Source organism: Fukomys damarensis, unplaced genomic scaffold, assembly GCF_012274545.1.
Source record: "Fukomys damarensis isolate Sample0158 unplaced genomic scaffold, DMR_v1.0_HiC HiC_scaffold_10, whole genome shotgun sequence".
NCBI lineage: Eukaryota > Metazoa > Chordata > Mammalia > Rodentia > Bathyergidae > Fukomys > Fukomys damarensis.
In genome coordinates, this window is record NW_022900922.1 from 38,156,241 (window position 1) to 38,224,882 (window position 68,642).

The following is a 68,642-nucleotide window of genomic DNA, read 5'->3' on the forward strand; positions in this document are numbered from 1 at the left end:
TGTTCTTCACCAGGTCCTAGGGAGAGATGGTAGAGACAGAAGCAAGACAGTTGAATTCCTTTCTCTCACTAGCTATGCACATTTTGAGGGTGCCAGGGACAGAACTCATGCACGTTAGACCAGTGCTCTGCCCCTGAGCTGTGCCCCCAGCCCCTGTGCTTTTTACTTCAGCATGGACTGGTAAACTCATTTTATTCTACAGTTAGAGTCCAGGTCCGGGTCATTTACTATTCTGCTCTGCTTGCCCCAGCGTATGGCCTTGGCGCTGATCCCTTAGAGAACTGGGTGCCTTGGGGGAGGTCCCCACCCTTCCTGAATGGGTCCTGCTTGAAGATCCAGCAGGCTCCACCCTGGCCAGCTGAGGTGGAAAGTGCAAAGGGAGATGAAGGCCACCTTTGAGGAAGCGAAAGAACGTTGCAGCCACACTGCAGGGCGTGTGGTGGAGGAGGCCACTGCCATGAGGCTTCACAGGAGTGAAGGCACTCACACTCATTTGGCGGAACTGAAGCCACTGAAGGTTTGCAGTAGAGCAAGTTGGAGGACTCAGGAGGTGACACCCACTAACCCAGTGTCTGCGCACAGGAGGGTCGAGTGAGGAGCGGCCTGCTGATCCTGGTGCTGCTGCAGCCCCTGTGGCTGTGCCTGCCGCTCCTGTTGCACTGCCATAGCCAACTGCACTGTTACTGTTGCTGCAGTTTACTGCTCCTCCTACTATTGCTGCCTGCTGGGGTTATGGCTTCTGCTGCTGCCCCTGCTGTTACTGGTAACACTCCTGCTGCTTCGCTATTCTACTACTACTTCTACTCTTACTGCGACTGCTACTGCTATTACCATTACTATCATTGCTGTTACTACCAATATTGTCATTACTGCTACTGTTACTACCACTGCTATTACTGTTACTACTTTACTGCTTTTATTCCTGCTATTGCTGTGGTTACTGCTCTTACTACTACTGCTTCTCCTGCTGCTATTGCTACTACTACTGCTGCTGTTACCGCTGTTACCACTACCATTGTGGCTCCTACTATGGCAGCATTTCAGGTTGAGACAAACATGAAAGGGTGTGCTGATCATTCTCTCAGAGACTGGAGACCTCGCCAGGTCTCTACTGTGTCTGCTGCTGCTGCCACATAACCATTATTCCTGCTGCCTCATCCACACCTTTGTAGTGAAGCCCTGCATGGGAAGCTGTTCTCAAAGTTTCCTTTCAGGGAGCTCTTTGCATATCTGCAGAGTCCAGACTGGATCTTAGCTGTCCATTCCCTTGTGCTGATTCACAGGGGGGTCGTTCAGTCCCTGTACAGTATTGGGACCCCGGACAGTTTGCCTGCACAACCTCTGGACCATAGGAGTTTAGGTTTGGAGACAGTGGACTTAGATCCATGGCCACCAGGGCCCACAGCTCCTGTGAGTGTGGTTACCTGTTTCTATTCTGCTCTTAGTTCAGCAGGACACAATTCAGTGGAAACCGCCATGTGCTGGCCTCTGTTTTAGTATGCAGCAGGGCAGAGTGGTGCCCAGCTTGCCTGTGGGTCAGCAGAGCCGTAGCACAGTCTCTGAGAGAATAATCTGCACACCCATTCCTGCAGGTCTCTGCCTGAAATGCTAACCAGGGAGCGGAAGTAACCTTCAGCCCACAGAGTGACAGCAGCCTGGCATGGTGTGTGTGATGCGCCAGGTGTCCCTCTGAGGAGGCCTCTGTGCACAGGCGGCATCTTCTGCAGACTGTGGGCTCTGATTTTAAGTGCACAGCCCCAGAGGGAGCTCTGGCAATGGAACTGAATGAAAGGCGACACTCAAAGTGCACAAGGGATGGGACACGGCGGAGCTGGCTCTTTCCCTGGGTGCACACTCCTTGTCTGCTCTCTCTCTCAGGAGGAAACAGCTGCCTGCATCAGCTCCGAGGAGAAGCCGGCCCACCTGCATTTGAGGTACTCAAGCCTGCTGTCTGAAATACAAGTTGTCTTTGTTCGTGGACACTGGACCTCCCCAAGTGTCTGGTGCTGGCATCAACGGTGTCTGTACTGGGCTGCACAGTGGAGTTCGGAGGCCAGGTGCCCCTTGCATCCCACACTCCCAGCCAATAGCAGCCAGGCCAGCAGCAGGCTTTAGTAAAGGAGCCTTCCCAACCCCCCGGGCACAGATGATGAGATGTTACCCCAGCCTCAAAGACCCCAAACATGTCCCGGAGACACGGTGATGGGGAACCGGCTCTGTGTTTCTGCCTGGATGATGATTTTTCTGTAGGGAGAGCTTCACCATGAGGAATTCGGATCTGGGGGTGAAGCCCAGGAGGCAGCTCAGGGCCGCAACTCCATGCAGGGAGGCCTCTGTGTCCACTGGATCCCGAGGACACCAGGCAGAGGCCCAGCGGAAGTGTGTCCTGTGCCCTCCATCATGCCCAGACCTGGCCCTGCCCTCCCGGGGGCCACTGCTACTGCAACCTGGACCCACAACCACTACTATTCCTAGCCTTCTCTGTGCACCTGTGAATTCTGCCTGATACTCCTATAGAATCTGTATTTGACTTGTTTAGAAATTATACGCATCATTATATGTTTACCTTTAAAGAAAAAAGGAAAGATGACAAGACTTTAAATGATCGATTCTTACAGTGGGAATCTGGCTGCTTGTGGCTTTGTGCATTGTATATTTTGGATTTCTTTCCTTTAAAAGAGCCAGTAAATCTCGAGACCCTGGTGGTTGACTGCCCCTCCACCCTGTGCCATTCAAACTCCAGAGCTGGGAATCTAGACTCGCTGTGGGCTCTGGGGGCTCCCAGTTGTCACCAAGGGTGAGGGTGTGGGAGCCACAGGGGATGTGGGCGTTGCCCCCAGAGCCACCTGGGCAGCCCCAGAGTCCTGGCTCCTCCACTTCTCATGATGTAGCCCTGAGTGAGTCTGAGGCTAAAGGACCTGCAGTACCAAGCCTTCTGCAGGCTGGCACGGTGGAAAAGGGAGGGGAGGGGAATGGGGAGGAACTAGGGGGCTGCTGCTGTCTTTTCCCAGCAGCTATCCTTCTTGCTCCGATGGAGTGAAAATGAAAGAGTCTCCTTCCATTCAGGGGTCACCGCAATTTCCTCCTAAGGACAGTCGGGTAAGGGTTAAAGCCAGTTGTCAGAAGGCCTCATGCAGGGCTGACCCCTGCCTTCCCTCACCCTCTTGCTGTTTTTCATGATGAGATCCCTCACTCTTTACCCTGAGGAGCACAGCACAGGCTGCATGCTGCCCCCTGGGTTGTGCTGTGGACCTCCCAAGACTGTGCCACAATGCCCATGCTGGGCACTGCAGGTAAATCCAACTTGTATTTGTCAATCAAAAACAAAGGAAAATGGGTGGAAGTGCTGTGGTGTCTGGTAGAGAGCAGATGTTCTGCTCAGCTGTGCGAAGCAGAGTTGGCCAAGGCTGCAGGAGATGGGATTTCACCACTTGGGATTGACATCACTGTGCCTAAGTGGGGTAAACGCGACTGGAGTGCCAGGGGCCCATTTAAAGAATAAAGGTAACTGAAATCCTCTTATTTACAAAATAAAATGCTTCCCAAAAGACCTACAAATGAGCCCAGCAGCACAGAAGAAAGACTGGCAAAGCAGAGGGGTGCCTCGGCTGAAGCCAGACTCCCCTGGGAACTCGGCTGAGGGCAGGGGCAGCCTGGCCCTGGGGCAGAAGTCTGACTGCCAGGCCTTCCTACCAAGGGAGGGCATCCCCAGCAGAGGAGCAGCCGCCATGGACCCCGCCCAGGAATCCTCAGCGTGGCCTCTATCCATCAGCACCAGACAGAGGAGAGAGAGACAAAAGCTGATAGAGAATAAGGGGGAGCCACATCTGCTTTTCTTCCTAGGTGTGGCCCACCTCCTCTTTTGTTTCAGGCGGGTTTTTAAACATACAGATGATGTGACCCAGGTGGCCCTTCCGGGGAAAGTCACGTGGTCTCGCAAGGAGAAACACACAGTGTGCGGAGCGCAGGATGGGACGCCAGGCCCAGGGCTCCCCTTCCTGGGCCTCGCTTCCTCCCTTCCTCTGGCAGGCGGTGCTTCCAGAACAGGGACTCTGTCGCAGCTGTGAAGCCTAGAAGACTGCGTGGTATGGACCAGCCTCCTGGCTAACACTGTTGAAAGAAAGAATGAACTGAAAAACTGTTCCCAACTCGGCATCTAAAAGGACATTTATCTAACAGGTCTTGGTGGTGAATCGGTGTGACCACAGCAGTGACGTCAGAGGACCAGGAGTGCCGACCGGGATGTCAGCACACACTGTTGTGAGTGGAGAGCCCTGTGTGACGGTGCCATTCGCGTAATCTGTGTCCCTGCGTCCTGCACCCTGCGTGGACAGGCAGCAGGAGCGCGTTGTCAAGATGTGGAGGATGCTTATCTCCAGGCCAAGGGACATAAACACACAAGGTGTGATCAAGTTACCTGGTGAATGTTTAAAATTTTAAAATTATTACGGTAAAAATCTCATTGCTGTTAATCCCCCTCACAATCCCCCTCCTCACTTCCCACACATGCTTGGTTCTTGTCACTTTCGAAAGCAGTTCTGGAGTCCTCTTTCCTGGGTGTCTCAGTGAATGTGACTACCGAGAGCCACTGACAAAGGTATAAAGACGCCATCCTGTGTCCGCATCCGCCGCACACGCAGGCCAAGTTGCGGGTCTTCCTCAAAGTCAAAATAAGCATGCAAGGTAAACATTTTGAATTGATTTAGGACACGGAGGCAGCTTTGACAGCACAGCTACAGACATGAAAGAGCATCCAGGGCTGCCTGGAAAATGCAAGAACAATGCAGTAAGTGAGCAGGAGGGAGGGGAGTGTCTGAGGCAGATGGGCAGCACTGTTTTTTACAGTAAAATATTAAAAAATTAAACTTTCATTGTATTTTTGATCACACGTCATACGTACTATTTCAGCAATGAGCACATGTGTAAGTGCTGCAGAGAGTGGGGTGGAAGATTAAATTGATCATACTTCAGGGATACCAAGGCATTTAAGGGGCTGCAGTGTTCATGTGAGGAGTTGTGTCATTTTTAAGGCAGGATTTCTTTTATACTGTTTCTCTCTTTGGAATTTTGGACACAGAGGAAATTTGGACTCACTCTGAACTCTATCTTACTAGCACAAGGTTCTGGGTTAACCATCCAAAGTATAAGCTTTCTCAGCTGGAACACAGATGTAATTCCCGTCTCGCAGAGGCAGACTGACTTAGTTACCTTTCTCTCTTGTTGCTGAGACAAAATACCTGACACCCACAGATAGAAGAGAAGCGGTTTATTTGGCTCACAGTTTGGAGAGATTCAGTCCTTAATGGGCTGGCTCCAAGGCAGGGTGGCAAACAGGCCTGGCAGAGGAGAAACAGGACAGTAAAGGCAACAGGAGAAAACTGCCAGTATCTCCCGGCCCCTTTTATCTTATTCAGACTATGTAGGGCAGGCAGCACTCACACCTTAATCCTAGTGCCCTTGAGCCTAGCATTGCATCAGGAATCAACTCCAGCATCACACACTCAAGATGAAGGCTATGACCACGTGAGGCTTTGGGGGACATCCAGACCCAAACTGTAACACAGACCATGTACAAAGTGCTTACATGATTCTGGGGAATGGTGTCCATATGTATGATGCATGTCAGTATGTGTGTGCTCACATGCATAGTGTGTATACATGTGTCTTAGTTCAGATTCCTTTTATCTTTCTCCCTTCCTCTCTCTCTTTTCTTCCTTTCTTACTTTCTTTTTCACTCCCTCCCTCTTTCCCTCACTTCTTTCCTGCTTTTCTCTTTATTTTTTCCTTTGTGCCTTTCTCGTGGTCCTTGGGATTGAATTTAGGAACTCAGCACTGAACTATGTCCTAGTCCTATCTATCTGTCTGTCTATCTATCTATCTATCTATCTATCTATCTATCTATCTATCTATATTTATTTATTTATTTTGAGACAGGTCTCAAAAGTTGGCCACCCTGGGCCCTCGCTTACCATCCTCCTGCCTCAGCCTCCCAGAGTGCTGGGATTACAGGCAAGTGCCACTGTGCTGGCTCTTCCACCATACATTTCTGGCATGCCCAGAAGGACAGAGGACACTAAAGTGGCAAAGCCAGAAGGGCCCATGTGCCCCCATCCCAGAAGCAACTCCCCTTTGGCAGCCCTGTCTGCTTCTTCCATCCTTGCCTGGCGCAGAAGAGGGGTCAGAATTCTGCTGTTTATTTGCCAAATTCCCAAAGGTCCCTTCTGCTAAGCACAGTTCCCACCCACATCTCATGGGGCTGCTCTGACCTCCAAGCAGACACTTTGCTGCTAATTCATCACCCCGGACAGCTCCAGAGGAGTGAGAGATAGAATTGTACCTCTTCGCCCTGGCCCACTCCAGAGGGGATCAGTTGAGCAGCCAGCAGGGCCCCGGTCTCACATGAAAGAAACTCATTTAATTGATTTATTCTTACTTCCAGAGGGGTTTTATGCTGTGTCAGTCAGGGTGATAAGGACTTACTCAGTTTTGTTTTTTTAGATCTGTTTTCTTTCAAACTCTGCCCCTTGTAAACTTTATTCCTTCACATTGAGATGAACACAGTGGATTCAAAATTCTGGAGCTGTTCTGACAAAACACAACCAGAGTGCAGGACACTGGTGCCTGCACGAGATCATGGTTCAGTGGGCTGCCTGGCAAGCTGGGTGCCCCAATACTACTCCAACACAAGGCACCCAGCAGCCTCCTTGCCTTCCTGTGTCTGAGCCACTCCCAGCCGACATCCCTTGCTGTTGTTTTTTGCTGTGCATTCAAGACCAGGTTGTGTTAAGCTCTCAACTAGGAGGCACATATTGAACTTTCTTTCCACATCTTTCTCTTCAGTGTACAGTGCAGACTACCAAATAATACTCTAAGTGATTCCAGAATTTACCCAAATGGTAAAATCAAGCAAACAAACCAAAACTAAAACCATCAGTTTCACAAGAGTTTGCATTTGAAACACACATAAAAGAAGAAATTCCAAGGCAATCAATTCAAAGTTCCAACGCAAGAATCCTATGTGCTATGTTCAGAAGAAAGGGTTATGTCAGGTACCACTTGGCTTTATTTGTGCATCTCCCCGCAGAGAGAAGTGGAAATTCAGTGACGTCTAAAACAGGGTCCTCAGCCTCAGCAGTACTGACACTCCTGGGGCAGAGGCGGTCCTGAGTACTGCAGAATGCTCTGCAGCATCCTGGGCTCTTTCTACCAGATGCCAGCAACCGCCCATCCCAGGTGTGACAGCTAAACTGTCCCCAGTCCCTGCCACAGGTCCCCTGAGGGGCATAGGTTGCCCAGGAGAACCTCTGGTTGAACCCACTGTGATCAGCTCTTAACGCCAGTCAAAAACAACCCAGACTGCTCAATAGCAAAGGAGAGGAAGGCTGAAGCAGCCCAAGTGATCACTGAACCTCCAGAGCGAAGGAAGCCATGGTTCTATTTGTGCACAGTGTCTTCAAAAGCCAATCGACAGAGACAGAGGCCAGTGTGCCAGGGTCGGCAGTGGGAATGGGGTCTATCCATAAGTGGGCAGGAACCACCTGACAGGGGGAATGAAAATGTCTGGGGCTGGATCATGGTGACAAATGCACAACTTGGGAGATTCACTGAAAAGCCCTTGAATGGCACATTCTCAGTGAGTGAATTTTATGGTCACATAAGAAGAGGGGAGGGGAATATAACTCAGTGCAGAGTATGTTTAGCACAGATCAGGTTCTGGGTGTGATCCTTAGCTCGGCAAAGAGAAAATAAAACTAAAAACCAGGAGAGAAAATGCATTGCAAAAAGAGAAAACCAAAGCAGGAGATAAAACTAATCTTGATGATTTCCAGAGAGAGAGAGAGAGAGAGAGAGAGAGAGAGAGAGAGAGAGAGAGTCTTCTGAGCAGAGAGCTCACATTTCCCTCAGGCACCGTTCCTGCGTGACCGTTGGAGCCAGCCGCAGTGTCTGTTAGCACCTGACGCAGCCCAGTGGCTGGCTCAGCTCTGGACGTGCTCTGTGGAAAACAGCAGGCATGCATGGCCACTCATGTTCGACGCGGAGGGAGGAGCTGGCTGCAGGCAAGTGTGGCTTCATCTACATTCGCCTCAGGATATAAATTAATTCCCATCAGTGATGTGACATGCTCAGTGCAACATGATACAAAGAGGCAGAAAGGTTAGAAACCACTCAGAATTCCCCCCTGCCCACTCAAACCTCTACCAGAGCAAAAAAAGTTTTCTCTCTCTCTTTTGGTTTGCATTAAATGACAGCTGCTGCTGCTATTCAAAGAAATGCCGGGGACTCACTAAGTGGGCAGCTGAAGTCTTTGGGGACGGTGCTCAGCTGCTGGTCACTTACTGTAAGCATGTGTGCTCTCTGAGTAGAGAACCTGGGGTTTTCAGCAGGGTTGAGGCTTGCCCGGGGTGCTAGTGCTGTGTGTGTGTGTGTGTTTGTGTGTGTGTGTGTGTGTGTGTGTGTGTGTGTGTGTGTGTGTGTGTGTGTGTGTGTGTGTGTGTGTCCACACACCCCTGGGGGGACCTTTCTGGGTCACGTCATAAGTGGTGACCTGCCTAAATACACAAAACAAAGTGAGGGTACACTTAACATTTCCAGAATCTGCAGCCTGAGGAAGACAAGCAATGTGAAATGTGACAAACTGGGGCTGCTCATCCTTAGATCTCAGTCTGGTAATGCTCTGGGTAAGGAGAGGTAATAATACTGAGTTAATTCTCCCTTGAGCTGCAAACTCTGGGGACACGAAGAGAAGAATTTTTAAAACAACTTTAACAATTCTGGTTCTTCTTCAGGCCACACAAAGGCACTCTCTTCTTCCCATGACTGCATCTGGGCTGTGCTGGGCATGGAGGTTCCAAGCAGAATTCTGAGAAGCTGTGAGCCCATTTTCAGGCTCAGGAAGCTGAGGACTGGAGCAGCCACGCTGGGTTTGTGTGAGGAGGAAGGCAGCAGGGCACAGAGAGCCTGCCCGGTGCCTGGGACCCTGGAGGAAAAGCCAGTGAAATGGTCAGTGATTCTGAGCCAGGAATCTGGAGGCTGAGGCAGGAGGAGCATGGATCTGCTCTGCTGCGTCCCTCCCGCCTCCCAGAAAATGTCACCAGCATGTGATCGGTAGGCACTTTTACCTATAGTCAAAGGTTTCTCCCTCCCTTGTCTGTGAAACACACACCTGCAGTTCACAGTGGTTCTTCTCCAACATGGGTTAGGCAACAAGCACACGTAGAAATGAGGACCTCACATAAAAGCAGGTATGAGGAAAGGGGCTGTCTCTAGGAAGGTCTAATTTTTTTCCACCTCTGTACAGTTGTTAAGCACCATTATGAGATCAAAAAGACTTTCGGGAACAAAGAAAATCCTTGCACACCAGAGACAGAGGAGGAGAGCTCATTGCCACCGTGTCAAGGTGCCGTCCACTTCACGCTTCTCCACTTTCTAACCCGAGTGTAAACTCAGAGAAACCGGGCACAGTGGGTGGGAAGTACTGACTCCAGTGACCTGGCTGTCCAGCCGAGAAGGCGGCACCAGCCCATTGAGCCCTGCACTGTCCTGCATGGCCCTCCGCTTGCCCACTGCAGCCGCCCTACTCTCTGATATGAAAATGCCCATTCCTTCCCACAAATGCAAGAGTTGTCTTCTCTTTTCCCTCCCTCCTTCATTCCTCTTTCTCTCTCTTTCTTTCTGCTTCTTACCCTGACTCTGGCCTTGCAGGAAGACCTCTTACACTGATGGCTCTGCAGGAGAAAGAGTGGCTGCCACTGACATACAATTGCATGTAATTCGGTGCCCCACCTGTGCACCCAGGGTGGGGATGGCACCTGGTTCTGCCCGACTGCTGTCCAGGAGCACTGTGTCTCTTGGACACCTGTTCCCGGCAAATATTCTGACCCAGATGGCATTCCATCCTCCTCATTGCTCTGTTCTTGGGCACTAACTCCTGCCATTCTCCAGGTAGCTCCTGTTGTGCCACTTGCTGCTTTTGGGCTCCTTTGTCTCTTGGTTCTGTCATTGGCACTTCCAGAAATGCTCCTCCCAAGGAGAAGCACGTCCTTTTTCTGGTCTTTCCACTTGCTGTGCCATTGACTGGCTGTGCAGACATCCCCAGAGCGATTGCACACACAGCAGCAGTCCAAGTCCAGTACCCCACAGACGACGCCAAAGCCTTCCAGCCTGAAGGCAAATCCGCACAGAGAGCATTTCTTGCTCAAGTGTATTTCGTGGTGGCAACACTGTCTTCTGGATCAGTTAACTGTGAGTTCCTTCATAATTTGTTTCTGTTTATAAACTTCTGCGTTAATCCATGGGGCCCAACTTCGTCATTTGATGATGATGACCTGGTCTTTGCAGAGTTTCTCATCCTATCCTGGTGGGGCCTCCACACTGTGAGCATGAACAGCTGGTGACCACCAGGCCAGTGTGCGGACAGTGGAGTACCTGGCTAGGGTCTGGTCCAGCGATCTGCTTCTGTGACTGAGCCCTGGCTGTGGTTGCTCGTGACTTTCTGCGTGTAACTGTGGGTGCTGGTTATCTCGTGGGTACAACTGTGGCTACCAGTTACCTGGTAGGTATAACTGGATACAGCCATGGTGGGTTGAGAAAAAGAACTAATATATGTGAAAGCCTGCTATAAATGGAAAATACTTTAAAACTATCATAGAACTGAAGGGGGACTTCTTCTGTTTTGAAGGAAAGACCATTTTTGTATTCTCAGGAAGAAGTTATTAGCCAGCCACCTAGAGACCCAAACAGAGATGCACCTGGGTGTAGTGTGAGCAGAGTTCAGTGTGGGGATTTGAGTGTCCATGTGTGCACTTGGGGATGGTGGCGCCAGTCATGTGACGTGAGCTCGGGTGTTTTGCTTCTTATGCAAGGTCTCGCTCTGTGGCCTTGAACTCACTGTGGCTGCCCCAAATTGAAGTTGTGTCTTTCTAAAGAAAAACTGGCTGCAGTGATGTCACGCAGTGCAGGGAACTGTGCACAGAGACAGTTTCACAGCCAGCCAGCAGCACCCAACTCTTCTGGGAAAGGTGTAAATGGAGAAAAAAAAATTGGTGACAAAACAGCCCAGGAAATAGGCTAAGCTATCAGAAAGTAAGTTATGAATTTGAGTGAAGGTGACAAGAACACAGTTAGCAATACAGTAAAATAGGTGATAGTTAAAAAACCCAAGCCAGAAGATATGGGGAAACCAGGGGCGGCTCCTGCTGCAGACCTGGAAGATATGCACAGACAAAGCTGAGGGAGCCAGGGAGCCAGCTCTGACCCTCCCCTCCTGCTGGGGACCGGGGCCCAATGGCTAGTCCAGCACACTCCTGCTGTGTAGTGGGCCTGCTGATCATTTCGACTGATATGAATTCAGAAGGAGGGAATGAAGATATCAGTGTGATATTTTTCAGATCAAAAAAGCAAAATAAAGCAAAGTAAGATGCACATCGAAAGACTTGATAAAAAGACAATTTAAAAATCAAAGATTTAATTCTCCAAACTTTAAAAAATAATTGTTTATATTTATGGGGTACAGCATGATATTTTGATACACCCATGCAGTGTGTCACGGAGTAAATAAATAACTAGCATTTCCATCTCCTCAAGTATTTATCAATTCTTTCTTCTGGGATCCTTCAAATTCATCTCTTCTAGTTCCTCATGAACCATGCAATAGATGTTGTAAGCTGTGGCCCCTTGAGGTGCAAGAGCACCGTGGAATCCCCTCCTCCTACGCAGCTGTGTTTTACATCCACTGTCAAGCTGCCCTCTTTCCCTGCTTCTCTCTCCTGTCCATCCTCTGGTGACCACTAATCTGTCAGCTTCTGCGAGAATACTTGTCTTTAAATGTTGGCTTCAACATAAAAGAACACGCAGTATTTATTTCACTCTGCCTGACTTGTTTCACTTAATACAGTGGACCCTCAATTTACAATTGGCCTGACATACGAACAACTTGGGTTACAAATGGAATTTTAGTCTTCCAGATGGTCTCTATACAGATTTAGCCCTTAAAGAGTTCTGGAAGGAACATGGCAGCATCCTCTCCTGGGAGGGTTAACTGAGGAATCCTGGGCCAGTGTCTCTCTAAGGGCACTGAGGTCTGCCTATACACAGGAGAGAGACTTTGAAGGCTGAGGAGCCTGAGCCTTCAACTGACCAACTTGAGTTACAACCCAGCCCTTGTGAATCAATTGAGTTCATAAATCAAGGGTCTACTGTACTGTAGTTCCAGCCAAAAATTTTTTTTCAAAGAAAGAGAAAATGCTGTGAGCAGGTAGGGCAGCCCATGAAGCACTCTGCACCCTGCCAGCCCTGCCATGTGCTTAGAGCTGTGCCTTACAGCTGCTTATTGAGCTGAGGCAAAGGCTTGTGGGCTTCTGACAGTCAGCTGATGGGCCATGGCTCCTGTAGATCCCATGCTCAGCTCGTACCTGGGAGACAGATGCGCTCCAGGGCTGGGCCATAGAAGGATGACAGTGTCCCCAGAGGCCTGTGTGTTGAAGGCTTGCAGTGCTATGAGGGGTGGGAGGACCTTTGGTGTGGGCCTGCGGGGAGGAGGGTGGGTGCCCTGAAGAGGACTTCGGGATCAGACTCTCTTTCTCTCTCTCCTACTTCCGTGGTTGCTCAACGTGAGGTGAGCAGCTTTCTGTACCACAAGCCCCCCAGTTGTGAAGCTCTGTCTCTACACAGGACCGAAGGTGATGGGCTGAGCGACCATGGACTGAAACTTCTGAAACCATGAACCAAAGTAAACATTCAGTCCTCTTTGTCAATGACCTCAGGTGTTTTGACACAGTAACAGAATGCTGAATAATACAGACTCCAAGAATACACACTTTTGCAGGTACCAGTGAGAACTTGTGAGACCAGAAGCAGACTTAAACCCAAGATTCAGAGCTAGTGATCTGCAACTGTCTTCGCTCCTCTCAGGGTGCAGCCCTGCCAGCCTGAAGCCAGTGCACAAGGAACCCTGACAGCAGTCATGGGGAGGAGGAGACAAAAAAACAAACGTGACAGTAAAAAGAAGGAGGAAATCATGCCATACTTGTTAGTGACAAAACTGTAAAGGGGGAAACTTGAAATATGGAGAAAATATTGGTGTGTCCCATTAATGAATAATTACAATTTCCAGTTTTGAGCCTAAACTACTACAAGTTTGAAGTCTGTCAGTGATTTTGTCAAGGCTGAACTTCTTAGGTAAATGGTTTTTCTTCTTTCTATTCTTGTATGTCTGTGTGTGTGTGTGTGCGTGTGTGTGTGTGTGTGTGTGTGTGTGTGTGTGTGCTGGGGATTAGATCCATGGCCTCACATGCCTCCATCTCCAGGGTCCTTTTTATTTTGTGACAAGTTCACACTGAGCTGCCCAGGCTGGCCCTGAATTCACAATCCTTCTGCTTTGGGCTCCTGAGCAGCTGCCACCACAGCTGCATTACTGGGTTTTTTTGGTCTGCCCTCTCTCACTGATCAAAGAATACTTTTGTTTTATTTTCATTTCACAGTTTCTTTTACATTGAGCAGAAATAGGCAAATAGGAATGATGAGATTAGGAAAGATTTATAAATGTTCCATTTCATAACAAATCCCACTGTAGCATGTGTATGCTTTGGGACCTCTTCTAGTGACAAGTGTTTTTGAAGAGGAGTAAATATTCCCAGTGTCCACACAGCCTGCTGCAACTGAGACATCTGCCTGCACCCATCCTACTAAGTGCACAAATGAACAGAATCAGTGTCAGACTCTAAACTGCCCTACCAATCTCAGATGCAAAATTGTTCAGAATGTAATGAAAGATTAAAATTCTAACACCAGAGCTGAATGTTTACCCTCATGATTTTTGGTCCTGATTTTCACAGTTCTGCACATTAACTCTGGTACCTGTGCTTGATGAAGGGATGTACGACAACGTGTTAATTTGAAGCTTACGCATATGTATCTCGTGGTGGCAATTATTTAGTCTTAGACCAACAACACTTTTTTTTTGTTTTTGTTTTGGGGGAGATGAGAGCACTTTTATCACCAACAATAGGTTGATGCCCAAGTGGCCCCCAGCTGGGTGAGGACTGCAGGGGTCCTGCTGTGCCACACGCCATGGTGACCTCTCCATCACCTCCCTGTGCTCTCTGGCTGCTGTGAGCAAGGCCCCTGAGCTCCAGCACCTTCAGGCCGGCTTCACCTCCAGCCCAGGCCACCCCTTTGGGGCTCCCACCACCCCTGGGCTCATGCAGATGTGTCCATGCCTCAGTCCTTTGGCGGTACTGTGTTTGTGGGAGCAGCCATGGGGCTCTGATTGTCAGGTTAGCTGCAGACTCTTCTGTAGAAAGGCCCCAGAGGTGTCCAGGCAAAGCTGCTCCTCCCTTCCTGTTTCTGCCACTGTGCCCAGTCCTAGAAGCTCACAGGCAGCTCCTGAACCCACCCTTCTGCTTCCATCTCTGGCCCACTGGTTGCAGTCACTTTCTCTGATAGGGTGCAGTGGGATGGGCTGCATCTCAGGACAGTGAAATCCCTGGGTCTGAGCCTCACCTGCAGGTCTGCACCTCACGCCCTGGAGCTGCTCAACATCCGCTGCTCAGGTCTGCTCTCAGAGTAACACAGAATGCTGCTTTCTTCTCTGAGCAGATCCAGAGGTCTTTCCCTCATGGTGGTCTGCACAGTGCTGCTGCACTGCTGCCATGGGCCATGGGCTCGGTGGCCCTCCAGGCAGTGTAGATCATGCTCTCATGGTGGGAACTCCACACTTCAAGAATGCTTTCTAAAGACAGGAGCAGTGAGTCAGGCAAGGCTCTGAACAGCAGGCTCTGATGCACACAGGGAGCCCCACTCAGGCCTGCTTTTCACATCAGCTGTGGGTGCTGCTTAGCCTGGGCACTTCCTCCATCCCAGCTGAGCATCAGGGATGCCTGCAAGTAAGGCACAGTCAGCTCCCTGCTGCCCACCTGCAGACTAGGACTCCTCCAGGGTTCAGGACAAGAGGACACAGGACTGATGAGGCTCCTCCGTGCACTCCTCCAGCTCCCACACTGAGTACAGACCCTGCGCAGCCTCCACAATGGTCCTCACTGGGCCTCAGGGCTTGGGAGGAGTCGGGGCAAGGCTCAGGTCTTTGCAGCATAGTATCTGCTGTCGCTTCCCTGCCTCTGCCCTCCAGGTGTGTCACTTCCTTCACGTCCCAGTCCCCGGCACCAGGCTTCGGTTGACAGCTCCACTGGGTGGTCAGGATGGCTTGCTGGACAGCACCTCACATTCCCAACTTCTCAAATTTCTTGAGGGCATCCAGACCATCCCCTCTCCCATAATCACTGAGCTCCAGGGACAGAGCCTTAGGCTGCTGAGCCAGGACCAAGTCCCCTGCCTGCACACAGGCCATCCCATTCCTGCAGGGGGCGCCCTGCACAGCACAGGACAGTGGCCATTTATTCCAAGCATCGGCCATGAGCATTTCAAAGGGACTGCAGGAGTGTTAGTCACATCAGCTGAGGAGCCACACTGCTTGCTTTCAAGGGCTGACTTGGAGATTACAGTTCACTCTCGAATCTGTGGACAAAACATCAGTGCTTGTTGCCGTGGCTTCATGACTGTAGCCCTTAGATGACTGCCCTGCTGCCTACCTGGGAGGTCTCTGGGGCTCAGAAGGGGCCTTCCTAACACATGAAGCTATGGCCGTGTCAGTGCCACCAGACAGGGCATTGCCTGCCCTTTCTAGGAAATTTCTTTTAGGGCGGGCTGGAGTAGACGTTCCCCACACGTGGGTTGCCTCCTCCAGGAGTTCCCCAAGGTATTCCAGAGAACTGGGACCAAACTCAGCCAGACATGTGAATCCAGCCCCACCTGGCCACTCTCCAGAGATCCCGCCTGCTAAGGAGCCAATTCCATTTCCAATCTACACCACAGGACCCATACCTCCTGCCCCAGCAAGTGGGGGATGACAGGAAGGGGCCTTGCACAGCAGACACCAGCACTGTGTTAGGGATGGGGACTGTGGTGGGATGAGAGGATTTCAGCCCATCCCACAGCACTGCCCCAGACACTCCTGAACCTGCAATCAACCACTGCAAAAAGCTGGGCAGCATTCCTTTCTCTGCCTCTGTCCTGCCTGTCTTGGCCCCCACATCAGTGTGGCTCAGGCCCAAACCAAGAATGACAGCTCTCAAGGCTCCCATTCTGAGGAAGATGGGCTGTGAAGGGCACACCCTTTGCAAAGCAGAAGGTGACATTTCTCTGATGCACATGGAGGTGCCTTCTGATTCTTTTTTCCAAACACTCCCCTTTGGTGCCTTGGGGAAACCCAGGGCTGGTGAACAAACAGCAAACCTGCTCACCAGCTAAATGCAGTTCCTGTCTGCTGGCTTGGCTGCTCCGGGGGCAGGTGGGTGGCAAGGTCCTGGGGAGAGGCTGCCCTCTTGTATCTGGCATGTTCCTTCCCACAGGCTGCAGGTCTCTAATAAGCACCCCAAATGGCCAGGCAGCAAGAGACAGGGTGCCTGGGCCGAGCTGGGAAGGTGGAGAAATGGGAGAGTCAGCACTGTCCTCAAACTGTCCCCAAGGACACTATTCCTTGGAGAAACTGTCACTCTGCTGGTCCTACCATCCAGCTTTCAAAGGGAGCCTGCTCCGCAGGATATGCTCAAGTGTGGTCCACCTCAGAGAGCTCCACTGACTGGTGTCTCAGATATTAGGACACTGTACTGCCCGCACTTTTAGGCACCTACCAAAATAGCTCTTTTAACAACTGGACTCTAATACCTGAACTAGAGGCTTCAGGAAGGTTAGCTGTGAACCAGACTCTCACGATTACATCTGCATAGATGTCTGGAGCCAAAATAAACCCAGCCTGCAGATGTTCTTCAAACTCTGGCAATTCTTTCCCCTGATGGAAAGAGGCTTGGCTCAGCCCTGCAGCCATGACAGATGCTGATTTCAGCTGGCTGGGCCTGAGCTGCAAAACAGGGCAGTAGCTGGGGCCCCAGCAGAATTGATGCTGAAGCAGGCTGCCCCATTATTTGTTATTCATGATCATGGGTCTCATGCCTCTAGTGAGGGTGGGGAGACAAGTCATCGAGGTATCCAGCCATCTATCTCTGCAGGCCACCCACTCACGAGCCTGTCCACACTCTCGGTGTCTGCTGTCTGAGGACAAGGGACAAGGACAGCCCACTGCTCGGAAGGCAGAGAGGCTTCCAAGTGACAAGTGAAGGGCAGGTCCTTCATCCTTCCCTCCCTCCTGCTTTCATCCTCTCTTCCTTTCCTTTTCTGTCCTTTTTCTTCTTTGTCTCCCCCACCCCACTTTTTCTCTCTCTTTTTTTTTTTTTCTATTTCTCCCTTTCCCTGGGCAATAAAAAAGAAAAGGGAAGAGGAACCACCCTGTGCAGTTGTGGTGATTTCTCGCTAAGTACATATATAAATACAGGCGTGTTCAGAGCATATTCTTGATAAACTTATTAATAACTCAGGCAGGATGGGAGGAGCCATTGGTGTGGGATGGTAGGGGTGTGGCTCCTGGCGTCTTCCCTATTTCTGTGACTAGGGGCTGGTGTGCAGAGCAGCACTGAGTGCCCAGGTCTGTGTGGCACAGGCTCAGAGGTTTCCTTGGGTGCCACCTGGCACCTGCTGCCAGGACTGAGTGAGCAGGTATCTGTGCCTGGCACAGTCCTAGCCAGGGCACTCAGAGCACAGGATCCTGCGGTATAACAGTTCCCTGATACAAAGTACACTGATTCTCTTGCTCTCCTTCACACACATGTGCACACACACACACTCACATGCACACACGCACACGAATTTATGGCTGCCTCTGTGGGAGTGACAGGAGACGTCCCTCTAAGTGGAAATGTGGTTCCCTGCTGAGACAGAAACCAGAAAGATTGACACTCAATAATTTTCACAAAGCCATCAGCAGGAACCTGTTCTCATTGGAGAGTGGAAGTCCATTTAAGGAAGGTGCTCTGAAAAATGTGGCTCTAGCACAGATCCTTTGGAGCAGGAGCTCACAGGGCTGTCTGCCCAGGACCCAGGGAGGGGGCTTTGTGGCGCAGGAAGCCCTGGTGGCCGAGGAGGGCAGGGTGGGCTCCTGCTGGGGACACAGCAGAGCATTCGGGGTCCCGGACTCCCTACCCCATCCTGGTTCTGGCTCACTACATGACCCTGAGGGCTAAACTCATCTCTCAAAAGCTGCTGACAAAGCTGCCAGGGTTAAACAGGCTTTTGGAGCCAGACCTGTTCCTTCCCAACAAGCAAGGTTGGCTGCTCGAGTTCCCTGTCCACGTTCCTGAGCCTGGTCCCAGGAGTGTGCTCTGGGTGCCGCACAGCAAGTGACTCCGTCTGGCCCCACCAGTCTTTTCTTAGGGTTTCCTCACATGTAACCCTAATAAGCCAGAGGCCTCATGCCACCCAGCGGGGCCACAGTACCTGAGGGCAGATGGCCATAAGCATCCCATCTGGGCACCTCAGATCCTTGCTGCCCACCCCAGCCTCCCTCTCAGGCCAGGGGAGCTCTGGACAGGTTCAGGGTGGTGCCACCTCTCAGTGGCCTTCTGCCTGGGGCATTCCCTTCTTCCAGGCATCAAGGGACCCTCCAGCCTGCACGCAGTCACACCACCTCCTGCATGGCTCCTCCAGCACCCACAGAACGGCATCCATGCCACTGTGCCTACTGCAGGCTCACAGCATGGGCAGCTGAGCTCAGGTACCCAGGCAGTGAGCTCCAGGACTGCTGGAGGAAGGATACTCCTTTGTGGACACCAGGACCCTGACGAAGAATAACTAGTTGCTGCAGATCCGAAATCCAAATGTTTCCAAATCCAAAACTTTCTGAGCACTTTTTCCACAGTGCAAAATTTCACACCAATCTCATATGACAGGAAGCAATCAGAACACAGGTGCACTAATGACACTGTATAAAATCACCTTCAGGTTATGTGTTTGCAGTGTGCATATAAAATATAAATGATGTCCTGTTTCCAGGCATCTTAACCCCAAGATATCTCATTATGCAAATGCAAGTATTTTAAAATATGAAAAAAAAAATCCCAACTCTGCAGCCCTTTTGGCCCAAACATTTCAGGCAAGGGACACTCATGCTACAAAATAACTGGCATCTGCCCAGGTCCCCCCACCAAGATAACACCACCGGCCGGCCTCACCCGGGTCTCAGACTCCGTGTCATTTTTGCCCCGTTCCCTCTCTAAATGTGCCCGGCTCCCTGCACTGCACGACCTCCTGGGCCTGGCGCCCTGTGCAGGCTTCATCATGCTGCTCCATGTCTCCCAGCCCACCAGCCCTGTCTTTCCAAGCTTCGGCACCGCTGTGAGGAAGACACGTGTCGTGTTAGTGAGGGAGTGAGGAACGTGAGGTGAGGGCCAGTGAGCCAGTGCCGCCCCCCGCCCCTGCAGACTGTGACTGAGGTCCAGAGGACCCCAGGTCCTTGGTGCCAGTTGGAGTGTGACTCTTGAGCACCTGGTCTGGCTGTGGAGAACAAGAAGCCCTCTCACTTTCAATGCGCAGTGGGGCTGCTGCTGTCCTGGCAGGGCTGGGAGCTTCCAGGTGACACCAGGAGCCCTCTGCTTTCATGGCTGTCCCAATGCCACCCAGGGAGCCTGGATCTGGCCAAGCTTCTCCAGCCTCCCCACCCCTCCTACCACGGATTTCGGGTGGGAAGACCCAGGGCAGAGCCAGTGTTCTCATTGAGGTGCCTTGTCGTCCCTGTGAGCCTTTCCCACAGGTTCATAGAGCCCAGGAGGCCGCCTGTGCCCTGCAGAGTGCCACAAGTTACCAGGTGACCATGTCATGTCAGATGCAGTGAGGCAGCAGAAACAAGGCAGGACTGAGCTGTAGGGGTGGCCCTGCTGCAATGGTCTCTCCCTGGGACTAACACTGCTGGGCACACGTGAAGTTGCTCCCAAGATGGCTGGGCGTGGCCCTGCCCTCAAGCCCCCCACACTCACAGATGGGTGTAGACACACGCCCGACTCCTTATCCAGCACCTGACACATGGAGAGACACTGCCGAGGCTTCCTGTTGTACCAGGTGAGTGCACTCAGTCAGAATACAACTTTCCTGCCAAGGTGACTCTGGCCGGAAAAGCTCCCCATGCCCCTTGGACCTGCAGCCAGCAGAGTACCCTCTACACCTCCCCCTTGGTCCATGCCAGGAGCTTCTGTGAATCAGGGACAGCAGTTATGTCAAGCCTGGGGCTTAGACATGTGTAGTTGGTGAAGGTGGCTTCTTTCTCCCTAGTCCCCAAGAGCTCACCTCTGCCCCCCCCACCACACACACACACACACACACACACGCACGCACACACACTCGCACTGCTCTCATGCCAAGTTACCATGCTCCAGCATTTGTTCACCTGCTTCTTTATGGCAAACTCACCTTGGAGTAACAAGTTAAGTTTCCTCCTCCTCAGAGTGAGACAAGGGAAATCCAGGAAATGGATCTACACTGGTCAGTGTGTTTCCCCAACTGGGATGCCAAACACAAAAGTAGAAAAACTGGACCCAGTAAATGCAGCAAATGTCCACAGTAGCCTGGGGCTGAGTTCTGTGTCCATGAGGAAACTCCAGGGGTGCCAGACACCGAGCTCCTCCTCTGCCAGGCAAAGTCTAGCTCCAGCGTTTGTGATGCACACTGCACAGGGGCTGTTTTCCTCTTCTGGTGTCAGGGGATAGAACCCGGGGACCTGAGTATCTTGGGCTGCACTCCCAGTGCCAAGAACCAGTTTGTTTTGTCATGGAGACATTAACCTGCCCTTCCTAGCATGTGCTGTCCTGCTTTAGGGACCAGCAACAGGTTCCTTCCCACTGTGTCTGCCACAGAAACGCGCAAGAGCCTCACACCACCGCCAAGGAAGAACGCCAGCATGGACAGTGAGCATAATATGCCAGGTTGCCCTTTATTAACAAAACTGTAGCTTTGGGGGAATTCCATGTGGAGACCATCAGCCTGGGAGAAACATGCCCCAAGTTGAGTCTGTCCCTGTCCTCAGGTGCTGGCTTCCTCCTTGGGCACTGCTCACAGGAAGTAATTGAGATTACTAAACAGCGTCACAATGGCAGCAGCGGGGCTCTGGAGAGCATCAATGTCAGGTTCAAGGGACAGCCACAGCGTGGAATTAGGCTAAAAGTGTTTTCTCTTGCTAAAGAATCCCCACAGCTCACAACACGTTACAACATGATTACATATGTACTCCCTGGGAGATGAAAAACAAGTTACAAATCACTGCTGGATACTTAAACTCCAGGTCACTTTTCTTTGTGGCAGCACCAGCCTAAACTTTGCAATATTTCACAAACTTCGGGTATGTTACAGTCTTCTGAGAAATGGCCAGTACTTCAGAATTCCTGGAGTGGCTGCGGAGAAAGAACATTACTGGCAACAAATATTAAAACACTCCAAAGCCTGTGGGAGTGTGTCAGGTAACTCACAAATGGACACACACTTTCGAGTACTTGCTCAGGTGTTCTTTTCATTTCCTTTTGTTGTACTGGGGATTAAACCCAGGGCCTGGTGCATGCCAGGCAGGCGCTCTACCGAGTTACACCTGTAGCCCTCTGTTGTATATTTACATCTCTTTTTGGTTTAAAGCAAAAGTGTACCTCACAGGCAGTTCTCTTAGTTAAGGACACGTGTACCTGTGGCCACGGCCTGTCTCATGCACTGGGGCTGTATGTGTGCACAGCTGGCCACTTGGTTTCCCCATCCCCAGAGAGCTTGTCTTTGACACACCCTTCATGCAATGGGAAAACCACTCTGCTCATTCAGAGGCTCTTTTCATGGTAGAACTTGGAGAAACTGGGTTATGACATCTTTTTTGGGAGAGGAGGCATACATTTTTCATTCACGTGGCTCTGTGTGTGCACAAACTCCAGTTGGTATAAGGAACTGGACCATGGCACATACACAGGGCCTTGTGGCTCACACCGCACATGCAGGTGCTCACCAGCTCTGTGGAATCACATCACCGAAAACATGGTGGGAGCCCACTTCGGAATGTGAAATAGCTCAAGGATACTGATGACTTGCCCTTTGGCTTCAAAAGCAATCATGACCAAAATTGTCAACTCTGAGGCAGAGTGGACTAGAATAACCAAAACCACCTTTTCAGAAGACATTTAATGAGGTAGCTGAGATCAAAGACCAAATCCACAGCATACATCAAGGAGCTTAATAAGTGCTTTGGCATTTTTAAATGCAAATGGCTACAGTGCCTAATGCTCTTCCCAATTCCTGCAGGTGCATGCAAACCTTAAGAAGGGGCCTTTGCAGAGCAAGAACGGTGAGAGGCTGGAGGCCATGAAGCAAGTGGGGAGGAGGGGAGGGAAGGGCCCTCACGCAGGAAACCTTTGGCTGAAGAACCTTGAATGCGTCCAGAACACCAAGCAGATCTCAGGGCACCACAGGCTGAAGGGGCAGCAGAGAAACCAGGACCTGCAGTGCCCACACCCAGCCCAAGCCATTTCCCCAGGGGCTTTCCTTGCCAATGCACACACACTTCAGGGTCCCTGGAACAGCATCCCAGAGAAGGGCCAGACCTCGCCTTCCCCATGGACTGCCGGCGGCGGCGGTAGCTTTCATTGGCTCATCCCCCGATTCCTCCAGCTGTCTGCTTGTGTTACAGGCGGCTCCTGCCCAGCAGCTTCTCCAAGGTCAAGTACAAAAGCTTTCCACATGGTGTCAGAGGAGGGAGAAGTGGCCACACCACCGATCTGGGCAGCTCGGGTTTGATGAGTTCCGGCCACATGAACACCCAACATTCACACACGTGCACTCTCGCGATGCACACAGCCTCACACGGGCTGCACACACAGACTCACACTGTGCATCCACATGCACATGGCAGTGTGTGGTAGCCCAGTAACTTGGAAGCAGCCCAGGGCAGCCAGCTCAGTGTGCAGGGGGGCAGAGCAAAGGGGCTCGGAGCAGGGCTGAGCAGGGTCCTGGGGAGGAGCCCTGAGCAGTTTGCCTCGCCCAGGCTGCCTCCCTCATCCAGGGCAGCGGCCAGCAGACCAGCAGACCACCACACAGACGGTGCGGGCGTGAAGACAAGCGGTGGGAAGGCAGGGAGCAGATCCCTCTGCCTTAGGTCTCTGTTGTGTAGCTGCAGGCCAGAGGAGGAAGGGCTGAAAAGCTGCTCCACCGCCTAGCGCCAGGCTGCGAGTCCACACGCCCTTGCTCTCTATATTTACCCAGAATGCTCTTGGCTTCTTCAGCATCCTGCAAAGTGTTCTCTCCGTACTCTTCCTTCAGCCACTGCCGGTACTGAAGAAATTGGGAACAAATCCAAGTGTCACCAGTAAACAAACACCTGCATTCAGCTACTTAATGGCACAGAAGCTGCCACATGTAAAGAACCCTGGAGGGCCCAGGGCCTGTACAGCAGGATGGGTGATCAGCCAGTGCCAGGCAGGAAAACTGCCCCTCCCAGCCTGAGGAAATGACAGTAAGTCAAACTGAGGCATCTGCCTGGCAGACCGGGTCCGCCAGTGTCTGCAGCTAAGAGTTCCATGACAAATAGGAGAAGAAAGTGTCCTGCTGTCCCTGACTGTGGCAGCTGAGATTAGATAGGACCCCAGGGGGGCATGGTACATGGAGAGAGGAGTTTCATAACATGGGAACTCTCTTAGGAGGAAGAAGAGCCTGTTTTACTTCAAACAGAAACCTCAGTTTTGTGTTTCCAAGACTAGTGTTGGAAAACATCATACCACCATCTCCTCATCCGTGATTCCTTTAAAAGCTTAAAGATTAAAACTAGTTAAAAGCAAAATAAAAAAGTAAGCCATGCTGAGGAAATGGCACTTCAGCCACAGGACAGATGAGCTGCCGTGAAGTCAGGCATGAGGAAAGTGGCTGAGGGAGGGTCCTAGGTACAGCCGAGGCTCAGGAACTGGGGACCGCATCTGCAGGCTGCAGAGCACCGTGGGTGCTCTGGATCCTTCAGTTCACATGGAGGCTCCTGGGGCAGCTGCCCACATCTGCAAAATATCCCCAGCATGGCTTACCTGGTGGACCTCGTGCTTCTCAAACTCCTGCAGCTGCCTCTGGAAGCCCAGGTTGGGGTTGGCACAGGATCTGCCCGCGCGCACAGTGTGCAGGGCATCCTCCCAGCCAAAGTCAGTGACGGTCATGATGTAGGCGATCACCAGCGTCACGCTCCTGGAGACCCCGGCCAGGCTGCAGGCAGGGTACACGGACAAAGCCAGTTTGGTTGGGGCCGTGGGGCTCAGCCAATTGCAGTGGGGGACCTGCAGGGCTCACTTTGGAGCCTTCCTGCCAGGGCTGCTCATGAACACAGGCCAGTGAGCTGTGGGCAGCCGCTGGGGACCAGTCCAGCTTCCCTGAGCCCATGGCACCAGAGTTGCAGGCATCCCTTTGGTGGCTTAGCCTCATTTCCACAGATTTCTACAGGACAGAGGTCCAGACACTCCAGCTTTATGATTCTCATTGCTCCTGAGCCTTCCTTAGACACTTCCCATTTCCTTGGAAAAAACTAACCAAGGGGACTGGAGGCTTCCAAGACCTGTGCAACAAATCTGCTTATGACCCACATTACTTTAGAATGCTCCCCATCTTCGAAAGTTCTGGCTTTCTTAGCCACCACATTCAAAGGCTAAATCTACGATTTTAAAAGCCCACAAAATCTAGCAGGCCTTGCTAAATCACACTTCTGTGTCCTTTTGATGTAACTGCAGAGTCGCAGAGCAGCAACACTGATGCTCAGAGCCTGGTCATGTGCAGGTGACGATGGTTAGGTGTCACCAGCAGGCCAAGTTTGGGACCGATTTTAAATGCATTTGCAAACTAAAACAGTCATAGAGTGGTCATGCTTCGCCAGACTCGGTGTTTTAGCAATGGCTTAACATGGGCAAGTTCAGCAATTCTCAGGGATGTCTTACGCCCATATGTATGACATAAATTGCTAGAATATTAGGCTATGCACCTCCCAATATAAATCACAATAATCACCCTACTCTCAAGTAGTGGTCCTTCTCTAGGGCTTTGTATCAGAAACTCCAAGAGACTTATAAAAATACAGCCCCTGGAGCTGCAAGCCTGGAGATCTGAATTTATCAGAAGCCTGGAGAAGCCCCCAGATTGGAGTTTGAGAAATTCCTTTTGAGCCTCCAATTGTACCTCTCAGTGCTTTAGCGCCAAATGTAATTGAATGTTAAAAACTACTGTTTGTATTTATTATACTTCTTAGTCTTTTAAAGGGAAATGAAAAAATCACACCTTTTCAGAGCTGTGTGAATCTGCTGAACACTCTTACAGCCACTGAGATGCCTCATGCTGCCCTCAGGACACACAGTGGCCTTCCTGAGTGGCTTCTCTGGCCAGCACACATGGGCTCTGCCTGCCCTGGCGGGCTGCCTTCAACCTTAGCACTCCTAGGAATTGGCACTTGAGGCTTCCAGAGAGCTTGTGCCACATGGGTGGCAGTGGGAGGCCAAGATGCTATGCTTCCGGTTATTATTGTCACACCTCATTCGAGACAGTGACACACAGGTCCCAAGGACACTAACGGACAACAGAGCCTGGTGCCAGAATGCTGGCTCCTGGATCCTGGGCAAATTGGCTGAGTTACTGCATGATACCAGCAGTATGGAAGGAGGGCCAGTGTGTGCTGGGAACTGTCTATGTTCCAGGTAACTATGTGCCAGAGCTTTATACTCAGTGTCAGAACAGCTTTCTCCTCACAGTGCGTGGGTACAACGTCCTCTATATCCAGGGGACCCTAGTTTCAGCACCCATTGCAGATACCAAAATTCGCGTGTACTCAAGTCCCTTATACGGGATGGTGTGGTATCAAATGGAACCTGTGCAATTCTCCCACATGCAAAACATCCCTAGGTTGCTTATAAAAACTATACAATGTCAGTACCGTGTGGAGGTGTCATACCACACTGCTCGGGGAATCATGATGAGGAAAAAAAGTCTCTGTGTGTCCAATGCAGATGCACATGTTTTTTCAAAATAGATGTGATCCATGATTGGTAGAATCCATGGTTCAAAACCCACAGATAGGAAATGTTCAGCCTTGACTATCCCAGTAACAATCCTAACAACAAGTGAAATAAAAACCCACAAAAACAAAAGCAAAAGCAAAGCTAGTTGGGGTTCTCTTTTCACTAGAGCAAGTGATGACCAACACTCGATGGGAGAGAAATGGGATATGTGGGTGAGATTCAGGTAGGGAAAACTCTCAGGAGATGAGAGAATCAGTCACACACAGAAAAACACTCATGAGAATTTGGTGAGGAGGATGCAGAGACACACGTACCAGTGCACGAGGCAGCCTTCGCCCTGCAGTCGGCACTCGTGGATGAATTTAATACTTTCTTTGAAGTGTCTTGTCCTAGGCACAAAAACAAGACAGAGAGAGGGAGAAAGGGCTGTTACTCAGCACCCACCCGACGATTTCTGAAAGGTTTGAGACCACAGCTTCAAAACCCAGTCACACTGCGCTGCCCAGGCTGAGCTGCCTAACTATCTGAAGTGTTTGGGATTTCTCTGTGTGGATTCCTCTGACTGGGGGTGGTGGCTCCTGCTCAGCTTGCCATGCTCAGGTGAGCCAGCAGCCCCTTGGGATGCACTGTGGGCTGCTGGAGTCTGATGTGCTGTTTCTCTCGGACAACCAGAGGCCTGACAGCACCCCTCATGCCCCCTGAACACAGGGGTCAGGTCTGCACATCACCGGAAAGTGGTGGGGAAGTGGGGATTTCAGCTCCAAAGCCACTCTGTGGGGGCTGGGACAGGAAAGCAGGGATGCTGCCTGTGGGGTGTGTGTGTGTGTCTATGTGTGTGTATGATGTGCTGCCAGGCTGTGCCTACTCTGAAGTCCTAAATGACAATGGAAGTGCTCAGCCTCCCTTCCTGACCCTCTATCTTGTCACTCAGTTGGTCCTTGACTGTCCAGGGTGCCCACCTGCAGGCCCTGTTCACAGGCAGGGATGCTCCTTTCAGGGTAGCTTTTCAGGGTCAAGGTCAGAGGCCAGGTCACCTAGAGGCAGCTGGGCAGGCCTGAGCTCCACTATGCTGGGTCCCAGCTGACACGTGTGCCCTGTGCCACACACCTAGCCCTGACTGTGGGTTAAGTGCAGGCACTCCACGGGGCAGACAAAGTACTCACACTTCCTGTGTGATCTACCATCCCTGGCTCCCAAGGCAGTATACAGTAAAAGCTGTCCATGAGCTAAATGCACTTCCCTTTTAACATGGGTGGAGCCTGACCATTTGCCAGGGTCTCTGAGAGCTGCAGGACAATCTGTAATGAATAAGGTGCAGTTCCTGGCTGCAGAGTGAAAACACAAGCAACATATATGAGCAGGTGAAGCTCACGTGTGGCCAACAAAGGCATCAGCTGCTGACTGAAGAAGAAACTCAACAGCCTCAATGGGAACTCAGTAGATTGGCACAGACAGGAGGTGGAGGAAAATTTAAATGTGCATGAAAAAACCTGCATGTGTCCAGGGTAGGGAGTCCAAACAGACCAACCAGTAGGCTCCAGGTTCTCACCTTTACTTGCTAAGTGGCATAACACTGCAAGATCAGATTCTGGCATGGGGGCCAAAGCTCCCAGGTGTAAACTTAGAAAGTGGTTTGGAGAATTGCAACATGCTCTCCATACCAGCTTGGTACACAGCAGGCAAGATAGCATTCTGGATGCATCATCTTGAAATCTGAGGTGTCAGGGCTGAGGCTTCAGCAGCCTGCGGTAGCCAGATGAGAGCTGAATATGTGGAGAGGTGAGGTGGGCACTGGGGACTCTGGATGGGTAAAGACCTGCCCCCAGGTAAGGGCGGCAAGCAGCAGGTCTGGCAGGTGCTGGTGGCTGTAGTGAAGTCCCTGAGCCTGCAACTGGGACTGCGGCAAGACTTGGTCACAGAGGCCAAGGGCCAGTGTCCCAGGACTGTCTTGCCTCCCTCCAGTAGGACAGGGGGAGGCAGAGGGAGACAGTGGGTATACTTCTGGGGAAGTCTTCCCTTCTTATGAGAGGAGCAGCTCTGCCTCTGCAGATCTTGCCAGGGATGGGCAAACTCCATGCTCAGGGATGCAGCAGCTGTGGTGGCCACGGTGCCAACTGTGGAGGAAGGGCAGGGAGCGGAGAGGCCAGGCTCTGGGACGCCAGGCCCTGCTCCCAGACCTAGCCACACCAGAAGTCCTTATCCCCAAGGATGCTGCTGGCCTGGTTTCCTACCACAGCCAAATGCACGCTGTGTGACATCAGCACCTCCCTCAGCCACTCACCACCCCCAGCTGCTCGCTCACTGTGCAGACCAGGTGGCTGGGCTGCTCCCTGCTCCTGCTGTGAGCAGCGAGGCCATCACTCACTCCATGTAACAGGCGAGCAGAAGGAGGAGCTCTGGGACAGGCCATCCCGACTCCAGGGCCCTGCCTCGGCTGGCCACAGGGGGACCGCCAGTGACCCCAGGGTGCCCGGGCCTCTCCTGGCAGCAGCCTGCTGTAAGTCTCTTTCTCGTCAGTGAGTTCAGGTCAGTGAGTATAGGAAAGGGAGAGCAGCAGCTGGAAAAGCAAAATCAGACCTAGGAATGAAAGCCACCCGCCCAGAGGGTGAGCAAGACCCAGAGCACCTCAGACTGTGCTGCAGGCCACACAGCAACACGAACTATCATGGCCACCTGCTCGGTCTCAGGGCTCCGGCTGGTTCTTTGGGCCCACACGGGCCTTCCTCGATGGAGCCCTCCCACAGACACTCTGGAGTGGGAGCAGGTTCTCACGTCTGCCTTTCACACTGGCACATCACAACCACACACATGGAACCGGCTTCCCATGCTGCAGCCCAGAGCCCAGATTCAAGAGTCCACCCAGCAGAGGGTGTGTGCCCAGTGGGTGAGAGCCACACCTCTCTAGCTCTATGCAGAGGCTCAGGACTTGTGCAGCGGGGTCCCCACCCGGCCCTGCTGGCTCCCTCCTCTAGCGGCTGCTGTCACAGAAGTTTATCAGGACAGTGCCCCGCACTCGGCTCACTCCAGCGGTGGGTCCAGGCTGTGCAATGATGCCGAGTGGGCCGCTGAGCCTGCTGTGGCGCCTGACTCACACACACCAGCGGGCAGCAGGCCAGGCCAGGAAGCCATTCCTAGAAATGACTTTTCCAAGAAAAGCCAGGGACCAGCGAGCTCCATGACACCCTGGAGTAGAGCAGTGTGCTGCAGGGGAGCGTGTGTGGGTTATTTCCAAGGAAGCCAATGACATAAGCTAAGCTCTGGCCCTTGGACGCCTCCTCCACAGTGGGAAATACCCATGGCCGGGCTCTCTATTGCTCAACTCCAGTTTGAAGCAGAAGCACAAATCCAAAGCCCACCACAAGCTGTTTCAATGGACAGCAGTTCCCTGTTCTCATCTCAGTGGGGCTGGCAGCCAGCCTTGGCTTCCATGTGACACACACTGAATTCTGTCCAGAGAGCAGGTGCATTTGGCTCATCGTGGCTCCTGCATGTTATACCCTGGGGTGGCAGGGAATGTCCGCCGGGGGTGTCTTCTTGTGGGCCTTGCAAGCGGCTTAGCAGTGCCCCTGTTCCCTCCTCTCCACTGACCACAGCCAGCTGTTCTTTCTCCACAGCAGAGGCTAAAGGCCAGTGACCCGCTGGGCTCCTGACTTTGAGGCTCCAAGAAAGGATGGTGGAGAGATCTGGTCGACCACACCACATGGTGTCCATTCTTCAAGCTGAACAACTACTTCTTGCCTTGAGACTGTGATATCGGGAGGCTGTGAGCCCCTGTGGGAGCTGAGACAGTTCTGTTCTGCTCATAGGGTCTCTGCTGGGGACAGGGGGCCCAGGGACCTGGCCGCCTCGAAAGGAAGACGGCTGTACCTCAGAGCCAGTGCTACCAAAGGAGGACGCAGGACACTGCCTGCCCCAGTGCAATACTCATGTGCATGCGTTTGTGTGTGTGTGTGTGTGTGTGTGTGTGTGTGTGTTGGGATAAGGTAGATAAATGAAAGCGAAAGCAGAACAAATTCAGGAAAGGCAAGCACCCCTCATTTTTTTTCTTAGAAAGAAATATTTTCAGAAATGAATGGGTTAAGCGTTCTATTTGAGTCCAGGCTTTGGAAGTCTCAGATCCCAGCCGTTGCCTCAGTGGCAGAGCTGGTGAGGCCACACCCCCGCTGGGCTACCTTCTCTTTGGAACCCTGTGGGCGCAGACCGTGCAGCACCTCCACCAGACACAGGTGGGGAAGATTCTCCACTCTGCAGACACAGGAGGACATCGGATGCACAGAACGAACTCCAGTGCCTGGGGGTCCAGGCTTTATGTACCGTGCACTGTCAGGGTTTTAAACATGGGCAGCTGGGGGCATGGCTCCATGGCAGAACATGCATGTAGGTACAGGGGGCCCTGGGCTGAATTCCAGAGGCACTCCCTTAAAAACCGAGGGGTGCATGTACCACACTTCTTATTTGTCAAATAAAGTTATTTTAAAGCAAGGTTAACAAAACCAACACAACAGTAACCAAAACACCTCTCTATCATCTACTACAGTATCATTTCAAAAAAGAAAATGGTTTTACACACACACACACACACAAACACACACACACACACACACACACACACACAACAGACTAAGAAATAAAAAACTTGAGCATAGAACAATATACCTAAGGTTACACACACACACACACACACACACACACACACACACACACACACACACACACACACACACACACACACACACACACACACACACACACACACACACACAACACAGCCTAAGACTAAAAGACAGTGGCTAGGGCCAGGGATTTAGCTCAGTGGTTCTGCTGCCTGCCTCACAAGCCCAAGGTCCCGAGTTCAATCCTTGGTACCAAAAAAACCAAAACCAAAACCAACCAACCAAACAAAAAAGAACCCCAAGAAAAAAGACAGTGGCTGGAGCTGAAAAGGCGAAGCAGGAAACACTGGCTAACTGGCTGTGCCTGTCCCAGAGTTCTCATCCTCTCCTGGGCCAGCAGGGTTTCGGGGACTGCAGGGCTGTCAGGAGCCATCTGGAAGCAGGGCCACAGTGTTCCAAAGGCTGGCCCCGCTCTGATCTTACATAGCTGCTCTTTCATAATGAAATCCAAGAAAAAGGTAAATAGAAAAGAGGTAGGTGGGGAGTTGGAAATGATAGATGGTATCATTGAGACTAAAGAATACAAGACAAAGAATTGGGAGGACAAATAAGTCGAGGAAGTTTCTGGTGTTTTAAATATAAGCTTTCTGTATTGCTAATGCTTCTCCTTTCCACAAAAACCTCAAAAAAGTTAGAGCCCTGCTTGGCTCTCAAACCGCTGAATGTCATAAAGTGTTATGATGCAAAGCTGTGGGCTCCCAGCCTGGCAAACACCAAGCTGCCTGGACTGGTTGGAGAGGAAAACAAGAGACCATTATTTATTTAGTGATGTCTAACTACAAAATACCTATTTAGTACATGCTGAACTAAGCACAGGCAAATGCAAGTAATGGATATTCAACCATTCACTTTCAAAAGAAACTAATACTTCCTACTTGACAAGACATAAAATATAACCTTATTTTTGGAAATGCTTCATGCCCATAAAAATACTTTCACTTATCTCATTTAATATTATAAAAACCGATGAGAGAGGTATTGTGTAGCTGAGAGAAGTGAGATTAAAGTGACTTGCTTAGGAAAAGCCAGAGAGAAAGCAAAAGCAAGTATTTCTAAAAACTTTAAGTCACCAGCCCCTTGACATTGGCTATGTGGGGCCATGCATTTGATTCTTACAACAGAACCAGGGAGAGCACACCACGTGGATCCTGGGCTTCTCAGACACTGAGAACTTGAACTTTTACATTTCACAGCTTGGCAAGGCTAGTGGTTGGGGGAATTGAGCTAAAAATTTTGTGTTATCTCAAACCTGCTGTCTGCATTTTAAGTTCCTGTAAGATGATAGGGGAGATTCTTTAGGGTTAAGCCCAAGACAGAAAGCTGACCTTTCTGGGGCGTCTGCAGCTGCTGACAGGGAAGGGACACAGTCGCTCTCAAAGGTTATGAGCTTTCTACTGAGCATGACTGGCCAGGATTCCTCTTGGATTTGCAGGGAAAGATTTAGGATATAAAGTTTTAAATTATATTCAAAGTTGGAAATCATTTAAAAAATCAGTACCTAAATTTAAAAGTGAGAAATACTGTTTTTCAGAATTTATTTAGTCACTGAATAGAAGAATTCTTAGGTACCAGGAATTCGATGTGGCTGGACTACGAATGATTTCTAATGGACTGGGCTGCCCAGAGCGTGACCTGTCTGGCTTTTGTGGGGCAGAGCATTAAGGATATTTGTTTCCTGACCATCCATATTAGTAGACAATATGGAAAGTGAAAGTTCTTGCCATTAGTAATATTTGGTGAGCAATAAAAACAGGAAACCTTAGATGTGTTCGGCCATAGAGAAGCAGGTGTCCTGCCTGCCCCTTTTAGGTTAATCATTTGATGATATCACGCAAGCTTGCCTACTACAGTTTGAATGTGTCCCCTGAAACTCCTGCATTGGAACTTGAACTCCTCAAGATAGTGGCACTGGTAGGTGGTGTTTGGTCATGGGGACCGTGCCCTCTCGGTGGACTGATGTCTCTCCCTGGGAATGAGGTGGCAACCTGGAGTGTGGTCCTATTCTGTCTTCAGTACGAGCTCCCTTGCCTCTCCCCGTTCTACTGCACAATGGCCTCCCCAAGGTAGTAACCCAGTCTGGGACTTCAGCCTCCAGAACCGTGACCCCAAATAAACCTTTCTTCTAAATAAATAAGGAGCCTCAGATATCCTATTATAGCAACAGGAAATGTACTGTAACACTCACCGCTAAGAAGCAAGCCATGCTTTCCCTTGCAATGGGGAAAGTGAAAAGGTGCTTGCTGGGCTGCCTCTTACCAATCCAAAGTACACTCAGAGTTTAAATTCTGCTTTGTGATCTCCATACAACTTCTGCACACCAGAAATATTTAGATTCACTCCATTTGTGTGCCAAAAGCCTTGCCTATGCGTAAAGCTTGCTACCCATGCATTAACAGTAGCAGTTTCCGAGGACACCCAGGCATAGCACGCCTACCTCTCCGAGTGAGGAGTCAGGATCTTGGCCTCCTCTTCCGGCCGACAGGGAGGGCTCTGCTGGGAGCAGCAGCTCGAGCACATTCTCCACATGTCAGCTGTGCAGCTGCCACCTTTGCTACCTGAGCCTCACAGACCTGCGCTCCCAGCAGATGCAAGGGAAGGGTGACATGGATGAGGGGCTTCAGGGGACCTCTGCACAGCTGGAACAGGAGAGCACTAACCCAACTTTGTGGGGAGTCCGCCAGCCTGGAGACTGCTTTGGGCTGGTTTGGCCAGAAGATTTCAGCTGACCCATAAGAGCCTGGCACTCGGAAAAGTAGCCATCACATGCTCCGCTCCCTTGCCCTCCTGAGCATACCTTCCAGTCTGCCAAGCATGCTTCACGTTCTGCAACTCTCACGGCATGCCGATCCCTCTGAGTAGAAACAGACTCTTAGTTTCTAAAGCTCCTAATATCTGGAGGAGAAAACATTCACACGCACATCGACTTTGGCTCCCAAATCCTGCAGGCAGGCATTTTTCAGATAAAAGAACAGGATGGGTTAAAACGACCTGACCAAGGTCCCTGGAATTGGTTTCTTGTTAGAGATTTCCTGACACCTCAGACTACTGCTCACTTGTCTATAACACAGGACAGCTCAACACCTAGGTAACTGTCATGGACATCAACTAGAGCACTGGGCCCCTAGCACAGCATGTAGCCAGGGCAGCTCAAGGACAAGGGCAGACAGGCCATGGTACGATTCTTCTAGAGAATCAAACTGCCAGTTGGTTATTGACAAGTTCGGTAGCAATGTACAATCTGGGTTGGAAATAAGAACAAAACAACTATTCTAAAAATAGTAATCAAAACATGGGCAGAAGATTGCTCTGGTCTTCAGAGAAAAGCAGTGGTTCACTTCCTTCCGTATAAATCATGCCCTTCCAACCACTTCTGTTTCTTGACACGATCAGTAACCAGGGAAGTTCTTGAATGCTGCTCTCCTCCTTCCAGCCCTGCAACTCCTTTGCTTCCTTAGTAAAGTTGTTCCTCCTCCATCCTCCACCCTAATGGTCCATCTTGCTGTTAATCCCCAGGAGGCACATACTTGCCTCAATAATCCCCTCCCCGTGTCCTTTCCTGCTCTACCTCTGCACTGTGGGTCCCTGGCTTGCCATCTCATTTTTCCCCACACCGATCCGTCCGACTCTGACTCTATTTTTGTTTCCGCAGGTAGGTCCCACAGAATGACTGCACCGTCCACGACAGCCCAGCTTTTCCTGGAGTGAGAGCTCAGTGTTGGCTGATGCTCCAGTGTCCAGTGACTTCTGGAGAGGCTGGACACTTGGGATAGGACACATGAAAATGGCTTGTGCTCCTGATATGTGTGATTTCTATGTACTATGCCTGAGCTTCGAAGGAGGAACTCCTGATAAGCCTCATAGCACCCTGGAGTGTATCCATGGTCCAGAAAGAGTCTAATCTGCTCCATTCCAGTCTCCTGGACAGCCGGTGTCATGCCCCGCCGAGCCCAAACACACTCCCATCACTCTGGAGAAGAATGTGGAGAAAGGGTTGCAACTGATTTTCCCTCTGCAGGTACAAAGAGGTGCCGGATATTTACTCAGCTATGTAGAAGCAAGGACTGAGCTCTCCCAAACCAGAAAGATCTCGTCCTCACACTCAGGCAGGCTATGGAGGTGAGTGCCATGGTACTCCCCAGCCACATGTCACACAGCTGCTGGGTACAGGGAGTGCAGCTCGTACATACTGAGGCGGCACAGTGGGACAAGACAGGAGGTGCAAACCTGGGAACCTCTCTAAGGAGTTGTTTCCACAGCAATGATGAGCTTGCTAAAGATCTGGTTTCAGGTGTCCTTTGTGGACCTGCCTGATGGATGTCCCATCTGTCATGCCACACAGAGGAAGGAAAGTGGCAAGGTCCCCCTGCAGTGCATCCGGTGGGCCAGCCCTGCCCTCTGTGGGCATGGGGCCCTGGGCTCACACAATTCTTTACTTATTCAGCTTCGACACCATTTTCATTTTAATATCTCTAAATAAGCCCGCAAAACAACTTACAGATTTTGAGATGGTGAATCCGCTGCTGGAATGCACAGGTATTTAACTCCCTGTAGAATGATTAAAAAAAAAAATCAATAAAAACAGATGATCCTTAATGAAGAAATGTATTTAAAGAAACTATTTACTCAGGTCAAAAAACTAAAAAGTATTAAAAAGGAGAAGTTTTCATCCCTCTTTTGTTGCCAAGAAACTGGAGAAAAACTCTTTAATTAAAGTTCCTGGTTCTTTTATGTGACCATGCATACAAACATTTATGCTTTGCACTACAAACAGCTAGTAGGGTTAGACACAATCCAAAAGGTGTATCACAAAAGTGAAAAAGTTCAGTACTTTTGAGCAAGTGTCAACAAGTTTCAAAACCATCATCTCAGATGCTTTTTTGAATATTGCAATTCTCTATATATTTCACTTGGAACCTTGAATATCCAAAAAGGAAGCATTATAAAAACCTTAAAAATGACCAAAATCTGTGATGTCATGTTATACCTTTATAGGTTAATGTTTTTGTATCACAATGGCTACAATTTCATCAGTAGAAGCTTCATACTCTGCAATTTGTTTATTTATCTTTTGCTTTTTAGAACAGTACAAGTTTGTATATCAAACTAACATATGTCTTTAAAAACAATGGCCTAGTATAAAAAAGAATGAACTTCATTTAGTCTTTTTTTGTTTTTTTTGGGGGGGGGTACCAGGGATTGAACTTGGGTCCTTGTGCTTGCGAGGCAGGCGCTGGAACCACTGAGCTAAATCCTCACCCCTCACTTAGTCTTCTGTAAAAATCTAAAAGAAAATGTTGAGTTTTTAAAGTCTGATTTGCTTCTCTATCATAGAAATTGACATTAAAGTTTGAAAAGTCTTCAATGTCAAGGAAAATTTGAAATATAAACATTTCAGTAATATTTGCAAGGGAATACAGTTTTATAAGGAATTAAATGAACCATTTTAAATTCTACCTCTTGCAATTACCTAATCTCATAGAATCTTGTCACAATGTCATGGACAATAGATACATGAGAAGCTAGAAAAATAACCAATATAACAGAATACATGAAGAGCAGATATGTAGAATGATGATAAACACAACCACAACTCCCTCAAAAGATACAGTGATAAAGCAGTTTGCCTTCTGGAGTAAAGTGCAATCTTTGTCACCCATGTGCTGTGAACTCCTGTCACAAGGAACCTGTGTCACGTCTGCTAACACAGTCTTGGAAGAAATGCCTAAGTCCCTCCTGCATGACTCCACTCTGGCCCCACAGAACAGGACCTCCACTCCCAGCCTGCCTGGTGTCGGGGGGCAGCGTATTCTTTGCTGGCACAGAGCTCTGGCTGCCCTGTGCAGAATCAGGGATTGTTCCAGGAACCTCAGCTCAGAGCTGGTGTCTCTTCAACCAGCTTCTAATAAAACCCTGCCTTCTCAAACCGGCCCAGAGTGGGATCTGCTGTCTGCAGCTGAAGGTGTGAGCGATACCACCTGTGCTTCCATTCTATAAGCTTGGGAGAGGTCCGAAAGCAAATAAAAACAAAATGGAACACTGTGCTTGCATGGTTGCTATGTGTTTTTCCCAGCCTTGAAAAATGTCCAATAATTTAATCATGATTTGAAAAAAATCAGACCATTACTAATCATATCATCAGTCTTGAATACAATAAGCTATACCTCTATTTATCCAAATAGGCACATGTCACACGAGGGTGGGCTTCTGCCATGCTGAAGGCTGAACTCCAGGGTGCCCTGGCAGAAGAGGAAGAGGAAGCAGTAGATTCTCCCTCCTTCACCTTCTGCTGGTCGCCCCACCTGCCTCCTTTTGTCTCTCCTCATTTTTCATGTCCTTCGCTGGGCGCGTTGAACATTGGTCTGGAATTCTAAAGTCCCTCCAAACCCAGAGAAACAGTACACCATGACTTAAGAGGACAAGACAACTGAAAAGGAAACACTACTGTAAGGAAAGAAAACAGTCATTTCACACCTTCCATCATCGAGGCCAAACACATTAGTTGGTTCATACACTGATCATTTCCTACAGCTGCCACTGAAATGACTCAACTGGCTTTTTCTTTTAAGTGAGAGTTGGCATTGGCTCTTGGATCTCATCCAGAAGCTTGTGAAATTCCTTCCTCCCACACACTTCCCCCCAGCTCCCCTCTGACCACACTTCCCAGGGGCCAGGAGGATTTACAAGTGTCCACCTCTTCACTGCTGCCACCCACCGTCTCAGCAACACCAAGCAAGCAGGACACATGTGGGCATCCTGAGAGCCAGGGTGAGAGCGCCTGCCCAGCCAAGACGTTGGTGGACGGCCTGCTGGTGGGATCCACGTTCAGCCCAGTGTGAAGTGAGTTCCCACAAAGACCACAGGATGAGAAGCAAGGGAAGCCAACGCTGTCAAGTGTCCACCCTGAACCTGTGCTGGGAGCAGCACGGCCAAGGTTTAGGCCTCACCATGCAAGGGACACATTGTTCCCTACGCTCGGGCCATGCAGCCTCCCTCCTGTCCACTCTGAGGGACGGACGGCTCAGACCCCGCTGCCATCACCTCCAACAGGCATGCAAATCTCACCATGGAAGGAGTCAAAACTGCCAAAAGTGTCAGCTGCTCGCCGCCCAAGAACATCTATTTATTTTGGCTTAGTCATTAACAAAGCACAGATCTCTTTGAGGCCACCGGCGACAGAATTGGAGCTACTTAAAAAGGCTTCAAATGCCTTCACACGGGCACATTCGTGACAGTTAGTTACTAATTCAGAAAGCAGCACACAGACCCCAGGGCCTCCAGACAGCTGGGCTGACTTAAAATTATCCTAGTGCCAAGGAGTACAATTGTACCAGAATTTTTAATAGATGTGGAGTAGATGTTTCCTCTAAAAAGATCTATACCAAGGACCACTCTCTGGTGTGAGATTTGGAGACAGGCAGAGATAAGCAGTAGGATGTATCTAGCTACATTATAGAAAGTACAGCAAACTCAGAGGTAAAAAATATAAAAATTCTAGAACAATATGAAAATTTCATCAGTATTATAAACAGCAGCAGTGTTTACAGTGGTGCATCACTGGCATGGCATTCACATCCTCCCATCACCTCCAACATTTTGAAAAAGCATAAAAATAAAGCTGCCTATCTTCTCCCACAAAATATAATTCTCACCAAATAAGAAAATAGCACTTTCCATGATGTTTCAAGAAAGTAGTCTGGTGGAAGCCAATTGATGTCAAACTTGTGGAGATCTCAAATGTCAGATTACTGTTTTTCAAACTGCAGAGTTTGTTTCCTATTGCACTGAAACACAGAACCAAGCTCAGTCAACAGAAAGGCTCCTCCCGCTCTGTGCTATAAGGCGATTCTTGAGTGATGATGCTGCGAGAGGCCTGGCAAGTCCGGAGAGACACTGCAGCACAGGCTGCAGAAGGGGAAGAGGTAAGGAAAAGGCCTACTTCTGCTGAAGCAACACAGACACACTGAGCATTCATAGCACCAGTCAGCATGAGACTATGTGGAGCACAAGCTAGAGGCACAGGGAAGGGAACGAGCCAGGGAGAACCTGCCGATGGACGTGTTCGGGCACGGCTTCGACTCAGGTTCTGAAAGACACAACAGGGCTCTGAAGGGCTCAGAAAGTACACCAGAGCCTCTGCATGAGCTCATGACCTGCCCAGCCCCTCTTCTCTAATGTTCTAGTACCTCTCAGTTTTCTGTTTCAACGAGTAACCACCAAAAGTGAGGTTTTAGCCTTCTTTGGGCCTGAAACTAAAGATTACACGTAAAATGATACGCGAACACAAACTTGGAAAGCAGGGCTGAGATTCTGATTGCAAGGCTAGAAAAGAGATCAAACTCTCGCTTGTTTCAAGTGTAATTTCTAAAATTCACTGTTGTTTTCTTTCTCAGACATCGTAAACACAGGCCATGGCTCCCTGCCTGGAGCTCTGACCACAGCAGCTCCACAGCGGAAGTGTGTCCTGTGTCTCGACCTTCACAGCACCTCTGGCTGATGGAGGTGGGGGCACTATGCCGAGTGAGCCACAGTCCTCGCAGGCTGTCCTCGGGGAAGTGGACAGCTGTGATGGCAGAGCCTGGGAAGTGTGCAGGGTAAGGGGTGCAGGGTGTGGGGGAAGGCAGGAACACCCTCTGATGTTCTGTCACCCGGCACAACACAAACAGCACGATTTGAACCTAGGGTTCTCGTCTTGGCCCAGCAGTACCAGAGATAGTGCAGGTGATCCCAAGGAGCCTCCTTATGAGACAGTGGCTTCTGTCACCAGTATAGGAGACACAGGGATGCGGAGCTGGCCTTGCAATGCCCACACATGCACATGCATACACACACGGACACACACAAATGAATGCCCACAAAATAGCTGACAGGAACAGGCCCGTGGCCCTGTCAAAAGCTAATTACATCACAACCCAAAAAAACTGATCCCCTGAAAGAAAAATAAAACTCAAAACAAACTTTAAATCTGTCTTTTTTTTTTTTTTTTTTTTTTTTTTTTTTTTTTTGGTACCAGGGATCGAACTCAGGACCTTGTGCTTGTGAGGCAGGTGGCAGAACCACTGAGCTAAATCCCCAGCAAATCTGGATCTTCCTCATCTAATCAGTCCCTGGCAACTACTGTTCTCCTTCCTGTTTCCAAGTCTGACCAGGGCTGCATGTTTACAGAACCCTAATGCTGTCAGTTGCGACGTTTGCAGCTCCTAGGTCCAGAGCCAGTACCTGCTGTCTTGAAACTGGTTTGGGATGTACAAGCTTGAGAACCATCTCAGTTCCCTGCACGCAAGCCCCCCTTGGAAAGGAGCCTCTTCTCCAGAGAAGACAGAAATGGTGACTTCGCCCGGGCCTGTGTGGAAGTTAACTCCATTGCATGGCCCATGCATTTGATTAATATTTCTTTTTAAGAATTTACACACAGGGGCTGGGGATTTAGCTCAGTGGTGCTGCTGCCTGCCTTGAAAGTGCAAGGACCCAAGTTCAATCCCTGGTACAAAAAAAAAAAATTACACACAACCCATAATATTTGTAAATAATATGCCACATTAAAGAGAAAAAGTAGAAGTCAATCCTACATCCCTAGGAAGATTACACCAGGAAAAACTTGGCCTATGAAGCATGAAAATCAGCATAAAAAATAAAAACAGATCAATCAGGTCTGGGGATGAGGTTCTTGGCCAGGTCTCTTAATGTGGATAACACAAGCAGAAACAATACAGAAATTACAGTAGAAAATTGCCACTGAAGAGAGCTGCAGTGCCCAGTTATGCTACACAACTGTGATTTAAATCTAGATTCTAAACCGAAGAGGTATTTCCTTGAGGTTTCCATCTGCCACTGATTCTTCTCACTAAATTTAGGCAGCACTGCTACAAATAACAACTTCCAAGAACTCTGTGGTCCCCAGTGGGCTGGGTGGGGGTGGAGGACTCAGACTGGAGAGACCAGATTGAGCCCTGCCTCTGGTTTTGGGAGGCGGGATGCAAATGAGAAACCTCCCACACCTGCTGGCTTCTTTCAGGTGAGTCAGAAATCGACACGCATTTGACTTGTCAGGCTGGCAGATGAGGACGCACATGCTTATTTTTGTTCAGGATATCTCAGCGCAGGCCGAAGCGGCCGGTCGCACATCCGAGTTCCTAGCCCGTGTGGGCGGTGCTGGGCAGTGCACCCGGGAGAGCTGGGGTGGTTTCGTCCACGCACAGATGAAGGTTTTCTGCAGTGTCGCTTGACACAGATTAATGCCAAACACTGCTCACAGAATGACTGGAACGAATGAGCTTTCACTAGGGAACAAATCACCCTGCAATCACAAATGGCTAACAAATATTCCCACCTGAAAACAGGATGCCCCATTTCCCAGTCCCCTCCTCTCTCCACGCCATGCTGACCCCCTCCCACCAGCTCCAGGAGCCCGCTGCTTCTAAGTCCCCGCAGTCCTGCATCCTCTGCCACTCCAGCTGGGGTCCTGTGACTTCCTCTCCAGGGACACCTTCTCCTGGCTCCTCCCAGTGCCTCCGGTGTCACCACCAGCCTCTGGACAGCCACACCAGCCGCTCAGCCTCCCGGTCCAGCACTCAGGCCAGAATCGCTGCGCATGGCCATCTCGGCACTGCACCCCAGTTCCTAGAATGCCATCCCTAGGTCCCCATCTTCCTGTCAGTCTCCAGCACCTCCTTCCTCACAGGTCATTAGTGCAAGGTCACCAGGGAAGGAACAGTATGTGGAGGGCAGCTGTGCTGCTGCTAGAATGTAAACCCGAGGCCTGACCAATGTGCCCGGACAAGCGTGCACGCTCGCTAGATGCTGATGGCACGTTTTTCCTCAGTGGCAGGAACTAAGCACAGAGCAACTGCTCAAGGCCCAGCAGAGACTGCCTGAGCTCCAGCTGCATCCTGGGAGCAGCATTTGTACCTCTGTGTCAGATCCCTGAACCCAGGGCTTCCCCGACTCTGGCCAGAGCCAGACCCCGAGCTGCAGACCTCCCTCCCTTGGCCAAGCACCGCGTTCTCGCTCTCAGACCTGTTTATTCCAGGGCAAACCCTGATTGGACTTAGGCACTGCCATCCAGGGCTGTGCAGGCTCTGGACAAGCAACAGCTGAGCACGGGAGGCCAGGGAGCTGGGGGCAGAGAGCTGGCCAGGACATGGAGCAAGGAGGGGCAGCTGAGGATGCTTCTCCCATTTCTCCCCACCAAGGGGAAGCTCCTTAGTGCGAGTCAGTGCTGTCGGAGGCCACATAGTGCCTCCTGGTCAGCGGAACCGCCTGGATTCACTTATACAGCAGGTGTGGCAGGAGGCGCTCCAGAGCCAGCATGCTGATGGCCTGCTGCAGCCTCCTGCACCAAGGCACAGGAAGAAGCCCTGGGCTACCTTGGTCAGAGCCCACACGGAGAGGCCCAGGGGAGGAGACGCTCTGGACACCCAGGAGGCCAGAGGACCCTGTCGGGGTCAGCGGGCCTCAGGACAGCCAGTCAAAGCCATCTGGCTAAAGCAGAAGCAGCAAGAGTGGTTTTCATCAGCAAAGGCAGGAAACCTCAGCTTAAAGGCACAGTAGAGCAAAATATAGAACAAGACCCTGGGAAATGTCACTCCTACTTTGCTGGCATGAGATTGCTTTACTTTAGGGTGTGGGGTGAGGCAATTTGCTTATGTGGGAAGGGTATGCATGGGGTTTACTGGACAGTCCTTAGTGACTTGGAACCTAATTCCACATAGGAACCGAAGGGGTTGCCCCGACAAGGTGGCTCATGACACAGGCTGACTCTGGGTCGCAGCATTGCCTGCCTGTGCCTGCTCCTGGCCAGTGCAGCCTGAAACGACCTCTCAACTGCTCCTTGGGATGGTGTCCAGAGAGGCGCCTCTAGCAGGCTCTGGGCTCAGCCCTGCTCCTCTGAGATGCTGTCCACCTCCAAGTTGCAAAGTGCCAGGGAATCAGCTCAAAGGTGCTGAAGGGGAGGCCGGCAGCCACCCAGGAAGCTGAGGGCCTCTTGGACCATCTCGCCTTAGCTAGGGACATGCTCGAGGTCCCAGGTTCCAACCCCAGCACTGTAAAACTAAAACATTAAATAGAAACTACAGAAGCGAAAGAAAAGAAAATCACATATGGAAGGAAGAAGTCCTGGTTTAGACTTCGCACCACGTCCTGCTCCAGACCAGGCAGACAGTAGCCCCTGGGAAACCCTTGCACATGCCGTGTGCTCTCCTCAGGGCAGTGGGCAGGAGGGGCTGCCCTGCTCCTGCTGTGACCAAGGCTATAACCTGGCCTCTGCCTGGGGTGGTGAGGCCTGAAAGGGGGCAGTAACCTCAGGGCCAGATGCTACGTCCCGAGACACACAGCCGATCTCCAGCACATCCTACCCTGGCTTCTGAAGAGGCTGCTGGGACATCATTTGTTCCCTTGGCCCACACTGAGGTGACGAAACCCATGAGGGGCTCTTGCTTCACTCTCAGAATTTTAAATAAGGTTGGATCACTTCCCTTGCAGGTGCAGGCAGACGCAAATCCACCTGTGTCGCCTGCCCGCTGATGAATTATTCAGAGCACCTGAAACAGAAGATTTGCTTAAACCAACGTGGCTACATTTAAATCATTATTTTTCTTACAGCTAAAAACAACAATGGTACTCATGGAGACTTTTAACTCTGCTTTGGCTCTTAACTCACTGAGTGCCTTCACCATCCCAGTTAAACTTCTGCCTGCCCCTTAGGAGGCCCTCAGGAGCAGGTTTGTTAACCTGCAGGTCCCCTGGTCGTGCTCCAAAGGCTGCAGGCTCCTGCTGGGCTGCAGCCACACATGTGGTTTGGCCCGAGGCTCCCACTCCCAGGCCCTTCCCAGCAGAGCAGTTCAGGGGTCACTCCTGGCTCCTGGCCTGGGGAGGAGGGAGAGACTCAAAGGGTGCAGGCAGCAGGGAGAGGAACCAACCGGCCTTGGGAGCCTCTGGTCAGGACCCCAACCTGGAGCCACAGACACCCTTCCCTCTGTAGATCTGTACCTTGGGCTGTTCCCATGAGGCGTGTGCTCTCCTCTTTTAAACTCCTTACCAAAATCGCATTCCCCATAAAATGCTCACATTTGTTGTCAGTGCCATTTAATGTCCTTTTAGCACCTAAAGCAACTGGAGGCATGGAGTTCTCCTTGAGTTAGGGTCAAAGACCAAGGAGGCACAGACTCAGCATGGGTCGAAACACAACACAAACTACACACCTGGGCTGGGTCCTGCAGCTCCAGAAGAAACCCCTGGGGGTAGTGTGGCCACCACACACCAGGGTTAGAATGACAGACAAGCCTGCCGGCGGTGACACGTGAGGGCCTGTGGGACACAACAAGCACACACCACGCAAGGTGGGTCGGTGACACTGTTGGCTCCTGGGCGCACTAGGTTGTCATGTTCTTGTGTGGAGGCTGACAGCCCTGGGGGCCTGGCTGCAGACATGACAGAGGGTGCTCTTGTCCTCACCCTGTCCTCATCCAGACCCGCCTTTCTCTAGCCCAGTGCTCAGGCCCAGGGGCACAGCCATACTGGGGCAGTGCATAGCACTGCGATTCCAACATCAACACCTCTCGCCCGCCTCTCATCACCGTGCAGTCCCTACTCATCCATCTGATAAGTGGCCTTCCCTCTCCTGGAGCTGTTTCATGTTTTAAGTTCACCACTATTGTAACTTCTTGATTTTTTCCTTTTTAAAATGTAGTTTCCCTGCTCACCCCAATTATTTCATTTTGCTTTAATTCTGTTGTGCTGAATAAAATGATTGCTATGCTCTTTCTTTTTGATTCAAATTTGCTACAGAATCTTTCCTCATGCTTTCATTTTCAACTGTGCTGTGTCCCTCTGTAGAAGATTTTCAGGTCCAATCTGATTCTTCTTTATCTAGGAAAAAAACCCATGTAATTCCCCAGTGTCCTGGATTAAACCTTTCCATTTCTATGGGTTCTCACTTCTCAAGGGTTCCTGGACACCCCACTCCCCAATTCTACTCCACTTCAAGTTAACATCCTGGAAAAGCAATCTGAATGCATCATCCAACTGTATGGAAACCTCAGGGAATCTCTGCATCCTCAAGACAAAGCTCAGACTCCTCAGCCTAACAAACGAGACCGCTGCAAATCTACTCTGGGCCTGACATCACTCCTGGGCACCTGTATCTGTTCTGCTGAGCCCTGCACCTGGGAGAGGACACATCCGGCCTCCATTCCTCCCTAGGCCTTGGACACTCTGAGGTCTCTACCCAGAATCCCACCACCTCACCATCACCACCTCACACACCCCTGCTGTCACTTAGGATCATCAGATGATCACTGCTTTGGGGAAACCCTGCTGGCTGCCAGTGCCTTCGGGGTACCTTGGAGAACTCCACATCTGATGAGAGGATTATGTGTTCACCTCTCCTGAATGCCAGACCCCTTCTTATTTCTCTTAGTGTTCATCCCCAGTCTCTAATAGTGGGTAGGTTTTAGTTTAGCTGCAGCTGGAGCAGTGGGGCATGAAGGCCCCCTGCCCCCTGTCCACTGAGTCAAACCTTTCCAGTTTTCTCTCCTCTCTCTCTTTATGGCCTGCGGGATGGGACCGACAGAGCCTTACCTTCCTTCCACGCGACACACTGTGGCACCGACCTGCAGTGCAGCCAAGCTGGGGTGGACAGAGGAGACTTCAGCTCAGAGATCCTGTCAGATCTTACCATGGCTGTGCTCCCCACTGAGGCCTGGGGTGTGTGTGAATCAGAGGACCCCACTCCAAGGACACAGTGTGCAGTACCCAAGTGCTAAGTGAGGAGTCAAGAAAAGAGGGCCAAGAAGAGGGCTTGGCAGGAATTGTTTAGGGAACCAGGAACGATCTAGGGAGAGCGATCTGCGGAAGTCTCCAGTTCCACGGGGAGGCGGGTCAGAGAGCAAGAGCATGGAGGGGAGGCACACCAGGGAAGTGCAAGGGGCCTTCAGGCAGCCAGGCCAACAGAAGATGACTGCAGAGCTCTTCCTCTTGTGACTGTAAAATGTCATTTCCTCTCTTGAATCAATTCAGGACTAGAAGACTTCAAGCCTTCTAGTGCATTTACGCTGGAGTTGTCCTGGAGGAGCCCCACTTGGCAGCAAATCGGTGGCAGAAGGGCCAGCAGCTGGAGGGAGTTGTTCTCTCATGCACTTGGCTGCCCACACACAAGGAACTTAGAACTTGATTCGAGAAAGAGCAATTACTAGACAGTTTTCGATACCTACCATAATCATTTCTATTTGAGTCATATCTATTTAAGTCTGGGGTTGGCTTCAGACAAATTTGCCTTGACACATGAAAGCTGCTGCAAGCCTTTGCTGGAGTGGGTACCACTGGTTCTTGGGTGACATCAAAGAGGTTTTCCTAGAGAAGTGAAAACAACTGAGGTTTTTGGAAACAGCGAGCAGGCTGAAAACCATTCCAGGTCAAACAGTGGCTTGTTTTCAAAGGCCCTGGACTTCACTAGCAAAGACCTGCTGGCGTGGTGTCCTGTGGTGCCAATAAGATCACTAAGGTCCCGGTGCTGGAAGAAACAATGTCTAATCCAGAGGAATCCCATCCAGCTTCCAGCTGCCTCACTAGGGGACTGACTCCGCAGGAAAAGACTCTGTGTCCAACCAGCCAGGCTGAAGAGGGCATACAGGTGCGGAAACAGCCCACCTTGTCCCAGATGTGTCGTGAGCTCTCTTCTCACTCTGAAGGTTAAGATGACTCCGATGAAGCGGGCAGCACACTTGCTTTGCCATTAGGGCCAGGGGCTGCCCAGGATGCACAGTCTGACGCCAAGCAGAACAGGCGAACTCATGGGACACAGACACCAGACTGGATCCTCGGGTACCCCTGAACACTCGCACACAATCCACCCGTCACGGTTAGACACTGGCAGTATGTTCACCCACCCACACACCTCCCCTCTCTCCCTCTTCACGTCCAGTGTCACAAACAGAAGGAGTGAAAAACTCAGAGAATGACTGAAAAGCATGCTTCCTACCCCTCCTGCTACCCCGTTCCTCTTCAGAGAGTGACGCTCTTAGGCATCTGGTGACCCTTCCACATCTGGTCTGTGCGTTCGAGCCCTCGTGGGTGCTTTCAGAAGATCACCCTGGTCTTACATTTTACATAAACGAGATCCACGGAGGCATTATGCCACAAATTGTTTCTGTTTCTTCATGAACTTGCCCTTTTCAGCAGAAACGTTCTCTCCTTTCTGAACTGCGGTAAAACACTGAGTCTCCAGATCACTTGAGTGGCAAGGGCTCCTGTCCAGGCTGGGGATGGGTTGCTGTGCCCGAATGCTCACCCGCTTCTCGTGTCTCGTAAGCTCCGTGAAGTGGAGATATCTCTGCTATGTGCCTGCACCTGCCCCAAGCACAGAGCCGAACGCGGTGAGTCCTCTTTTCACAGACTGCTCGCTGCATGTGCTGCAGAGGTGCAATTTTCTCTGTGGGACCAAGCTCCTGATGTGCCTCCTTAGGGAGCAATCAGTCACAGAAGCTGCCCAGGGGATTCTGCGTTCCAGTCAGGCGGTCACTGATGGCTCCATAAACCTGACGTCCACCCAGGCCAGCACTACTAAGAGGCCGCATCACATCAGCCAGGTCCTCCATTGTTGCACCTGCTCACGGTGACCAATCGCTCTTGACGTAGCTTGGCCTTCCACCTCCAACGAGCAGCTGTGACCGAAGGCATGTTTCTCATTTTGGTCTGGAGCCGAAAATGCACCCAGCTTGCCTGCAGGCACCCACAGAGAGGCCAGCCTGTGCGCGAGAACCAAGAGGCCAGCTGCAGGGACCAAAGAAACCCTACCTGGCACCTGCCTGCCAGGGGCTTGGGAGCCTGACGCGGTGAAAAATTCGGAACATGAAAGGTGATGTGGCTTCTTGGCGGGGTACAGAAGCTGTCACAGAGGCTCCACAGGCCCGGCCCACCAGACAGCACAGCACAGGGACATCACTTAAAAAAGAAGAGGGTGAGATTGGTGGGCACTGAAGTGTCCCTTTAGAGGAAAGAGAGCTAGGGTGAGCTCTGAAGGAATGACAGACACAGAAAGAGTCTCCTAAGTGGAAGTTCAAAAAATCAACCCAACTACAGAACAGTGATTACTGCAGAACAGTGGGGTGGGGAGGGAGGCTGGATCTGACCAGGGTACACTGTATGCTTGTGCTGAAATATCACACTATGCCTCACTACTGCATTAATGAATGCACTTTAATATAAAATGTAAAGAGAGTGGAAAAGAAGAGGGAATAGAGGCCTGCTTTGTCAAACGCTAAGCACCATTTAACATCTCCATGTGCTTCACAATTGGGAGGCCCAGGAAACGTTTGACCAAGAGAAATGGGGGGGTCACATGGCAGGGACCAGGGTCCCTCCAGGGGTTTTTGCAGTCTCAGAGTCACTCAGCCAATGGCACAGACCCTGGGCAAAAGGACAGGGGTATACTGTATGTCTAGGCATACTGGCAGTCTCAAAGTGGTGACAGCTTCTTCCTAAATAAAAGGCAGACACAGACATCAGGACAAACATAGAAATAACACAGAACCAGGCAAAGTGACCAACTACTAACAAACTCATAAAATTAAATTCTAGGCATGGACACATCTTCAATGTTAAAGAAAATATAAAATGGAATCATCAGCAATGAATGTTTGCCCATTAAAAACATCCCATTCTTTAAAACACATATAAACACTTAAATGGTTCCAAATATAAAAACTATACTTAAAATAGAAAATACTCAAGCAAATCATAGCTCATAAAAATCTACCTGGTATACATATAATATCTTGGTTTGCATACTTGTATGTAAATTGCTTTTTTCCTTCACTGAATGCTACAATATACATCATTTCAAAATTAAAATTCTTTGAGTCAACAGCTGCAAAGTCATGAGAACACTTTTTAAAGTATTTCTGTTAATAGTGAAAAATAGTTTTGTTTCCTGCAGGTGCTCTGGTTAAATACACAGAATGAAAAATGAAACAGACTCTGAAATTTTTACATTAGAAAGACAGACTTCTGTTTCTTTTTTCAGGGGAAGGGAGAGACCTTTCATTGCTCAATATTACTTCCTCAGCATCTACAAACAGAATTGGGTTTCTGATTTGAAAAATCACCAGCTCTGGCAGGACTTCAGCCCCCGTAAACTTAAGAGTGCACAGAAGGCACTGCAGATACCTGCTTCTGGCTGCCAAGATTAGGTAACACTTTTCAGGGAATGTAAGCATTTCTCTGACCAAGGCCTTAGCATGGAAACAGACAACATGGGTGGTTTCTTTCACTCCTGAAGATGACAACTACCAGCCTGGGCTTGCTCTGTATTTTAAAGCAGAGTATGTAGCAATATCTTTTTCCCCAGTGAGCTAAAGCCATGTACTCCAAAGCACTGATACCAAAGTATACTCCCAAGGCTGTGGCTGGCAGGAAAATGGGTCCTGTGCAGGGAGAGGCCCCTGGGCTCCAGCCCTAGCTCTGGCACTTGTTGGCAGGTGATACCACCTAGACTGGCTGGGCCATCAAGGAGCCAGGACATCATCTGCCTGCTGGGCTCTGAATTCTTGGAAGATTGACAAGATTGCAGTGCAGACTCCAGGCCAGACAGAAGTCACACCCTGGCTCTCTACCTGCTTTCTTCTGGCCTCCATGTCACAAACCAAATGTCCTCAATTCCTAGTCATCACCTAAGGTCCTGCGGATGTGTGCTCACTGCAGATACCTCCAGACTCACAGGCAGAAGATGGAAGACGGACCTAACTTCCACTCCACTCTGTTCCTCTTTGAAGTGTCATCTGCTGGAGCTACAGCTCTTCTCTCACTGAACCATAAGGATCGTGAATATTTTTAGGAAACGGTGGGAGGACATTTCTTACTTGTGTACCAAGGGCTCCAACAGGGCGGAGTGGGATGAATGCACTTCTGTTGTCTCCAGCACCTGTTCCTGGGCCTTGCACAAAGTAGGAGCTTAAGGGATTACCCTGAAGAGGACATTGCAACAAATGAGCAAAATCTTGCCAATTAAAGTACAGAAGAATAAAGCCTTGTGCTGGTGCTGGTACTGGGAAACAGGGTCTCCCACAGGGCACTAAAGGTCCACTCCTTGCCAAAGCTGGTGAGAGAAACACCTACAGCACTGCAGGCAGAAGTAGTAGCCACGCTAGCAGAAGACAGAGGCAGGGAGGATGCTGGGAAGATCTCTGGCTTACAGAGAAGACATAGCTCCTAGTGACGCTGAGCAGATCAGCCCTGCGGTTCTGGCAAGTCACTTCCAAAGTCTCCAGCTTCAGGTTTTTTGTCCATACATTGATGGAGTCAGGAGAGGTGGTTTCTAGGACCCTATTCTGATGGGCTTTCTAGATCAGACAACAGGCACCAGTCTGCATTGCCTAGCATATGTGAAGCCCTAGGTTTGATTCTCAGCACTGAAAAACAAAATGTCAGCAGACATAGAAATGGAGTCAGAGCTCTTTAGAATCAGATGTGAGTTAGGGTTGATCCTGTAAATTTGTGTCCCTGTGAATTTGCCATGTTTCAGAGTCTTCATTCCAGAAGATCTAGCCCTCAATGCTCTCCTGAAAAGTTAATTGAGTCTCATGGCTTCTCTGTGGGCCGACTGCCCTATCCACTGGTCCAGAGGATGCGAATCTTGTCACACCACTGGAGAAGCATCAGAGACCCCAGCTCACCTCATGAGCAGGGCCCGGCCACTCTGAGGGGCTGAGGACAGTGACTTCCACTCTCTTCCCTCAGTCAGGCTCCCAGGAAGAGCACATGATGTGGTGAATGCTACTTTGGGAACCCCCACCCCATCACAAATTACCCAAATAATGGGGAGTTCTATCTGATTTAACTAAACTCAAACAAATCACAAGTCCCGTATTTCCTTCCTAGGCAAATCTAATAGATGCCTAATAACTAAAGTCATCTTCGACAGGCCTTTCCTGGTGGTTTGCTTTGTGGCACTGTCTTTGGTTAGGATTTGTGACAGACTACACATTGTGACATCCAGAGAGGATGAACAATAGGTTCAAGAGTGGTACTGCCTTCGAGTCTATCCACGGCAGGTTCTCTCAGTGAAACAAGTAAAGGAATATGGGAAGGTGGTGCTTAGGAAGCGGGCAGCCTCAGCCTGACAGAGCTGTGAGCTCTGCCCTGGACACCCTCGCCAGGGTGCCAGCAGGTGCTGTGCTGCACACACAAGCTGGTCCTTGCTCAGAGACAAGGTTATGTGTCTGCACCGCTGAGCTTTCGGACCTTTACTCCCTCAACATGACGAAGATTTCCAGAGGAGCCTCTGGTATGCTCAGTTCCCTAAATTTATTTTTTCTCAAAGCATCATATCCCATGCCCACTGCTCAACAGCCTATCCTCTGAGGATTCTCAAAACCCCAATCTCTGCCCTCAATTCTAGAAACCACATTCAACATGACTACACTCATTTAGCCTCCTTCACAATAAAAGGAGACTCAAAGATCCTGAAAGCCCTGGTGACTGATGCTAAGCACCTCAGCACATTAAGACCACAGTGACCCAAGGAAGAATCCACAGTGTGTTGCCCAGGACTGGCTTTCAGGCAGCAGGGATCCCAGAACTGGAGCAGGACTAAAACCCTTCAATGGTCAGTGTCCACCTGTCCAAACCAGAGTTGCCCAGAGCAGTCAGGGGCCACTCAGTAAACATGCCTGGTTAAGAGCTCAAGAAATGAAGGGGTCCTACTCCTTCCTCTCCTACCCCTCATTCCTCCACCCTCACTGGGAGCCCCTCACCAGCCAGGGCATCAGCTCACCCCACTAACCCTGCATACAACCTCGCCTCTCACCTCCACCCCTGCCCTACTGCCCCCTACGTGGCACGGAGCCACTGAATAGTCAAATTCACGTAGTATTCCCTACTGGCTCCAAACAGAGAATTTCCCAGACTCATCTTGAGCTGCCTGAGGTCATGGTTTCTGGAACTGAATTTGAAATTTCAGATAAAAAGCTGCTACCCAAAGCCCTGACACTTCTAGGACTCCAGTTATTTAATTACCGAGGATTCATCAATTCAAATACTGTACCTTCTGGTGCCTCTGCTTTTTCCCATACATGTAGTCAAAGAAGCTATTGTTTAGAAAAATTTATGACTATCTATAAATTACTTGTGAAGTTAAAAAGGAATAAGAGGTTCCACATTATACTATGTTATGCTATAAAATTGTAGTCCAACTCTTGAACATGAAACTCATGGAAGTGCGTATTACCCAGCAGAGGGATAATGCCACGCAAAACTAGAGCCAGATGTCTCTAAACAAGGGTCACCAAAGAGGGGCAGAGTCTCCTTCCCTGTCCTGTCCTTTCCTGCCCCGTCCTTTGTCCCTTCCTCTTCCCTTTCTTTGTTCTCTCTTCCGCACTTTCTGCCTCCCCCTTCTTTACTCTTTCTCTCTCCCTTTTCACAATCCTCTCCTTTCAAGGCAGCATTAAGCCTTATGGTACTGGGGATCGAACTCAGGTCCTTGCGCTTGCAAGGCAGGCAGCAGAACCACTGAGCTAAATCCCCAGCCACATTTAGCCTTATGTAGGGAATGATAACAACAAAAAATACATGTGGGGGAGTAGAGTTTGTCCCCAGCTCTGAGGTTTGAAGTGAACACTGGTCTCTGTGCCCAGTCACTAGCGTGGGTTATCCATGTAGGAGGGACAGAGAGGGCCAGTACTGTCCTCATTTCTAACACTCCATGCTCTGTATCCAGACAAGTCAGGGTGTCTTAGAAGACACTTTGGCCCAATTCCATCTGGCAGTGTGGCCCACGAGATGACACATAAAGTATCAAGGCAGACCTGGTGGGCAGGGCAGAAGGGCCTTCTATGTAATTTATTAAAATAAAGGAAGTCAGTCACGACCAGTTTTGCCGTTTAACTTGGCTAAAGCTTGGTTATATCTTAAATACTAGCTATCATTAATAGATTTTTTAAATGGAGTGACTTTTTTCAGAGGAACAGTTGGGCTTTTTTTAAAAAAAAACAGGAATGTCCCATTGTTTCCTCTAAAATCATGCTACAACATAAATTCTAGGACCTTAGCAAAAAACTATGAGCTGAGACAACAGGAGGAAGTGTGAGCTCCCCATACTTCTTGTACAATAATGACATTATTTATTATTCTACATTCTCATTTGTTTTTGCTTGTTTTATACTAATTGAAGTAGGGCAGCTCTAGTGGTTAAAGAAAATAGGTAAAGTTAAAATAAAAAATATTTCTACTCTGGCCTAATATAAATTTAAATGCAAACAGCTTGAGCCAGGATTATTGCTTTCAGAACAAGGCACCCCTCCCTTTCCAACACCCCACCCTAAAATAGAAAAACACACACATCACAACCACACATGCTTTGTTTTCTAAAAAGAGGTAACCTGGGTTGTGTCAAGGCAAGTGGACAGAAATAGATTTTACTCCTGGCCAACGGCTCAACCGTCCATCAGGGTAAAATTGAAGATGTTTTTGGAATTAGTGTACAAGCAGACACACCCTGTTTACCCTGAAAACCTAAAGAAAACACAACAGCAGCTTCTACACTGATGGCCCCTGTCCCAGAGCTGCCCTGGAGGCTCCTCAGAAACAGTTCACCTGCCCTTGTCTTTGACTTCTGGGTGAAAAGGGCAGATCTATGAGCTTACACGGTGAAGAAAGTCAGGAAAGGAGCAGCTGAAATTCTTTTGGACTCTAAATCCAAAAATAATTCTGAAAGAATGAGAATAGCTTTTCTTCATTGCTGGAGATTGAACCCAGCGCCTTGCACAGGATAAGCAAGTGCTGAACTCCGGAGCTACACCCTCAGCCCTTAAAATAGGTTTCCAGTGTCCTTCAAATCCAGCAGGAAATGAGACACCAGCTCGTTCTTTGGCAGTTGGCCAAGGAAGCTGGAATAAGCAAGATAGCAGAGTAGAGCCAGAGAGATGACACCCTTCCACCGGCCTCGGCATGTCACAAACACGAACGTGGCCTGAGCTCAAAGTGAACACCTCCAGCAATCCCAGGGCACAATGCTGTCAAGGGAACAGCAGTGAGGGAAGCCCTCATGAAGCTCACATGCATTCCTACAGAAGACAAAGAACACACACACCCATGGCTCTCTCTTACCTCCAACATGGGCCTGGCACTATCATGGACAGACAGAATGTGTGTCACCTTGTTCTTGCTCAATTGTTCCACATCTCTGGCATCTGTCATCGAAGACAGGGATGGACATTTTAATATTCTCTGTGAGGTAATTTTTCTCAAAGTCTCCGCAGGAAACAATACAACATGATTTGCAGAATTCTCTCTTGAAACTCCATGATTGACCGTACCCAGAGCAATCTAGATTTGAGGAATTCAATGCTACTGCTTCTCTGTATTTTGACTAAATGCATTTTAGACTGGTACATCTTTTGATCTGAACGGTTATTCTAAATCTGAACTGAACTTAGATTAATAAACATGGTAGTCACCTGTGAGGCCATTTTATAGTTGGCACATGTCAGCTACAGAGTCTTAGGCTAGTCTTTTTCACACAAGGCACATAACAGTGCTATTTCAATTTTTAAAAAAAGTTATCTCAATGCTTAGTAATCTAAGTTGAAAAATAAAAACAAAAGACCTGCCTAGTGTCAGCAATGGAAGAGCCTGCCAGGTACTTCTTTACCATGATATCAAAAACAGGGACACAGACAAGGACAGGTTGAGATAGGTCTGTGGTTTATAATGCCTACGCTTAACCAGAGCAAGAAGAAAAGTGGAACCTTTTCCAGAAATCACAAGCAGATCACCAGTCAATTAAAGAGACACCACAATATATTCTCCGCCACTGCTCCTCCTGCAGGCGAAGACAGAACAGTGTGATCGCGAGTGGGGACTCTGCTGGTCTACAAACCGGGGGCCCGCAGAGAGGGGGAAGGAAGTCAGCTCTCCCATGGTCCTGGCTGGACCACACTCTTCAAAATGACACAGGGTGGGCAAGATCCAGAGTGAAGTCCCTCACTGTGGCACCCCCAGAGAATACTAACTGACATGGGAGAGTCCTGAGGGTATCATGCTAAGCGAGGGATAAAAGCAAGGACCAACTGATAAATACAGTATAAACTCACTGTGTAAAAACAGGAAGGGCAAACACACATACGGTGGGGGACTGGCGAGGAGGAGGTACAGTGGTTTTGTTGTTCCCCTGTTGTACGGTTCTAAATTCAAAGGCATCAAGCTCGGGAGGGGCGTGTTAAAAGGTCAATTCCCGAGATTCCACTTAGTTCTAAGTCTGCCCTGGAACTAAGGAATTTACATTTCTAACCAGCCTTGAGGATGCAGTGGGAGGCTCTGGGCCACTGGGTTGGACCTTGACAGGCAGGAGGGACCCTGGTCCGGTCTCCTCCGCTTCCTGGCTGCTGCAGGTGAGCAGCAACTTCCGCCATACGCACCCACCGGGACATTCCGCCTCGCCACAGGCCCACAGACAGGCCTAGCAGCAGGCAGCAATGTTCCACAGAGCCAGCGCGAACCCTCCCTGGCTTTAGGGTACGGGTCTCAGGACTCTTCACAGTGAGGGAAAGCTGGCAGCACAGGCAGGAACTGGAAGCACTCAGAAGCCACGGGCAGCCCCACTCCACACACAGGGCGCTTTTTTCCCAGCTGCCGCCAGGGAAGCTTCGGACTCAGAGGAGAGACGACAAGGGGAGGCGGAGAGGGCTGGAGGAGCAGCACTGACAATTCCTTTCACCTGATTCTTTAATTTTTATTTATATTAGCACATGCCGCGGTACATTATGATTACATTCATTGTAGGGAGTTATTACAGGCACACGTCTTCATTCCTTTGTGCACCTTTCTTTCCTCCCTCCATCTCTTGGTTCTCTTCCCATTTGAGAAAGACCTATCTCACTGTCTCTTCTCTTATCTACCTTTTATTTTGCTCTTTAATTACTTTGGGCCCTTGAATATACTCTGGGCTTCGCACATAAGAAGTTTTAACAATCAATATTTGTTTAAATATAGAGTCTCCATGTCCATGGGTTATGCATATGAAGATTTCAACCAATCTTAGATAAAAAAAAAATTGAAAAATAATGTGTGTGTACAGGATCTGCACAAACCTTTTTCTTGTCATCATTCCCCAAACAACACAGTACACCAACTACAGGCACAACCTTAGGTCTACACTGCCTTAGGTTCTGCCAATAATCTCTGGATGATTTAAAGTGCAGAGGACGGTTGAATAAAGTCCACACTGTGGATGTTTGCAAAGGACTTGAGTGTGCCAGGTTTTGGCACCCTGGACCCAATCTCGTGGATGCCAACTGGGGGTGACACTTCTCTTGGTCTAAAAGCCCTTTCCTGAGACAGAATCCACACGCACGTGGTCCAATTCACCTTCCTCCAGGGCACCATCGGATGAGTTCAGTGCACTTACAGACTTGCACAGCCAGCACCACTGTCTAACTGCAGCTCACTTGCATCCCCCAGACGTAATTTCATGACAGATGAAGGTTTTTATAGCATGGTTGTGGTGTGAACCAAGAGGTGCTGGACTCGGGAAAAAAAAGGGAAGCGAGCTATGGACAGTGCCGCACGCCCACTTTCCCCGCTGCACAGCAACATCTGCACAGATGTGGGCTGGGTTACCCTGCTCTGGCCTGGGCACACAGGCTGCTCACTAGGGACACCGGCGCCCAGCCTCACACGCCCACGGCCATCACACTGCTGCTGGCTCTGGGGCAAGCATGGGCACTGCTGTGAACGCAGCTGTGAGCCCCACTGCCATCATCAGTGTGCATCCCCACACACATTTTACAGGCAGGGAAAGTGAACATCTGCTGAGCTTTGCATCAAAGCTGGGGTCCAGCATGAAGGGTCAGTTGCCCGCTGCAGCCCAGCCCAGGTCAATGTGTCCACTTAGAGTCTGAACCCACAGGAAGTAACTCAGATGCCGGAAGGGGTCAGCACTTATGATACCTTGTACAGTGCAGATGGCTTTTGATAAACTATAAGGAGTGGAATAGGAATAGGAGTAGGAGAGCCAGCATGGTGCTGCTGGCATGTGGTGTGTGCTGCTGTCCTCTCTGTCCCTGTGGCTGCAGATCAGAGTGGTCTGTCGCCCAAGGGTACAGGTCTGGGAAACTTGTCGGGGACTGCGTCCTGCCCTGACAGGATGCATTTGGCTGTGGCGAGTGACACTGTCCTCTGGAGAGCAGGACGTCAGGCAGCAGCCCTCGCTTGCTTGCTCAGCTCCTCCGTATTCAGCTTTCTTTCTCCACTGGGGCCCAGCCAGGATCGCAGTGTCATGAAATGGGTCCCCCAGAACCGAGAGCTAAATGAGCTTCTTTCTTTATACCCAGCCCCAGGCATTTTGTGATAGCAACAGAAAATGGACAAACACATGATCATCATTATTATTGAAATCAGATCAAGTCTCAAGGCTGTAGAATGGGCTCCACTTGTGTCACTGCTGAATGTTTTCAAATCTACACTTCCTGGGAAGACACTCGAACCGGCTTTCCTCCCCCCGACACCCAATGGATATCACCCAGCTCACACAGGTCCAGCGGATAGCAGCCTCAAGAGCAGCTGTCCACTCCTGCAGCAGTCAGCGTGTCTGTCTCACTGGCAGACACAGCACATTAGCTCCGCAACCTCACCATGTGCATGAAGGGCCCAAGCTTGTTCCCACACTTCCAGGACTGTGTGAAGGTTTTGAACAGTGAGGGGCCCTGTCTGTCTGTGACACACTAACATTTGCCCGTGCTAAGCCATGAAGAAACAATGTACTCTGTGCTCTGGCCTGGAAGGGGCAGCTCATGCTTGTTCCCGCTCCTGCCTTCCCTCCTGCAACTGGGTGTTGCTGGCTGCTAGATACAGGGCACTGCAGCCCAGAGGCACTCAGCAGAGCATCAGAAGCTGGGTTTGTTTGCGGTGGAAAAAGCTCCAGGTGTTGGGAAACCACTTGTGATTCATTCAACAAAAGGAAGTTGCAGAGTGCCATGTATGGAATCCCATTAGAAGGAAAGAGGACAGAAAGGAAGGGCGGAAGAAGAAAGAAGGGAAAGCAGGAAGGAAGAGGGGAAAGCAAAGGAAAGGAAGGAGAGGGGAAGTGGGTGGTGTTGGGCCAGGAAAAATAGCGTTAGGCCTGGCCAGATTGCGTGTTGTGACACAAAGTGCTCACTTTGTTAGCAGGGATGGAGCAGGACACCTGCTAATGCACAGGTGAGTGCTGGATCCAAGGGCCAGGGGGAAGAGGCCTGCTCTGCAGGATGCCAAAAGCCCAGCATGAGCCCCATTTCCTTTGGAGGGGCGGGGTGGCTCTGGCTTCATAGGCCCCAGGTACTGAGCCACAGTGAAAATGTCCACTGTCTGTTGGGTGGCCCTGTGCCCACCTGCATGGCCAGCTCGTATGCAAGCACATGCCTGGCTCGGGGCAGAGTGTGTCTTGGGCTCTAGGGAGGCCAGCTGACGGCACCTGTACCCTGCAGCCCTGACTACTCCACCTTGCCCAGACTCCGGAGTCTCAGACAGGACACCCACCACACCGCCTCGCAGGACCTGCCTTGCTCCGCTGCACCATACACAGCGCTGCCACCTTTGTTTCAGGTGAGCCTCTCACCAGGTGCTTAATAAATGGTGAATTAGCAGGCGAATGAATGCATGTGACGTCACAGTAATATGGGGAAAATGTATGACAAGGATAAAGCACCACAGTCTGAACAGGGACGGGGGTGGGCTGCTCCGGACAGCTCTGTGAAGCCACAGAGCAATACTGGGAGCCAGGAGTATTAGAAGACACGTGTAAAAAAGAGAAGTTTCAAAGAAACTTTCAAAGTTACAAAATTTAGAAGAAGAAAAGTTTTAAATACGATGGACCCTTGACTCAATTCATTCCCGAGGGCTGGTTGTAGCTCAAGTTGGTCAATGAAGGCTCAGGCCCCTCTGCACAGCCTTCAAAGTCTCTCCTGTGTACAGGCAGATCTGTGTCCTGAGAGAGACACTGGCCCGGGATTCCTCAACCTCACACAGGAGAGGATGCTGTCATGCTCCTTCCAGAACTCCTTCAGGCTTAAATCTGTATCTCAGACCATCTGGGAGCACAAGCTGCTGGCATCCAGGTCGTAACTCAAGACTCGGTGCATAAGTTAAAACTAAAATTCTGGTCGTAACTCAAGTTGTTCATATGTCAAGGTGGGTCATAATGAGCGCTCATTATATTTTCTTAACGCCGAGTACACATGTCCTTCTAAAAGAAGGTAGCTTTCTATGGGTCAGGGTAAAACTCATACACTGCTGGCAGAAGTACTGACTTTGGCTGATATTTACTTAAAATGTAATTTGTAAACATCCCTAGTAATTCTAAGAATTTATCCTAAAGTCTGTCCTCACACCTCATGAAAGTAGTTAATAACAGCTCACTAACAACTCTAAAAATACTTAGCTATTAACTCTATCCTAGCAGCACTCAGCCTACCTATGACACAGCACTTACTTCTTTTTCAGAACTAGAAAGCTTACTGATTTAGGAACTTGAGAACTATTTTTAACACATTCTAGTAGCAATTAGCAGCCTCAGGTGCCTTGTTCAACTATCCCTGAGGCCAATCAGCAGCGCTAGGATTGGGGTAAGCAAAGAAATAGCCCAGGCTGGGCCAGTGTGTAAACTCACAAATGTAACCAGCAGCCAGAATACAGGAGTGGCCTGGACTCTGCTCCGTCTGGCTCTGGGGGAAGGAGGGGGATTAGGCACATGATGGGCGTGGTTCTTCCGGATGGGACTGGTGGGACCTGCTGCGCATGCCCCATAACTGCTCTTCCTGTCGGACGCCCTCCTCTCCACACAGAGAACCAGCGTCCGTGCGTGGACTCAGAACATCCCCGGCTCAGGGACCACACCGAGCCTGCCACCCCACGTGCTCGTCTGTGGATGATGAGTGGGAAGCACGCTAGCCACGCCTCGTAACAGCAGGGAGGCATGCGGTGATTTTAAAAGCTGGTTTCTGAAAGTTTAATATTGATAATAAGAAAATATGAGGGACAGATGGCCGAATAAGCTGCAGGCTGGTTAACGTGCCTGCTGCCCACTCTCCTGTGATAAAAGCATGCCAGCAGGAGTGAGGAATGACAAGGAGGACTCAAGGTCACGCCAGCGCCTGCACATCTCATCCCACTCAGGCACTGTCTGGCAGGTTGGGCGGAGCTACAAAAGGTGGCTCCTTCCAGGGCAGCAGCCTGTCCTCCCGTGTGACACGTCTAGACCAGCTCCTTCCCACAGGGAACTGTGGCTGTGGCAGGAACAACCCAAGTGTTCCTCAACTGGTGGATGGAAAACCAGACGTGCTCCGTCCACACAGTGGAATATTCCTGAGATCTGCAACAGCAGGACGGACTAGGACACTGGGCTTAGCAAGTCAGTCCACCAGGAAAGGACCAAGCTGCGTGAGTCACAGTCATGGGGATGGAGAGGAGAGCACAAGTTTCAACTTGGGAAGAGGCCGAAGCTCTGGCAGGTGTGGCAGTGTTTACACCCCTGAGTGTCCGAATGCTAGTGAGCTCTGCACCCAAGGATGGCTAGGATGGCACATCGCATGTTAGTGGGACTTCTCCACCATGATTAGAGAAAAGAAAACTCACCTTTAAAGTTGCCGATGTACAGGCCAGGCAGGATCTAGGAAAGAGACACAGGCATGAGCGTGGCAGACACAAGCAGACAGCTTTGCATGAGGGAGGGGGGAGGGCCCTCCCCAGAGCACAGAGGCACAGGGACCAGCGCCCCTGCAGTGTACTTGCCACTAGGGCTCGGTTCAAAGGGCTGGGGTCCCAGTCAGCTCACAGAGAGGGCCGGGTACCCCGGCATCCACTGCGTGGCTCTCCGGGCACGGGGGCCCTGCTCTACTTCCCCCAGCCTCACCTGCCCTGCACCCTGGCCCGAGCTGCTCACTCACTCCATGGTCCAAGCCCGAGGCTCAGGACAGTGAGGTGGGCAGGGCTGGCTGAGGGGCACTGCCCAGACATAGCCTCTCCACACAGCTGACCATTTAATAGAAAGCCACCGAGTGGTGTGTGGATGGCGAGCCACACGCCAGGCCCCACGAATGCACCGCTGTAACCGCCTCCCAGTCCTCGCAGGGAATCTAAAACCAAGTCCACCATGGCGCCCCTGCACTTTGAGGGCACGGGTAGGCTGTGCGGATGCTGATGCCCTGGCTGCACTGGTGTCTGCACCATCCGTCCTGGCTCGGCCCGGATGCAGCCCCTCCTGCGGAAGCCAAAGCATGCGTGGTGTGGCTCCTCCTGCGCCCACTGCTCCAGGCATCTTCCTGCCACTACCGTGGGCTGAGCTACCGGGCTATGGTGGCAACGGTCAGAGATGCAGGGTCAGCCTGGGGGACGCAGGACAGCCCAGAGGGCAGGTACAGGGGCACCGGGGCCCCTGAGGAGGAGGAGCCACTTTGGTATCACCCTGCAGGTGGGGCAGTTTGATCTCTGGGCTGACCCCATGCCGGTGGGGTCTGGGATGACCCCAGTGCCATCCTCCCAGGCTGAAGGTACTTGGAATGGCCAGGTTACTTCTGCCACCAAGAACATGCACTACAACCTGTGGAGAAAACAGCAGCGCCCCCTGCCAGGGAGCCCAGACCCTGGGTGGGGCCTGTGGGAAACCTCATACAGCCTTCGGGGGTCCTCCTGGGAGGACGACAGAGGAGACAGGACCCCCGCCCCCTGCTCTGAGAACAGGCACAGTACAAATTCTCACAAAGTCCTGGGGCTCCCAAGGCCTGCGCTGTACACCTGGCCCTGCAGCCTGAGGCTCCCATCCATGTTAGGATGTGGCACCAGGTACTAAAGGACAAACTCAGCTCGCAGCTCCCTCAGACTGACTGCAGCCAGCCTCCTTGGAGTCCTCTTGGCTGCCAGGCCTTGTTCTGGGCCCCACATCAGCTTAGACAAACATCCTGCTGAGCTGGCCATGGGGCTGCCCAAGCCTGCACCACACCCAGCCTCTCCTGTGTCTGCCCTCTGTGTGGCCTGGCCCTGGCAACTGGTCCAGCAGTCAGAGTGAAGCAAAGGTGAGCTAGGTCACTGTGCGCTGAACACCTGGGGCTGTGGCTTCCTGATCACCAAGTCCCCCTGGGGAACTTGCCCGTCCCTGTCCTCGGCATGGGACTCCACAGCAGCCCCCATCTTCCCAGCCAGTCGCCCCCAGCCACATGTCCCCTCCCTCCTGTGCCTGCTCCTCCCCCAGCCCAGTGTAGAGGAAACCTCACTGCCTTTCCCCAAGACAGGACTGGCCTGAGCCCAGCTCAGATGTGGGCGACAGCAACAGCCACTGAACTGACTGTCACAGACAATTAACCTTCTAAAATCACATGCTTTTAAAAGGCTTCTGTACATGTCATCCAGTTTAAAAAACTGTTTTAGTCCATGTTTTCAGTCTGACTACATGCATCGTGGGAGCTGGTGTTGCACAATACCTTTTAATTCCTTTCCACTCCTTCGTCTCATGGTCACTTTCCCCTTTGCAAAAGATCTCTCTCCCTGCGTCCTACTATCAGTCTAACATTTTGGTCTTTGTTTACACTTTGGGTATCTCAGGTATGAGGAGCCATGCAGACCCATGCTTGTGTAGCAGTATGCTCATTTAGTGATACATTTGAGTCATGGTAAGAAAATGGATGCATGAAGCCATCATGTTAACGGAAATAAAGTCCTACTCTTCTGGAGTCACTTTCCAGGTCAAAATGTTCAGCAGAAACTCCTTATTTTATAAAACGAAGGCCGATATTTCAGCTAAATACTCACCATGTGTGTTAGTCACTGTCCCTCAGCTGTGACTGAATGAATACCTGTAACATTAGGGCAGACCCAGCCGGCACAGGACTTGGAGGTCTCCGACCTCATCACTTGTCCTGCTGTTCCATGGCAGCCTCATGGTCCTAGTGTGTGTGTGTGTGTGTGTGTGTGTGTGTGCGCGCACCTGAGAGGTCTGCTGCCCTCAGGAGCCAGGTGTGCAGACAGAGGAAGGGGCCAAGCTCCCCACTGCTGTCCAGGGCTTGCCGGAGACGTAACCTCCTCCTGTTGGGCTCCATCACCTCCCAGCAGTGTGGCAGCGGGTGACCAAGCTCTGGCGCATGGGCTTGGGGGACAGGAAAGCCAGACCACCACACGGGGGACCCAGTCCCCGCTTTGATCTCCAGCCAAGTCAGGCAACACGGACTTTCTCAGGCTCCTTACGGTCTCGCCTCCCACTATTTCCTTCTGAATTCTCTGCCTGAACAGAGTCCTCATCCTCTCGGGTCCCTCGTTCCTTGGGTACAGTCAGAAATCATAACTCTATAGCAGCCATTTGTTCTTTTCTCCGAAGCCTGTTCCTAGGTCTGGGAACCTCTCCTACCTTTGCTCAGAGCAGACTGGGTGTGGCTGGGAAGTGCTCTGCAGCCCTCTCCCCCTCCTCAGCTCCCAGCTGGCTCTCCTCCAGCATCAGTGCTGCACCTCCACTCAGCCTGCTGCCCTCCCACAGCTGCCCAGGGATCTGCTTCCTTCTGGACTTGTGACTCCCACGGACTCCTTAAACGATCTTCACAGGAAAGCTGGCTATGGGTCTCTCTGGCCTAAATCCTGCCAGGGCCGCAGGCAGCTTTTGGCATGAAGCACACCCTGAATTCTGTCCGCCTGGCCTCTCCAGGAGAGCATGCTGATGGCTCGGACTCTGCTGACCCCAGTGCCAGCTCTGATCTCACCCCTCCTGGGGTGGTGACCATGGGACAGGAGCTACCACTGCCACGCACAGACTCAGGGTGGAGCCCCCGTGCCAGCTTCCAGGTTACATGGGAAATGGAAATAAATACTGTGTTAGATAAACAGGACACATTTGTGGTCTGGCTCGGGCTCAGAGCCCCATCTGCCGCCTGTGTGGCCCTTTTGGCATAGCTGTCCCTTATCTGTTCTGAGCGACTGGCTCTGGGACGCCCGAAAGATGACATCACCCACAGAGGTCCATAAAGTGGCATCCAACTTCTTGTAACCTATGCACGCCCTGCCGTGTGCTTTAAGTCATCTTTTGATTACTTGTAATATCTAACAGAATGTGCCACTGTATAAATAACTGCATACTGCATTGTTTCAGGAATAACGGTAAGAGAAGTCTGTAAATGTTCAGTATTTACACAACTGTGCAGGCCTGCCACACAGTAGAGGAACGAGATGCCAATGAAGGAGGCCCTTGGAGGTGCTGTGGGTGGCAGGGCCCATTGGGCACCATCTGTGAGGGCGTCGCATGGTTCACCAGCTGGGCAGCACAAGTCCCTGTGTTTGGAAGCCGGTGGAATTTCCCCCCAGCACTTTCAATATGCAGAGGGGAACCCACGGGAAGGGGAGTTGGCCGTGGGCTTTCTGAACGTGGCTGCTTCTCCACTGGGTGGGGACTCAAGTCACAGTTTCTCCAGTGAACGGAGGTGCACAGTGGGAGAAGCAGCACGGAAAGGAAAGACGTAAGGTGATGCTGCTGCTGCAAGCCTGGCCAGAGGGGCAACGCCACCCCTCTCTGCCTGGCTGGGGGTCTGGGTGAGCAGAGACCCCCAGCATGGGGCCCTGGGGTGATCATGGAGCAGAGCCGGGATGGGGAGGTGCTGGGCAGACACGGAAAGTCTGGCATGCTGAAGATGGAAAACGCGCGCTTCATGTGCACTTCTAGGCAACGTGAGGACAGCAGAGGCATGGCCAGTCAGCTGGGGCACACTGTACAGACCAAGGGAGCACCCTAGAGTCTCAAGGGCTGGAAACAGAATACAGTCAGTCTGCAGTCAGATTCTGCTTCTCTTCCATGTAAGATTACAGAAAGAGATAAAGATGCTGCTTCCCAGCAGAAGAAGTAAGAAGCCCAGGAACTTCTGTGCCAACCAGCTCATAATTCAAACTGGGATCTCCAAAAGATCTGACTCGTGCTTTTCTAGCAGTGTTAGTAACCCCAAACACAGGTGAGGATAAAATGCATGTGATGTGAGGAAAAGAAAGGCCTCAGTGAGGGCACTGGGAAGGAGGGACAGCTCAGGCTGGATGGACGGAGAAGCCATTTGTGCACAGAGACTGTTAGTGGCAGCCGGAAGCATGAATAGATCAGGAAGAAAAGTCTGTAAGTGCAAATTGTGGGCACTCTGCTGCTCCAAAAGAGCAGGCACAAGTCAGTCCTAGTCCTGTCAGACCTCTGAGTCATGCTTTTCCTCTCTGCCAGGCCCACCCTCCCTCCCATGTTTTAGGGAGGCCTCTCTGGACCTGCACACTCCCTGGCAACCTCTTTCCTACTACTTTTTTTTTTTTTCTGGCACCAGGATGGAACTCCAGGCCTTGTGCTTGCAAGGCAGGCACACCTCCACCGAGCTAAATCCCCAGCTCCCTACTCCCCAGTTTTATTTCCCTCACCACATTTACATGGAGGGAGAAAAGGTGTGGAATTCTCATGACAGCTTCAAGAAAAACATGAAACCATTCCAGAGGGCGCTGTCTCCAGGTCCCAAATGCCGCCTCACCCCTTCTCTCAACACCATTTCACTGAGGACCAAAACTCAATGAGAGTTTTGGTGCAGACAAACCTCATCCAAACCCTGGCAGGTCACTTTCATCTTGTTCCCTGTTGTGCCACCCAGACCTGCTGCATCTGGCCTATGGAGACAGAACAGTGACTCAGCACAAAGCACAGAGCAACAGCTCTCGGGCATTGTGCTGGTCAAAAGATCCTTGCTTTCTCTTACAAGACCATCTGGGCAAAGGTGAGAAGGGCAGAGTCTGTCTGCAGAAACACCTGGCAGTCACCTGTCATATTCCCTGCGGTGGCCACTCCTGATGCTCAACACCCACCACACCCATGCCTGACGGTGACCGACACTACGACCCAGGAACACAGAAGGCCAAATCTTCAGCCACAAACACGCAAATGAGCCCACAAGAATACTGCTCTGAAGGCAGGAACTATTTTTAGTTTATTTTTACACAAGTCTCCTAGTACATCAGGATGCTATGGATCTGAGAACCCCACCCAGACAGAGGTAAGGGAGAAATCCCTGGGCAAGCAGCCAGCCCAGGGCCTGTGCTCAGTGTGGGTGCAGCCTTTATCCTTCCGATGTCAGAAAGGACTTTCCAGGTTTCAGAGCCAGGGATGATGGGGAAAACTTAGGTGGATTCCTGAAGGGTTGAAGGTCACAAGACTTTTTTAATGTCATGAAGCCACGCACTTAAGCAATTCGCGTTTATAAAGGGAAGCATCTGCGAACACCTCTGTGTGCTCTGCAGTGTCACCATAACCATCTGTTCTGCCCATGTGAGATAAAATTGCAACAGCAGGAGAAGGGAACACTTTCAGGGCTGGTGTGAAGGCGAGGACAGACTGCTGTCCACTGACATCTCGCTGCAGCTGCTGCTCACCTCGCACCCAGGGCTCCTCTGTTGGGTGCCCTGGGACCAACTAGTGTGGTAGAGTCTTCGTGTCCTTATTTCCACCACAAGATCTAGCACTGTGCCTGGACCACAGCTTGACGGATGACGGGTAAATGCATGGATGGGTGGCTTACGAAGGCGGCCAAGTCACTGATGTTGCCAGGGGGAACAGCAACCAGACCTTCCAGCCCCTTCCATACCAGACAGGGGCGCTCACCCTTGCGAGCTCCATCCCATCCTCTGACAACTGTCCAGCCCTGGATCACACAGGCCCCAACATGTTCTGAGGCAGACAGCAGGACCAGTAATTCTCAGCCACAGGAGCATGCCTGTCTCCATCCAGAGACTTTTTGTGATTGTCACAATGGGCGGTGTGTCCACCTGTCAGGCGGCGGCCTGAGGTGATTTTACAGCATGCAGGCCCAACATGAGGCTGAGAAAGCCAGATCCAAACTGCTGTGTTGCCACCTCTATTTCCTCAGCCCCCACAGAAGCAGCTTCTGGGTAACATAGGGGACAGACTGGAAGGCAAGAGTGAAAGGGTCCACCCCCAGGATAGGAAATACAAAATGAAAAACTGCTACTCATGAAGCAGTCAGAAAGGCCTCTACGTTATAGTCCCTAAATCTTCTTTAGCCAAGGATGACCAATTTATATGAGGTGGGAAAGATGCCTGTCTCAGGAACTTCAGGGTTCTGAGTTGCTTTCTAGGTCTAAGGACATCACACCTTTTTATTTGTAAATGCTCCTGGAAAAGCACTTTAAAGGTTAGTGCCCACCACGGATTCTACACATCAATCACGTCTTATCTGTGTCCATTTACAGTTGGTGAACACAGGAATCCTCGCCCCATCCCACCCCAAGTCACACAGTAGTGGGTGAAGTTCAAGCTGAAGCTCCTGGCTGAGCCCAGACCTCTCAGTTCTTGCTCACTCCCTAGCTTAGCCGCTCCTTCTGATCTTGGTCCACTGGGGCCGCTTTAATTGCTTCTTTCTCCATTCTCTTGGTTGCCTGTAAAACTTTCCAGGCCTCTGGCCCTGCACTTTGTATGTGTCACATGTGCACGTGCACACAGAACCTGTGTTGGGCAGTAGACATGGTAACCCTTTGACAAAGTGGCTGCCAAGCACTTAAAACATACTAGTCAAATAAAACATATTATTAAAATAAATTTCACCTATTTCTACTCTTTAAATGTGACCACTAGAAACAGTAAAATTACATACACAGTCCACTTTGTAGTTCCACTGCACACGTGGGCCCACAGAGGTGGTTCTCTGAAGGACCGCGGCCACACCCTCTGCCTTGGACCCCCGTCTCCCTCCCCAGGGAAGGCGCAGGAAGCACAGACTTAGAGTGAGTCCTGGCAGTGGGGTCTCTGCACCCTGCATTTACAATACAAGGAAACTGTGATGATAAACTGGTATTACAGCTACAAAGGAAGATTCGAAAATTACTGCTTTTTCGGAAAAGGATGAAGTGAATTTTGCTTCCTTAGGCCATCAACTGCATTCCTAAATCAAATTTTTAAATTATAATACAAAAGTGCTGAAATTAAATGTAGAAAGTGGTGGAACATGAACAAATGAAGTGGGAAAACTGTGACTGAAGGGATGCTGCCAGCCAGCGTGGGACCACAGAGCCAAGGGGCGGCATGGGAGCAGGATGTGTGGGGCCGCACACCTCTGAGGGACGGCCCTGTCACAGGTTGCAAAGCAAGCCATCACCAGACGGGGACTCTTGTTTCCAAACCTGATCACTGCTCAAAAGAAAAAGAATACAATTCCGGTCATCAGAATACCCAGTGAGCAACAGCAGGCGCGGAACACACAGCAGTTCATTCAGGAATTGGATCTCAAGGACAGGACAGATCTGGTGGGATGGGCGGCAAGGGCCAAGCGGACAGCGGGACGCCTACCACACTGTTCTTGCCGGCCTGGACTTCACGCTTAGGAAAGGACCAAACCACAAACCACTGCTGACCCTGGTATTGAGACAGCCACAGACAGAGACACAGACAGGAGAGAGAGCGCGCGAGCCGCCGCGTGGTCCCCACCCCATCTGGAAGCTGTCTGGTGGAGTAGGAATGGGGTACAATGGAAGAGGAGAAGCAGGAGGCCAGGGGCCAACCTAACCCAGGACCACTCCAAAGACCTGTTAAGAGGCTCTTTCTTGACTTTTAGACTACGAATTACCTTTAAACTAGCAGCAAGCACCAAATCACAATACCCTTAACCCTGCGGTTGGTGCGAAACACCCGGGTCACTGGTCCTCGGGGACGCAGCCTCTCCACGGCGGGAGTGGGGCAGGGACGGGGCGGCGGGGACACAAGGACGACGCGGACTTTCTTCGGGCTGCGAGGCACAGGCAGCGGCCCAAGCCACACAGCCAGGATCGGCATCTCGAATCTGAACCCCCTCCATAACAGCTCTGGGCTTCTGTCAACTTCTCCATCTACCTGAACACCTCGTCTGTCCACGCAGAGAACCAAGTGTGGGGAGAAAAGAGGAAACTACAGAGCGGGAGGGCGAGTGCCGCTCCTGGGCCGTGGGTGTGAGGCGTCAGGGCCGAGCAGAGCCGAGGGAGGAGATCCGGAAACCGCAGCGGGCGCGGGGAAACGCGCCGACGCCGCCCAGCCAAA

General features: G+C 50.7%; 2 protein-coding genes across 4 annotated transcripts in view; both read right to left on the reverse strand.

Moving 5' to 3' along the window:
* Irf4 (interferon regulatory factor 4) overlaps positions 1-666 on the reverse strand; it is a 32,490-nt gene extending 31,824 nt beyond the window's left edge. Inside the window, exon 1 of the mRNA XM_033761795.1 lies at positions 562-666. Within this exon, the coding sequence (XP_033617686.1) occupies positions 562-666 (105 nt within the window). The remainder of the gene's footprint in view (positions 1-561) is intronic.
* A 20,181-nt stretch (positions 667-20,847) lies between these two features.
* Dusp22 (dual specificity phosphatase 22) lies at positions 20,848-60,282 on the reverse strand. 3 transcript variants are annotated; one of them, XR_004516538.1, is made up of 7 exons: positions 60,206-60,282; positions 53,705-53,787; positions 35,106-35,155; positions 33,405-33,461; positions 26,252-26,326; positions 23,973-24,144; positions 20,848-23,232 (listed from the first exon to the last, which is right to left on the reverse strand). XR_004516538.1 is itself a non-coding variant. In XM_019207314.2 (6 exons), the coding sequence occupies exons 2-6, from the start codon at positions 53,711-53,713 to the stop codon at positions 23,053-23,055; spliced, it is 486 nt and encodes a 161-aa protein (XP_019062859.1). In that variant the 5' UTR covers positions 53,714-53,787; positions 60,206-60,280; the 3' UTR covers positions 20,848-23,052. The 3 variants fall into 3 exon arrangements, 1 of the variants encoding a protein (XP_019062859.1); XR_004516539.1 differs by lacking the exon at positions 53,705-53,787 and having other exon boundaries at positions 60,206-60,275; XM_019207314.2 differs by lacking the exon at positions 33,405-33,461 and having other exon boundaries at positions 60,206-60,280.
* Positions 60,283-68,642: the final 8,360 nt, after the last annotated feature.

What these genes read in the sequence shown, in the direction of transcription:
- Dusp22 (XM_019207314.2), bottom strand. An exon ending in GAAGGCTGCCTCGTGCACTG is followed by an intron (nt 24,145 to 26,251) that starts GTACGTGTGTCT and finishes CCCTGCCTGCAG; the next exon opens with CCTGGCCGGGGTCTCCAGGA. An exon ending in AGAAGCACGAGGTCCACCAG is followed by an intron (nt 23,233 to 23,972) that starts GTAAGCCATGCT and finishes CAATTTCTTCAG; the next exon opens with TACCGGCAGTGGCTGAAGGA.